The sequence below is a fragment of the Zingiber officinale genome, chromosome 2A (genome assembly GCF_018446385.1).
Source record: "Zingiber officinale cultivar Zhangliang chromosome 2A, Zo_v1.1, whole genome shotgun sequence".
In the NCBI taxonomy this organism is placed as follows: Eukaryota; Viridiplantae; Streptophyta; class Magnoliopsida; order Zingiberales; family Zingiberaceae; genus Zingiber; species Zingiber officinale.
This window is the reverse complement of record NC_055988.1, coordinates 87,127,017-87,199,105: the sequence shown is the minus strand read 5'-3', so window position 1 is coordinate 87,199,105 and position 72,089 is coordinate 87,127,017. Positions and strand designations below refer to the sequence as shown.

General features: G+C 39.4%; 3 protein-coding genes across 8 annotated transcripts in view; 2 read left to right on the top strand and 1 right to left on the bottom strand.

Moving 5' to 3' along the window:
- Positions 1-11,898: 11,898 nt before the first annotated feature.
- Positions 11,899-31,510, top strand: LOC122041440 (structural maintenance of chromosomes protein 6B-like). Of its 2 annotated transcripts, none has more exons than XM_042601120.1 (28): positions 11,899-12,181; positions 12,263-12,368; positions 13,749-13,882; positions 14,130-14,185; positions 15,000-15,086; positions 15,402-15,722; positions 16,903-17,022; positions 18,449-18,583; positions 20,325-20,401; positions 20,493-20,568; positions 22,959-23,033; positions 23,107-23,211; positions 23,342-23,511; positions 23,597-23,699; positions 24,821-24,933; positions 25,233-25,437; positions 25,504-25,635; positions 25,741-25,855; positions 26,112-26,197; positions 26,267-26,362; positions 28,522-28,658; positions 28,742-28,844; positions 29,619-29,698; positions 30,007-30,085; positions 30,188-30,245; positions 30,680-30,777; positions 30,856-30,950; positions 31,143-31,510. In XM_042601120.1, the coding sequence occupies exons 1-28, from the start codon at positions 12,025-12,027 to the stop codon at positions 31,198-31,200; spliced, it is 3,177 nt and encodes a 1,058-aa protein (XP_042457054.1). In that variant the 5' UTR covers positions 11,899-12,024; the 3' UTR covers positions 31,201-31,510. The 2 variants fall into 2 exon arrangements, with proteins under 2 accessions (XP_042457054.1, XP_042457053.1); XM_042601119.1 differs by having other exon boundaries at positions 14,112-14,185.
- A 2,708-nt stretch (positions 31,511-34,218) lies between these two features.
- On the top strand, positions 34,219-36,871 carry LOC122041439 (squamosa promoter-binding-like protein 7). Its single transcript, XM_042601118.1, has 3 exons — positions 34,219-34,741; positions 34,824-34,948; positions 36,259-36,871. Exons 1-3 carry the CDS (start codon positions 34,248-34,250, stop codon positions 36,696-36,698), a joined length of 1,059 nt encoding a protein of 352 aa, XP_042457052.1. The 5' UTR covers positions 34,219-34,247; the 3' UTR covers positions 36,699-36,871.
- Positions 36,872-70,703: 33,832 nt separating this feature from the next.
- LOC122041438 overlaps positions 70,704-72,089 on the bottom strand; it is a 15,492-nt gene continuing 14,106 nt past the window's right edge. For 4 of the 5 annotated variants that reach the window (XM_042601114.1, XM_042601113.1, XM_042601117.1 and 1 more), the window contains 2 exons: positions 71,049-71,151; positions 70,704-70,980 (listed from right to left, as the gene is read on the bottom strand). In XM_042601114.1, the coding sequence (XP_042457048.1) occupies positions 70,964-70,980; positions 71,049-71,151 (120 nt within the window). In that variant the 3' untranslated portion in view covers positions 70,704-70,963. The remainder of the gene's footprint in view (positions 70,981-71,048; positions 71,152-72,089) is intronic. The other variant, XM_042601112.1, reaches the window with a different exon arrangement.

Here is a 72,089-nt window from a genome sequence, read left to right as displayed (position 1 = left end):
GATGGGCCGAGCGGAAGTCTTGGCCGAAAACACAAGGTAACATACTGCTAGCAGTCCCTATATGACATCTTACCGAAAATCTCCCCAGCATACCGATGCAAACGGAAGGCCGGACGGGATGTGAGTGCCGTCCGGCCGGGAGTAAAATGAGGGCCGGCCGGACGAGACGCCCCGTCCAGCTGACCGGACGGACGCCCCGGCATGGGGTAGGGAGAGAAGGACAAGGAACATCTTATGACAGCCGTCTAGTCCTATGACTAGGCCATACTCTTAGTCTGGTGATGAGGTGTTCTGCTGTCCTATCGAAGACGTGCCGAGACTGTAGCAGTATGGTGTTAGGTAAGCTTTCTGACAAACACATACCGAGGTATGGGCTAAGGACACGTGTTTGCCTCGGTAGGTGTGCGTGAGCTCTTTCACCGCTCTATATAAGGAGCCTTATACTTCGCCGGAGGTACGCGTTCTACAATTCTTGGAGCCACTTTCTTGTTGTCGAGCTTTACCTGACTTGAGCGTCGGAGGGTCGCTGCCGGGAACCCCTTCCCGGCCCGACTTCCTTGCAGGTTCGCCGGAGGACCGTACGACCGGTCGGAGATCCACATCAGCGACTCGGAGAGCGCCACATGCCCAGCGTCCGTTGATTCAGCTTTCGAACAGGATCAATTTGGCGCCGTATGTGGGAACGCTCCTGCATCCGATCAGAAGCAATGGACGAGGCTGGACGACCGCACACGGTGATGCTCTCCACGAAGGAGCTCGACGCTCTAATCAAGGCAAGAGCAGCTAAGCTCGTGGAGCAACAGAGAGAGAATGCGCAAGCCGAGCGGCTGAAGCAACAAACAATGCCAGCATCAGGTGGCCGAGCGGAGGCAATGATCCCCGAGCGGAGGCAATGATCCTCGAGCGGACACCTCCCCCGAGACAATGATCCAACCGGCATTCAAGGGGGAGCACCGCCGAGCGGATGATGAGGGATTGGGACTTGGATCAACCATGAAGCGCAAATTATCTCCAGCCTTTCCGGGGCAGGGTGAAAGGTGCACCAATATAATGTATGCTGTATATTTTCCATTTGGCTGTATATTTGAAATGCATGAAGCAAAATGTTAAAACGCAATTGGCATTATCTGCCGAGCGGCCTATCTCCATGATGTATAAGATCCGAGGCATCGACTCAATGTCGAAGACCCCGGGCCGATCGGCCGGGCGTAAAAATTATCCGAGCCAAGTCATCGAAGACAAAGACCCCTCGCCGCTCGGTAGGGCGTATGTCGTCAGTGTTAAAATTAGCCTTAATATTTGGAGGATGAAGACGGTCGGCGGCTAGATCGACCATGGAGCGCGAATCATCTCCAGCCGTACCGAGCTGGGTGAGAGGTGCGCTGATGTAATTTTATATATGTTTTGGTCGCCTATGTCCTTGTAATGCAGGAAGCAGAAATAATTAAAGGATGGCAAATAGTTTCGCCGAACGGCAGTGTCAAAATTAGCCTTAATGGCCGTCGAGCTCCGACGTTAAAAATCGAGAGACGAACCGACGTCTATAAACCCTCCGGCCGGAAGACCGTTGAGCTCCGACGTTAAAAATCGAGAGACGAGCCGGCGTCTATAAACCCGCCGAGTGGAAGACCGTCGAGCCCCGACGTTAAAAATCGAGAGACGAGCCGGCGTCTATAAACCCGCCGAGCGGAAGACCGTCGAGCTCCGACGTTAAAAATCGAGAGACGAGCCAGCGTCTATAAACCCTCCGAGCGGAAGACCATCGAGTTCCGACGTTAAAAATCGAGAGACGAGCCGGCGTCTATAAACCCTCCGAGCGGAAGAAAGTCGAGCTCCGACGTTAAATATCGAGAGACGAGCCGACGTCTATAAACCCTCCGAGCGGAAGACCGTCGAGCTCCGACGTTAAAAATCTAGAGACGAGCCGACGTCTATAAACCCTCTGAGCGGAAGACCGTCGAGCTCCGACGTTAAAAATCGAGAGACGAGCCGGCGTCTATAAACCCTCCGAGCGGAAGACCGTCGAGCTCCGACGTTAAAAATCGAGAGACGAACCGGCGTCTATAAACCCTCCGGCCGGAAGACCGTCGAGCTCCGACGTTAAAAATCGAGAGACGAGCCGGCGTCTATAAACCCTCCGAGCGGAAGACCGTGGAGCTCCGACGTTAAATATCGAGAGACGAGCCGGCGTCTATAAACCCTCCGAGCGGAAACTGTCGAGCTCCGACGTTAAAAATCGAGAGACGAGCCGGCGTCTATAAACTCCCGAGCGGAAGACCGTCGAGCTCCGACGTTAAAAATCGAGAGACGAGCCGGCGTCTATAAACTCCCGAGCGGAAGACCGTCGAGCTCCGACGTTAAAAATCGAGACACGAGCCAGCGTCTATAAACCCTCCGAATGGAAGACCGTCGAGCTCCGACGTTAAACATCGAGAGACGAACCGGCGTCTATAAACCCTCCGGCCGGAAGACCGTCGAGCTCCGACGTTAAAAATCGAGAGACGAGCCGGCGTCTATAAACCCTCCGAGCGGAAGACCGTCGAGCTCCGACGTTAAACATCGAGAGATGAACCGGCATCTATAAACCCTCCGGCCGGACTAATGCAATAAAGAGGTTTCGCTGGTGAGTCGTTTATTCGATCGGCCAAGTACCCAAAAGTACTCCATCAACGTCCAGCGAACAACCTCTTTTGTCGAAACGAGATATATTCAGCCGAGCGGACTAGCTATACAAAATACTTCGTGAGAAATCCCTTGCAAAACGCAAGAGAGGTGGGATGAGAGGCGATTAACGAGGAGAAGCGGAGGATGGTTTCTTGGATGCGCCGCTCGGCACTACGGGCGTCCAGTCAGTCGGACTATGCGCCTCCTTCGACTAGACTTGAAGGGGAGGCATGTGATCCGGTGGTAAGGAAGGGGGACCCTCATGGGCGGAGGGTCAAAGACACGTGGAGGTCAACCCCAAGTTCGCGCCGAACGAAAGCATGCCGGGCCGAACGGAAGGATGCCGCGCCGAACGGAAGCATGTCATGCCGAACGGAAGCATGTCGCGCCGAACGGAAGCATGCCGCGCCGAACGGAAGCATGCCGGGCCGAACGGAAGGATGTCGAGCCGAACGGAAGCATGCCGGGCCGAACGGAAGCATGCCGCGCCGAACGGAAGCATGCCGGGCCGAACGGAAGCATGCCGGACCGAACGGAAGGATGCCGTGCCGAATGGAAGCATGCCGGGCCAAACAGAAGGCAACCCGACCATAGCCGGGGTTCCGACGCTCATGTTGAACAGAGTCGTATGGCGAGCCGGCGTCTATAAACCCTCTGAGCGGAAGACCGTCGAGCTTCGACGTTAAAAATCGAGAGACGAGCCGGCGTCTATAAACCCTCCGAGCGGAAGACCGTCGAGCTCCGACGTTAAAAATTGAGAGACGAGCCGGCGTCTATAAACTCCCGAGCGGAAGACCATCGAGCTCCGACGTTAAAAATCGAGAGACGAGCCGGCGTCTATAAACCCTCCGAGCGGAAGACCGTCGAGCTCCGACGTTAAAAATCGAGAGACGGATCGGCGTCTATAAACCTTCCGACCGGAAGGTAGTCAAGTTCCGATGATAAAATTCGATGTTAAAAGACGGGCAACCGGAGCCTGTAAGGCCGTCGGACGAATGGCTCTATGCGTGGTCCTTGGTTGAAAGGACCGAACGGTGATCGGGCCGACTGTAATAGCGAGAATGAAGCCATCGTATGGCCGGGCGGCTCCTTTACAAAATTTACTTTGACGCGGGGAAATTATGACCGAGACGAGAGTTAGAGATTAGACGCTGGTCAAGCAAACAAATAACCAAAGAAAAAATTCATTCACGCCAAAGCAGCGGACAGACAAAATTTATAACATTTGCCCCGAGCGGCAAGCATACAAAAGATCGTAGATACTTGAAAGAAACTTCACAGACCCTCATTCACAGTCATCAAAATTAAAAAGAGAGTCAGAGATGGAGCCCATCATGGTCGCTAGATCTTCGGGGGGGGGACGGACAGCTCGGCGGGTATGTGGCCCTTGGTCTTCATGTAGTCCACCGCCATCTTGATCGCCTCTTCAAAAGTTAAGGACAGCTTGTCGCTGAACTTTTCACCAAATTCATCTGAGCGGACGAATGCTTTGCGCGCTTCCGTCAACCGACCGGACTCCCCGTCCTGATATTATTTAAAAGTAGCTTTAGAAGCATCGAGGGCAGCTTGAAGATCTTTCAGAGCCCCTTCCGCTTTAGCCTGGTCGGCTGAGCGGCCCTCCCGTTCGGTCTTCAGCAGGGCGTCCAGGTCTTTCACGCGCTACTCTAACCCCCGGTTCTCTACCTTCATTATATCCATGTCCTCGATGGCTTTAAGCTTCCGGGTGGTCGCAGTCTTTATTTCCTTGTCCCGCTGCTTGACCAAGGCTTCGAGGCGGGCCACTTCGCTCGTCAAGCCAGAAGACTTACCCCGTTCGGCTTCCAGCAACCTTTTGGCCTTCTCTAGAGCGGTCGTCGATTGTCTGTTGTCCCCCGCAACTTTGAGCTTTTTCAGCTCATCCTCCAGCTCGGCCAGTCGATTGCTGATGGCAATCTGCTCCACCCAGTTCTGCGAACGGATATGAACAACTTAGAAATTCGATCCACAATAGCCAACAAAGCAAAAGAACATACCTCGGTCGCCTGTTGTAAATTGCTGTCGCCGAGCTGCCCAGGAGTCATCATGGTAATTCTGAGCCGAGCATCCTCCCAAGCCTTGGCGAGAGGACCCGTGAGTGTGATTTGCTGCTCGGGGACCACCGGCCGATCAGCGGCCGCCATGTATTCTTCTGACGGGAGGCGCAGGACGGTTTTTATCAACTTTGGGCCGCTCGGATCACCCTGAGAAGCAGCGGCCTTACCGGACGGCTCACCGGTGGAGGAAGAAGGACGGTCGCCCAACCGCCTAAGACGTCGTAGGGTGCGGGTAGGACTGGAAGGCGGCACCTCAGAGGTAGCCCTTGGAGAGTCGCGCGACGTCGGGGTACTTTCTATAGAAACTGTCCCGGATAACACTGGAGCTTCATCGCCCCACTCGGACTGTGGTTCATCAGATGGAGTCGGTTGAGATGCTGACTCTGGCCATCTGCGCTTCCGAGTTGCCAGGGGAATGTCGTCGGCCGAACGACCCTCTACCTCGACTTGAGTAGGGGGTTCTATGTCGCCCGCGACCTCGTCGTGAGAGGCAAGAGCGTCTAAGGCTTCGGGGACACCCTGAGTCCCCTCATCTTCTTCGCCGGCCAGATCAGCTGAAGCCAAGCCCCGCTCGGCGACCTCCTTATTCTTGGCCACCTCAATCTCAGCGGCTCTCAGTTTCAGCCGCTCGGTAGCCTTGGAGCACCACATGACTTCAGCTGCAGAAGCAAAGAATAAATCAGTTAGAACAAAAGAAACGAGAAGATAAGAGAACTTACTCATGCTGCAAGGCAGATCGGTTGGGATGGAAGACAAGCCGAATAGATACAATACTCCCGGAAGGAGCAGCTTGTCGATGTGATATCGCCGGCCGATCAGCCAGTCGGCAGCATGAAGGTAGGCCGGATCGCCCCTGAACTTGCTGAGCTCCGGTTGCGCCGGCATCGCCGTTTGCCACTTGATACAAAAGGCCGGTGGCTCGGGGAAACGCATGTAGAAAAAGTGCTCCTTCCAATGTTTGTTGGAGCTCGACATGTTATCAAAAAGGACGAAACCTATCCTAGATTGGAAAACAAAAGTTCCCCACTCGGCTTGCTTGGGGTAATAGAAGTAATGGAACACTTTGGGGTCTAATGGGATGTTGTTCAATTTAAAGAGAACTACCACCCCGCTCAGCAGCCGGATGGAGTTCGGAACCAGTTGGCCGAGCGGGATGCGAAAATAATTGCAAACTTGCAAGAAAAACTTATGGGGTGGAAAGCGTAGCCCGGCCAAAAATTAGTATCGGAAAAAAAGAACGGTACCGGGCGGCGGTTCATGTGGCCGGTCGGCGGGGGTGGATATTACTATATGGTGGTCGGAAGGGATGTCATAAGTCCGAGCGAGGCGCAGTGCGTCCTCCTCGTCAAACCAGCTCTCCATGGTCGTGTACCAGAGACCGGGAGCGCCGCCGGTCGACTGTGAGGTACTAGTCATGGTATAGGGCCGGGAATGAACGCGGAATGAAAGGAAAAAGAAATAAAGCCAGGAAAGAAGGGGGCAGAATGATAGAGGTGATTAACAGGAAGAAAAGGAGCGAGGAATCGAGGAAAAGAAAGGCTTACAAGCAAAAAGATGGTCGCAGGGGGCTTTGAGGTCGTCGGAGAAGCGAGGTCGCCGGAGAAGAAAGGAGCAGTGAGGCGTCTGGGATCGATGAAGCCAAAGTGTGGCGAAGAGGAGAAGTCGGGAGCTTTATAATGACGGCCGCAATCAACTTTCACCGTCCGATTCAGGTCGTGAAATACGAGGCCATCATTCGGCCGTTCATTTCAAACGACGGATGTCCCATCGGAGGTGACACTACCACCATACGCTGACAAGAGCAGGATCGCCACGTGTCAGCAGGATACGGGTCACATTTAATGAGTACCCCTTACCGTGCGCAGCGCACGTGACTGGCAGTAAAGGAAAGGATTTGGTAGGGATTTTAAGGGAATAAAAGGCATGAGCAAGACACCGCCGACCGGATGAGCATCTCTATGCCTGGCCGAGCGGACTAGTGTAGCGGCCGTTACTCAGTCAGATCGGCAGTCCAGTCAGTCGGACTTTGCCTCCTTCGACTAGACTTGAGGGGGAGGCAAGTGATCCGGCGGATAGAACAGGGGATCCCCATTTTGAGGGGTCAACGCCACGCGGAAGTCAAAAGGCCAGGTGGTCGACTGGAGAAGGACGGACCGAGCGGCCGACCGGAGAAGGATGGGCCGACCTCCCGGGCGGCCGACCGATGAATAACCGAGGGCAAAAGGCGCCCTGACAGGAGTCGGAGTTCCGACGCTCGACTGAACAGTAACGATGGGCCGAGCGGAAGTCTTGGCCGAAGACACAGGGTAACATACTGCTAGCAGTCCCTACATGACACCTTACTGAAGATCTCCCCAGCATACCGATGCAAACGGAAGGCCAGATGGGATGTGAGTGCCGTCCGGCCGGGAGTAAAATGAGGGCCGGCCGGACGAGATGCCCCGTCCAGCTGACCGGACGGACGCCCCGGCATGGGTTAGGGAGAGAAGGACAAGGAACATCTTATGACAGCCGTCTAGTCCTATGACTAGGCCATACTCTTAGTCTGGTGATGATGTGTTCTGCTGTCCCATCGAAGATGTGCCGAGACTGTAGCAGTATGGTGTCAGATAAGCTTTTTGACAAACACATACCGAGGTATGGGCTAAGGACACGTGTTTGCCTCGGTAGGTGTGCGTGAGCTCTTTCACCGCTCTATATAAGGAGCCTTATACTTCACCGGAGGTACGCGTTCTACAATTCTTGGAGCCACTTTCTTGTTGTCGAGCTTTGCCTGACTTGAGCGTCGGAGGGTTGCCGCCGGGAACCCCTTCCCGGCCCGACTTCCTTGCAGGTTCGCCGGAGGACCGTATGACCGGTCGGAGATGCACATCAGCGACTCGGAGAGCGTCACGTGCCCAGCGTCCGTTGATTCAGCTTTCGGACAGGATCAAAAACTATTTTAAAAATTCTTTAAAAATAATTTTGAAATTCTTTAAAAAACTGTTTTAAAAATTCTTTAAAAACTATTTTAAAAATTCTTTAAAAACTATTTTGAAAATTCTTTAAAAAACTATTTTAAAAATTCTTTTAAAACTATTTTAAAAATTCTTTTAAAACGATTTTAAAAATTCTTTAAAAATTTATTTTAAAAATTACATTAAAAATTATTTAATAAATTATTTTAAGAATTCTTAAAAAACTATTTTAAAAATTCTTTAAAAATTCTTTTAAAAATTCTATAAAAACTTTTAAAAATTCTTTTTAAAATTATTTTAAAAACTTTTTAAAAAAATCATTTTACATTTTAAAAATTCTTTTAAAATATTTTTAAAAAACTTTAAAAATCATTTTAAAAATTGATTTAAAAACTTTTAAAAAATCATTTTAAAAATTCTTTTAAAAACTTTTAAAAATCATTTTAAAAAATTCTTTTAAATATTATTTTTCACTTTAATAAAATTTTGTTAACTTTTAAAAAATAATAATAATAATAAATTTATTTTTATAGATTATTTTCACTTTAAAAATTATTATTTAGACTTTAAACTTATTTTTATTCTTAAACATTACTTTAATCTTAAAAATTATTTTCAAACTTAATTTAACTTAACTGAAAATTAAAACTTAATATTGAAATTACAATTAAAAATTTTAACTTAAACTTAAAATTAATCTTAAACTTAAATTAACCACTAATATTAATTTAAATCTAAAATCAAAACTGAATCAAACGTATGTTAATTATAATGAAACATATTATAAAAATTATTTTAAATCCCTTTTAAACACCGTTTTAGAAATTCCATTAGAAATCCCTTTAAAAAAAATTAATAATAATAATAATAAATAAATGAATAAATAATAACAATAATAATAATAAAAAAAATCTTCTAAATTCATTTAAAACTTATACACCTATCTTAAAAACTTAAATTCCATTAACTTAAACTTTAAACCTAATTATGTATAACTTAATTGTTTAAGTCTAACTTTAGTTGAAAACTAAAATTGACTTGAATTAAACCTTACTTAACTGTGTTTAATAACTTTAACTCCATGCTTACTTTTGATGAATGCAAAAGGGGGAGGGTTAGGTGGTTAAGTTAGCTAAACCAAACCGAAAATACAAACTAACTTAAAAACCACATAAATGCATGTTGTTACTTGTTTTTTCTTGCATATGTTTTCACTAACTTAACCAGGTTGTCATTCCATAAAAAGAGAGAGATTGTTGGTGCGGTTAGCACTAACGATTTAACCCAGGTTTTGATGAATGACAAATAGGTTAAGTTAGGTTTGTCGTTATCTAATGCTTTGATCGAGTATGCAGGCTAAGTCCAGACAGGTCGACGGGCTGATCGGATGTCTGGCACGAAGTCCAAGCGGGTTGACGGGCTGACCGAACGCTTGGCGAGAAGTCCAGCTAGGTCGACGGGCTGACTAGATAGCTGGCACGAAGTACAAGCGGGTCGACGGGCTGAACGGACGCTTGGCACGAAGTCCAACTAGGTCGACGGGTTGACCGGATAGCTAGCACAAAGTCCAGACAGGTCGAAGGGCTGACCGAACGTCTGACAGGTAAGTCACTGGAGGAGAGTGACTGTGAGGACGCATCCCAGTTAAGGGACAGTAGGCGTCAGTCCAGTTTAGGTCCATTTTGGATCCCTAAATTGAGACCCTGACTAGGTTCTGGTCTCGGGAAGACAGGACCTAACTCATAAATCTATATAAAATGTCTATACATATATTTTTCTAACTCTATTTTGTAGATACAAATGTAGAGCTTCAAATTTTACAATTAGTATCAGAGCCTAGACTGCCAGAAGGTTTAACCGCCGACTGTGCACAAGAGCTATGGTCTGATTGAGCCATGTGGGTACAATATTAACCTCGAACAAAGAAAGTGGGGGTTCTTATGTTCGGATCAAGAGGACCAGACACCAGGCAGGAAGTCCTAGTTGCGACTAGGCACAGAAGTCCTAGTAGGTCGGGTGGACTGAGGGACAGGAAGACCTGGTGGGTCGAGGATCGGACGTGTGAAGCCTATGGTCCTTTGTTTGAGGGGGGGGGGGGAGATTGTTGGGGTTGCAAGGTTACAAACATAGTCCCATATTGGAAACACATGAGAAAGATCATAGATTTATAAGAGAAAAGATATCTCAATTAGAATGAGGCCTTTTGGAGAGAGCCCAAGAGCAAAACCATGAGGGTTTAGGCCCAAAGTGGACAATATCATGTAATTGTGGAGATATCTAAATTATTTTCGATCCTACAAAACTTTCCCAAATGATCATCCGGATCGGTTGATCCGTTGTATTCTCCTATTGCCAAGGGAGTGTAGTGCCTCGGCAAAGGGTCTTGACGTATTGCTTCGGAGAACTGACGGTTGATCCGCTCGGGAGACGCGTCAGCTCGGGGCGCCTTGCCTTTCCTTGCGTCATGAACGGGCGCTTCGTCTGAAGAAGATCCCCTCTCCTGATTTACTTGCGCAACCTCTAAGGGCGTTTGGAACAGCCCAATTGAATGGAATAGGCACGGGTGGAGCTTCTCCATGCATGCCGATCGACAGTGTATTTTGTCCCCAAATAGAATACTACTCTGGTCGATCGTCGTGAGCTGCTCGGCCCCTAAAGGTCGACGTTGCTTGTTGCGCCAGTCGGTCGCCTAGTGCCTTTTGCTGTTGTTGCTCGACTATCTTTGCCGCTCGTGCTTATATTAGTGCATCAAGCTCCTCTTGAGTGAGCGTCACGGTGTGAAGTCGTCCAGCTTCTTCCATTTTCTTGGCTCGGATGCAGGTGTGTTCCCACAGACGACGCCAAATTTGATCCTGTCCGAGAGTCGAGGCGATGGATGCTGGGGACGTGGTGCTCATGTTGACCGCTAATGGACTCCTAGTCAGCAAGACCTGCAACCACAACGACATTAGTGCCGGGCCAGGGAGGGGTTCCCAGCAATGACCCTCCGGCGCTCAAGTTAGTCTCCGATGATGTATAAACGAGGAAGCAAAGAAACAAAGTAACGTAGCTACAGTAAAGATTATGCATACCTCTGTCGAAGTTTGGGGGTCCTTATATATGACTCCCGAGGAGCGCATGTACGCTTCTCGATGCACGCACGCTTCTCAAAGCATATCCTGAAAAGACGTGTCAGAAAAGTGTTTCTGACATCATATCTTAACGACCTAAGCATATCTCTGACAAGATAGCGGAAGCTTCCGTCGTACAATCTTCTGTCTGACCATGCCGCCAAGCATGTCGTCTGTCGGTGGCATAGGTTCCCAGAAAGATATCCTCTGATCTTCCTTTTGTCTGTTACAGGCCGAGCGGAAGAGTCGCTCGGCCAACACTCGACCGTCCGGGCAATCTTGCCCTCGGGCCGAGCGGAATGGCCGCTCGGCCAATATCCCACTGTCCGGACTCCATTGTTATGCAGAACGGAGAAGCTATGTCTGAATGTAATCTGCTCAGTCGTCACCGTTTTGCCGATGTGAGTCCGAGCGGACTAGTTTCTCGACACATAGCTTGTCTGTTTGAGCGTCGGAAGCTCGGTATGCGACCGGGCTGTGGTAATCATCGGGTTGATATCAACTCAACTGTCCTTCGAGTTGGTCGGGCGAGGGGGTCGTCCGATCGACCAGCGGTACAGAGCGTTGACCGTCTGGACTTTGACCTCCATTGTATCATTGACCTCTCTGCTGAGCGAGCCCCTCCTCATCATCGGATCATACACATATCATATTTTCATTATATTTCTCTGATAAAATTTTTATTCTACCATTTAAAATTTACTATTATTAATTTATATTGTCGAATGAATTTAGATCTAACAACATAAATATTTAAAAGATTTACAAAAGTATATTAATTTTTATTTAAAATGATTTGAAATTCTTTAAATCTATCCATCAATTTTTTTTAGTAAGTTGAAGAATATTTAAATACAGAAAGAAAAAATTTGAACCGGAAAAAAAAGAGATATAACAAGAATGTAATAAGTGTTTTTGAAATTATGAAGATTAATTAAAAATGAGTAATAAGTTTAGTAAAATATCGAAAAAAACATAGTTGGATCGGGTCTGCTCTGATCAGACCGGACACAAAAATCTACATACGATGGGCCGGACTCAGCCTCACGTGAAACCTTAATAAGCCGATCGGGCCAAGTCGACCGGTTTGGACCGCCTCTGCGTCGATCTGGATATTTTTCCACTAGGCTGTTCGCGCGCTGTCTCCGCCTCTCTCCCGCATTCCTCTCGCATATTCGTCCCTCTCCTCCCCTCTGGCAGGGTGAGTCAACTGAGGGAGGGATGTCAGATTCTAGGGTTTTCGCGGAGGCGCGAGGGAATCCCGCGAGATCCGGCGCCGGGATCATCTCAAGGATCCGCCTGGAGAACTTCATGTGCCACAGCAGCCTTGAGATCGAGTTCGGTGACTGGGTTAACTTCATCACCGGCCAAAATGGGAGTATGCGCGATTCCAGCTTGTTTTAATCTTTTTTTTTTTTTTTTTTGGATTCCTGCTTGCGATTTGAGATGTATTGTGCAGGCGGGAAAAGTGCGATACTTACGGCGCTTTGCGTCGCTTTTGGGTCTCGAGCGAGGGGTACTCAGAGGGCTTCCAGCCTGAAAGATTTCATAAAGACGGGATGCAGGTATCTCCCATTTTCCCTTCATTTTCAACTTTTCTTCCTTTTTTTTTTGTATTGTCGATTGCAGGTGTATGACTGGAATGCTTTTTCTCTCCTTTTAATTTTACTCATGCTTAGCTTGCTAAGTTGCTAGTCTCTTTGGATATTTTACCAGTATTGATACTCTTTATCGGTCAATAGTATGCATTATCTCCAAGACATTCGTGGAGGAGAATGCACTTTTTGGTCGTTTAGTGTGCTAAGGCATGGTTGGAATTGGTAACCGACATTTTCTTTCATGAAATTACAGTTCGTACATTTCTATGGAGATAGTCTTTCTACTCTCCAAACAATATCACTCTCAAATCGCTTAAACATTAGTTTTCTCTATAATTTCTCAGATAAATTATAAATTGCACATTCATGATTTTTTCATACTTTATCCAATTGCCACATATTTGGGGACTTGTGATATTTGCCTATTGGTTTTTCCATGAGAAAGTCTCGAATTCTAAACTACTATTGTTGAAACACCATGCAAATTACAAATGAAAGACAATGCTAGATCAATTTATTTTGTATTGTTTCCTGTAAACTTATATTTACCACCGTTTGATAATTTAATGATGTTGTCTGAATATTGGCGCTTATACATTTCAAGATGCTCTTGTTACATAGTTTTAACTTTGTAGGCATTAATGTTTTGACACTTGGAAATGTGAGAACATGTGGCATACTTACATTCATGTTCCTAATCATAACTTTATGATGATCATATTATTGATCTTATGAATTTAAGCTTTGTATTGCCTTCTCCCTTTTGTCTTTACATCTCAACTTTAATTTTTACTCCCTCCAATCCTAGGGTTCTCTCTTCCCATGCATGTTATCCACTTTAAAAATGCCATTCTGGTAAAATCCTCCACTCTCCTCCCCTCTACCCCACATCCGACTTTGTTGATGTGTTCATTGGAAATCTCAATTAGACAAGTGCATAGAATCTATTTTATCATTACATTTTCATGGTAGCTGTTAATTCTTTGGAGTGGAATTTTATATTTAACTGTGGCATGCTTGTAAAGTTAGTGTTTTCACTTCTATATTTAATTATTTATTATACTTTGGAGTGAAATGCTTGATGCTTATAAGTATTTTAGTTTGCACTTTATGGAATTGATGCATATTTTAATTGTGTTTTGCCTTGGATACTTGTTATTTAGCTTTAAATTTTGAGCAAACATTCATCTTTTTTTTTGTTAGACAGCTGAATATCATTTTTATTGATTTGGTGTTCACAATATTTATCCTTATGCCAAATTTTTTAGTTATATAAGATACTTCAAACACTGATAATAAACACTGTTTTATAGCAGAGTGTTGATTTACCTTTTTATATTTATGCAGTTATGCTTCTGTTCTTGTTGAAATCAAAAACCGCGGAGCAGAAGCTTTCAAGCCTGAAAGCTTTGGCAGCATCATTATGATAGAACGAAGGATAACTGAGTCTTCAAGTTCAATAGCCTTGAAGGATCAACATGGTAAATAATTTTTAGTCTTATGTTATCTTTGCTATAAAACACAATACAATCATCAAAGTTGGTAATTTTTGACTTCACCATTTATTTCTTTGTATATGTATAAAATCACTGAGAAATTAAACTGTAAAAAGCTATCAAATTATTGTTGTTTCCCCTAGTATTAGTAATGGTGTTAAAATTAAGGGATGATCACTTGCCGTCCATTTTGCTGGCTTTATTCATCTTTTAGTTTTCTGGTTTCATATAGGAAAGAGGGTTTCTAATCGGAAAGATGAGCTACGTGAGCTAGTGGAGCACTTCAATGTGAGCTCTAAATTCTCATTTGGTTCATTCTGTGTTATTGCAACTATTGCTGCTGGTTTTAGGCAGTTTAATTTTCCTGAATTGGCTCTCTATGTGGGATTATTTTGTATGTACTCATGGAGTGGTACATAGTTTGATGGGATGAGATAGGGTGCAGTCAAAATAATGAAAATGAAGAGATTATGCGCTCCTAATCCATCTGGCATCTCAAGTCTAAATTTTTTTAAGCAATGCGGAGGTTAAAATTTGGAGGACATTTTGGAGATTCTGTAATTAAGTGCATTCCAATATATACATATATATGTGTATTTTCTACTTGTCTTCATATTATTTGCAGTTGTCCACATATATAAACATTGATCCTGAATGACTGTACATCTCGGGTAATTGAACTTGTTTTAACTTGCTATCACTTCTCTATGGGCTATACCCTAAAAAATAATAAAGTATTACCTTGAATATCCATATTTCTTGCCCTTCTATGAATTTTTCATAGCCTTTATTTCTGGATATGTACAGTGAAATAGTGAATCATGCTACACCTAGCATAGTACAATATCTTAAGTGAACACAGTACAATATTTTAACTAATGTTGCGAAAGACTGTATATGGCCTTTGATTTTGCTACTCACTAACCAATGTTGAAACTTGTTTTTGTGTGAAGGGATTTTATATGCTGCATCTTGTAGTATTCATTCAAGACCTTTGATCATTGTCTACTTTATTGATATGTCCAAAATTTCATTTATTAAATTTCTTAATGAAGGTTATTGTATTATAGCTATTGATATGTTTTGCTTACAATTCTTGCAGATTGATGTTGAAAATCCATGTGTTATAATGAGTCAGGACAAAAGCAGAGAATTTTTGCATTCTGGGAATGATAAGGACAAGTTTAAGGTGGGCATTCTACTGAACGTTTGTTCCTGCTCTACATTAAGGGCCTACTTGGATGGAGGATATGAGGGAGAGGAGGAAAAGTGACAAAAAATTTACATAGATGAAGGAGGTTCATATGCAGTTTTTTTTTGTGCATTTCTCTCCCTCTTGACTTTCCATCCATGTAAATGGACCCTAAGAGCTGAGTTTAAAAGATGTTATATTGCTTCTCATGGGAAGAAGTTGAATTTTCTTTCAATATTTAGCATTATAGTGTTGTAGCACATAAACAATACTTTCTATGATCTCTTAACCTGAAACGTTATATGCTCGTAGTTCTTCTTTAAAGCTACACTTCTTCAGCAAGTTAGCGAGCTTCTACAAAATATCAGGACTGAGCTTACTGCTGCTAATGCAATTGTCGATGAACTTGAGTCATCAATAAGGCCCATAATTAAGGAACTTGATGAGCTGCGTAACAAGATTAAGAGCATGGAGCATGTGGAGGAAATTGCTCAAGAATTACAACTTTTGAAAAAGAAATTGGCATGGTCATGGGTGTATGATGTTGACAGAGAAATTCAGGAACAAAGTGAAAAAATTAAAATTCTCAAAGACAGAATCCCTACATGTCAAGCCAGAATTGACAAATATACAGTAAGATCACACACACTGGGGGTTAACCTTTACCTCATGCTTATACATTAGTTTGGTTTTCCTTAAATCATCTGGAACAAATATCGTATCTGATACTTTATTGAATAATAAGTTTATCTGATCCTCGCTATATTACTGGTTAAGATGAAAGGGTTGTTTTTTTACCTTAGCCTGTTGTAACTTAGTATATATGCACTATTGAAATAAAACCTTTGTCCTAAATATCTCTATATTCAGATAATTCTGTTAGTTTATAGCTTCTTTATGCCAGTATTTTATCCTTAAAGCACATTTCTATGCTGATAAAACGCTCTCATATGTTTTGGGTTGAAGTTCAATGAGTTGTTACTCAAATACAATACCTTATGGATGATTTGTAATGTTGCCTAAAGTTTCTTGCAGTCTCCTTTTAGTGTTATCTTTTCACATGTAAATCCCTGAAAAATTCTAATTGCCATAGGATTCTGATTTAAATACTAGGGTTGTGGTACAAATGCTGGTCAGTTTCTATCTGTTTCTGTACTGCTTCCATACTATATCCACATGTCGGGGTGATGTGCATGGAGGCCCAGCTGGTCCAGTGTCAGCAAACTTTAGTTACATTTGACTCTACAGACTGCATCGGCGAGCTCTAAGTTTAATAATTGTTCTATTTAATATTTTTTTCAGCATTTATGCAATACCAAGTTGGTTCATCCTATAATTGTATTAGTATTATGTAAGGACTTGACTTAATAGATATCAAAAACATGAGTTGGTTGTTTATCAAACTAAAAGGTGAATTTGATGAGAATCCAATAATTGTATGGAAAAGCTTGGAGAAGAACAAGGAAGAAGTAATTAGAAAACGAAAATTTTAACATAGGGAAAGGTAGGCTCATGCTGTAATCAATTAATACCTCTAATTTTCTCTCTGATTATCTGTTTATGATCACAATTATGAAAAACATGACTGTCTTAGATGATAATATTTGAAGTTGATGTTGCTAAATTCAGCTTGTTGAAATGAGACGATCAAGTTTTGGTTCTATTTATATCTTTCCATTTTAACTAGTCAGAATACATTGCTAACTTTTAGTGCATGGCATTAATTCTGATAAACTTTTATTTTGGTTATGATATTTTTTCTTTGAAGGATTATTTATTTTTTGTGATCTTATTGTTTGTCGCTTCTTGTTAGACTATTGTCGATGATATAAAGGAATTGCTTACAACTCAAAAAGCTAAAATTGCACACTTGATGGAAAAGACTTCTGAAGCAAGAAGAATGAAAGAAAATTTGCAGCAGAGTCTGTCAGAGGTAAGAGGCTATTTTCTACTGAGTTGTAGTATATTTTTTTCTTGGGGAGTTGTGAGCTGGGCCATGTATCTCTCGTTTTCTCTTTCTTGCTCTGGTGGCTGGCTGTGGGATTTATGCCCTATGGGTGGTTCTTGAACTTTCTGTGCAATTCTTCTTCTTATGCAAGAGTATCAAAGTTTTTATCTTAATTTTTGCATAGGAATTTTGTCGAAAGAGGGTCTATGGAGGGTTACTGTCAAAAGCTTACTGCAGCATACAGTTGCAGTAATCCCTTCCATTCCTCTATAAATCCAATGCACACATTTTTATTATCTTTTGAATTAGTTCGGTAGAATCCTTTTCACTCTTTTATATCTGGTCTCTTTATCTAGATTGTGGGCTTTGAAGTTTGCCTTTAGGATAATTATTCTCCTGTCTGTTTAAATTTTTATGTCCAGTTCTGAATTTCTGAAGTGGTCACAAGTTTTTGCCCAATACCATGTTTGCATATTCCTCTAATTATTCCACCTTATTAGAATGTCTTGAATTTAGAGTCTATGTTGTGTTTTAAATCTGTAAGTATGCCAAAAGCTTAGCTGAGGAAGATTAAAGTAGTTTTTGTAACTTCTACCACTGTTAACATGTAGTTTTGAGTAATTTAACTTGGATATGTCTTTGGTTATTTTCTGCTATCATATAATGTTGGCATTCTAAATTGCAATTGCCATTTCTATTGATAGAAAAAAAAATAAAAACCTATTTCCTAAATTCTTATGGTTTACTCATCTCATATATGCATTGCTGTCTGAGGCAACAATGGTTATATTCGTGAGTCTCTCTTGGGTTTTAGCTCTATAATATTGTGCACGTTTATGAGTGTGGTGAGCCATAAACAAGCAAGGAAACTTAGGGAGTGTTTGGTTTGTTTGCATTTTCATTTTCATTTTCATTTTTAGAAAACTGCATTTTCCAGTTTTTTTTGGAAAATGACTTTTCCGCATTTTCTAAGAAAATTTTCCGTTTTCTTAGAAAATGCTCTCTCGTTTTCTAGAAAACGAACTTGGAAAATGCAAACCAAACGCATTTTCCATTTTCTTGGAAAATGAAAATAGAAAACATGGAAAATACAAACCAAATGCTCCCTTAGTTTTGCAGAAATGGGCTTGTGGTAATTATGTTGCTAAGCATTCTTATTGGACTTGTTGTCTACATTTATGTTGTTAAGTAGAAACCTTCTCTAGTTGTTTATGGCTTATCCAGCTTACCTACTTTGCTTTATTGTTTGAGGTAACTATTCCATATTGATGGGTCCTTCATGGTTTCCTTTATCCTACTTTAATATATTGCTTGTTTATGAATTGGGTCTGTCGAAACAAGGAAATGTAGCTTTGTGCAAATTTTTTATTAGCTGACTGTAGTCTTTAACTATTTGGTTTTGCTATCTTAGGCTACAAAAGAGAGGCTTGAGCTTGAGGAGGAGCATTCTCGTGAAACAAACATAGCTAGGAAATTGACAGCTCGAAAGAAGTTGCTTGAGCAACAAATTCATGATATACAGGAGCAGTACTCTAGAAATTCACAGGTTTGCTTTCTAGGTTCTGTTGTACATATACATGTGTGCTTTTGCTAATTTTAGGATTGTATATTGTGTGAATATTGTGCTGCATTTTCTTTCATGGTATGATTCTGAAAGCTAGATTAAGTGTATTCTTCTTGCTCTTTTGGTTGCATAGTTGCATACAAGAATTTGTAGTGCACATGTATTGCCACACTATTCATACTTCTAGGAAATTAACTACTAATAGCACACAAATATGAAGATACACTGGTATGCTACATCATTTAGCACTTTTTCAGACATACATAGTGTTTTATTCTAGTGGAAAGTTACACTATGTCTAACAATGCTCTTAACCTATATTTGAATTGCAATCCCGCTCAATGTTTATTGCTCCTTCAAAAATATCTCCATCATTTATAGGACAGAGATTTTGTCGCTTTTCTGATCATGCCATCAGAAATTGATGGGTATATATACAATAAGATTAACTTTCCTATTTGTCCTTTGTTACTGAAATTCCTTTTCTTCCCTCCCTCTGTGAGTCTTTGTTTCATGTGGATCTATGCATTTGTGTCCTGTGTGTTTAGTATTGTTGCCATTCTTTCTCCTTCAGTTTTGGTCTTCATGATATGCGCTTCTTTGGATGCTTCTATCATACTCAAGGTGACACTCTCATGTTTTAATGATAAAATGGACTGAATGTATTCTTGAGTATGGGCCTTTTTGTTTGTATGAAATTTGTATGTCAATATATTGTAATGTGACTTGACTTGAATGGGCATTTCCAAGGCTTCCAAGTTTGAGTCCTTGACTGGAGAATACCTAAATGGCTCTTTTGCCTAGTTGATCAAGCAGTTGAAACTGCTATAATTGGTAAACTGAGTTACCTTTTGATAGATCACATATCCACTTTACCAAACACATCTATGTAATGAATCTGATCCATATTATCAATCACAACCAAGGATGAAAACTTAATCTGATGAAATGTCGGTTCAAGCAAGGCAATTAAAGATCTTCTTGATATGGAAGATTGATATAGTCCATTGTCAAAGACACAACAAATCCATCGAATTTCAATTTTGGATATGTCAAGCAAACAACATATTATGGCTCCTTTAGTTGTTGCAGCCCAATGTTGACAAGCTGTTTTACAGGATAACTACTGAAGGAATCATTCTCAAACTCATCCTGAGAAATCCGATCTTTGAGTATCTGCTGTTGACATCACTAATGATACCATTGCAACACATGCAAAGAGGAAGGTCTTGCACAAAGGGAGAATTGAAGATGAAGGATGTTAATGGAATGAGATCCATATCCCCAATTCCTTTGATATTGATAAAATTAAACTACTAAATGATCTTGATTAATTCATAATGAGCCAAATTCAATTGAAGCTAGCTTTGGTCCAACTATGATCTAGTTCTCCAATCTGAACCCACACCCAAACTCAACTTTCTATAGCTAATTAGACTCTAATAGAAGTAGATTGAATCCAATATAGCACTAATTTGAAATAATTAATGCCTCAATTGAATTTGATTGTGTCTATTAATCAAAATAATATTAACTTATTTAACTATTTATAATAATGCCAATATGAAAAAGGTTTCAGACAAAGATATGTTAAAGATAAAAGCATGATGTGCTTGTTTCTAGTTTAGGAGTCTTGGAGTTATTCATTAAAATGTCATTGCTCTTCCTAGCTTGGTAATTGCATGAATATAAAATGTGCACCTAATATGTTTTTCATTGCAAGGCCGAAGCATCCAAGATTGAGGAGCAAATTGAGAAACTGCAAAATGAAGTTAATATGGCTCATGACAATTTTACAAGGTTTAAACTTCTGATAAGTTTCTTCCTGACATTTGGACTAACAATTTCTATATATATATATTTGTTTTAATTTGTAAGTTGTCCATGTCAGGGTGCAGGAGGAAGAATCCGCTGCAGCAGAAAGGTTGTCAGTTGCTAGAAATGCTGTTACTGAGATCTCTAAAGAAGTATGCTTTTTCTGAAGATCCTCTATTTCTTTGCTTCATAGTTTCTAGCCCTTTTTTTTCCCCCTATTAGTCACTGGATTCATCAGGTTGGAGTTAAATGATTCAAGTTATATTCGTCTTCCTTGCTAAATATGCATTGTAATTCTAATCAAGCCTGTGCATTTTGCTTATGGTCGTGTCTTTTGATTGCTTATATAACAAATTATCAATCTTCAAGACAAATTTACTTTGCCTTTTATATGTTTGATTGTATGTTCAGTCCTCTATGAATTTTTATCATCTTTTTGTTCATTTGGTATATTGCTATAGATGCAACTTTTCTTGTGTGTATACTCTTGTATAGACAATCTAATATCACTACATTCATGTTTAAATGTGAAAGAAAACCTAAAAAGTTTACTATTGTACATGACTGTTGGAACTCTTCTTGCTTGAAACCATCTCTTGATCAATTTGGAAATGCACCAGCACTTCACCTAAGTCTCCAAGAACTTGCCATGTGTAGTTGAGAAACTGTGAGTGAGAGTTACTTCGAAAAAGTCCACGAAAATCCTATTCTAGGGTTCTTTGACGCCTCCCAATCGATTAGGCTTACTTCTAATCGATTGCCACATCATTTGACCGTCCAACACATGCAGAACGACTCTTTTTTTTAAACCTAATTGATTGGTGATTCATCTTAATCGATTCAGAGATTTTTAATCGATTACCCAATCGATTTCGCAACTCTCTGTTCATTTGCAAAAAGGCCTTAATCGATTGACCCAATCAATTAAGCCTTCTTAATTGATTTCCTCAATTGATTGCTTGTTCTTGCGATAAAGCACCCCAATCGATTAGGAGTGGCTAAATCAATTGGGCCAATCGATTCAATCCTGTTTTTTGCGAATTCCTCTTCGTGAATCTCCTAACGCTAATCGATTGGTCCAATCGATTAGGCTTAACCCAATCGATTCGGGCCCTTTTTATGTTCTCGCAAGAACCTCCTAATTGAATACTTAATCGATTAATGCCCCAATCGATTGCCCAACCTTAACTTGCTTAATCCAAGTCTAGTGTTTCCTTGCCCCAATCTCTGGTCAATCGTTACTTGCTGGGACTTCTCCACAAAGTGTTCGGTTAATCCTTTAACCCACTTGGACTTTTCTCCTCATGCTAAGTGTCTAGTGCTATATAACCCACTTGGACTTCTAAATATTAGGTGTCCAGTCAACCTTTGACCCACCTAGACTTTTCTTCTCGTGCCAAGTGTCCGGTCCTTCATGATCCACTTGGACTTCCAAACATTAGATGTCTGGTCAACCTTTGACCCATCTGAATTTCCTAATGCCTGGCTTCATTCATCAAGACTTTTTACTATCTAGCTTCACTCACCTGGCTTCACTCACCAGGGTTTTCCAATATCGGACTTCACTCACCGTGACTTTTCTCCACCTAGGTTCACTCACTAGGATTTTTCCACCTGACTTCACTCACCATGTTTTTCTCATTACCTAGCTTCACTCACTAGGACTTTTCAATTACTTGGCTTCACTCACTAAGATTTTTCGATTGCTTTGCTTCACTTACCAGGACTTTCCATCTACACTCGCCAGGACTTTCTTCACTGCCCGATTTCACTTACTAGGACTTCTCACACCAAGTGTCCGGTCCTTTATGACCCACTTAATTTTTCTTCTTCTGCCAACCATCCTGTTGGTCTTGCCCTTGCCTAACATCCCGTTAGGACTTTTCCAGTTAAATATCCAGTCAACCTTGACCTACTTGACTATTCTCTCATATCAAACTAGTTAACCTTTGACCAGTGGAGAATTACACCAACAATCTCCCAAATGAACAATTGCACCTGCAATCTCCATATATTATCAAACATCAAAACTCAAGCTTAAGTCAAACTGGTCAACAATTTTGATCCAGGGACAATTGCACCAACAATTACAATATCTTCTTTACTTATGAACTGGATTTTATGAATAGTAGGTATGTCTGGACCGTTTTTGAGGAAATAAAAGTCTATCAAAGATTATTGTAAAAACTACTAACTCTGTCAAGTTTTAAAATCCAAATAGCACAAAATCTTCCCTCACTGCTGTTATGTGAGTTCCAATGATGGTTCAACCATTCTACTTGACATTTTTATCAGAACACCTTATTACGCACAAGATTAGCCCCTGGTACCATGTGGTAGTAATTGCTTGTGTCTGGATGATATATATATATATACATACATACATTGTCACAATTAACCTCTATATAGTTGGTAGCACTTAAACTCAATTTTCTCATTCTTTCACTTTATCCAGACCAATCCAAGAGATTTCTTTCTTGTTTTACCTTCTTGCATTGAGCATTCATTTCTAGGTTTATCTTAATTCACTTGTTGTCTGCAGATTGAGGAAAATGAAAGACGATGTAGGGAGTTGTATTCACAAATACGTGAACTTCAACAACGGCAAAGAAACAAGGTATTACATATCTATCATTAACACTGATTGATTATTTGTCTTTGTTGGTTGATTAATCATTCCATGTTTTCAGGTAACGGCATTTGGTGGGGAAAGGGTTCTAAGCCTTTTACAATCTATTGAAAGGCATCATACAAAATTCAAAAGCTCTCCTATTGGTCCAATTGGAGCGCACGTTGTATGTGAAAGTCAATTGTTCTTGTGTTTTTAGTGCCTTATTTTAGTGAATGTATTTGTTCATATTTTCTTGATCCAATATGTAAATAACTTAAAATTAAAATTGAATCTTCATGGATTTTATACAACAGAAGTTGGAAAACAGTGATGTATGGGCCTTAGCAGTTGACTCTGCGATTGGGAAGTTGTTAGATGCTTTTATTGTCACCAATCATAAAGATTCACTTCTTTTACGAGATTGTTCTCGAGAAGCAAACTACAGGAATATACAGATTATCATTTATGATTTTTCAGTACCAAGGTATCTCTTTCTTCTTTTATGTATATTTCATTTACTGTCAGCTTCATTATGCTAGGAATTTTTCCCATTTGGTTATTATATGCAGGCTGCATATCCCAAAGGACAACCTTCCTCGAACACATCATCCTACTACTCTATCGCTTCTGCAAATTGAAAATCCTATTGTGTTCAATGTGCTGGTAGATATGGTTAGTAAAACATTAGGATTTTAGATATAGTGTTTTGATTATGTGCAATATTCTTTCTGGACTTTAGAGCCTTCACTATTGTCACATGAAGTTTGATTTAAATAAATTATTTTACTGCATTTGGCCATGTTTCACAGTTTATTTTCTGAATAGAATTCTCAAGTTATTTTAGAGAAGATTTCTTTTATTAAGACACACTGTGTTGGATGGTCAATATCAAACTGCTGAAAACTGCTGTAAATAAGTGAAATTGTTTATTGTGAAAAAACTTCTGTATCTGTTTGTAAACTACTTTATATGTTGAGGACAACCTCTGAATTACTATGCATGTATCTGGTGGGAGTATTGAATGATAATAGTTCAATGTCACTTTGATGCTTCAGGTATACTATGTGTGCTTAAGGTCTGACAATATTTATGAAATGAAACTGAATATTTTAAGTATGCATTTTTTCATACAAGTGTAAATGTTCTGGTCCAATTACGCTGGAAGGACCCTGTAGATACTAATGCGTTAAAACATTAATGTACCTCATCCTCTAATCTTATTTGAAACAAATTCCACAGGTACCGATAACAATCAGGAAGACAAACTGGCTTGAAAGAGTTCTTCTCGAGTTAGCTTAGACATCTTTGTTCTCCTGGTTTGGTTGTTTTATGGTTTTCTTATCTGATACCTTCAGGGAAACATTTTCTAGATTCACCTTAACTTATATTGTTTTGATTTGTGATGGTGGACACATTCAGAATGACACTGGTTGAATTGGATTTTGTGTTTACGATCTGTACATAGCTGGTTCATTCTCTTGTGTTTTCCTGTAGTCGATCAGTAATAGTAGAGACAAACATGGCTTGATGTGACATTGTTTTCCATTTGTTCAATATTCACAATATTTGAATGATAACTACAACTATCAAATTCCAATTAATTCACAACAATTCACCAATAAACACATCAACTTGTATTAATGTATCCGTATTTCTTTCCTTTGATTGCTTTGCAAGCAAATTGACCTTGGTAATTTCAAATATGTTTTGCAAAGGTCATTCACAGTTTTACTTTTGCATGTGCCTGAAAATTTATTCTGCTACCATCTGATCACTTTGTCTCCTGGATGCAGGGTGGTGCGGAGAGGCAAGTTCTTGTGCAAGATTATGAAGTTGGAAAATCTGTTGCGTTTGAACAGAGAATCCCAAATTTGAAGGAAGTATACACTTCAGATGGTTATAGGATGTAAGTTTATATTGATTGAGACATTTAAGTCTTAAATTGTTACTTTTATGTGCTTTAATGCTTTATGCTGTAAACAACTTCGGAAAATTACTATATATGGAGTTTCTTATTTCTCCTAGTTCTGGTGAAATTGTACATATAAATTTGTATAATACCAACTAAACATCTTGGAACTACTTGTTCTGCAAATATTGGCGATTATAATAGTCAAATTGTCATTAATATTTGCATTGTTAAGATGGTTTTTTCCTAATTATAGTGTAGAGTGTTATGGCACTTGTTTTTTCCTTGGTAAATAGGTTCTACAGAGGTTCTGTCCAGACTACACTTCCTCCATACAGAAGGGGTATGACTGGTCGCCTATGCAGCGGGGTCGATGATCAAATATATTCTTTTCAGAATGAAGTTTCTAAGATCAAAGAATATGTTGGAGAGTGCAAAGGCAAGAAAAGGCTTTCTGAGGAAGGACTCCGTGATCTTGAAAACAAATTGCATATTGCGAAGGTAAATATCTCTTTCTCAATTTCACAATGTTAAGCTTGCTCATACAGATTCAGTTTGTGTGCACAGAAATTACGGGTAAGTGAAGAAAGGAAATTGACTTCTAAGCAAATAGCATTGAGTGCAATGAAGGATGCTTATGCTGCTGAGCAGAATGCTTCATCCGAACCCAACGCCGAAGAGTTTACAAGTGAAATTTCAGTAAGTTTCAAGTTAGTATTTTACCAGTGGAGAAATAGTTCTCTGGTTATATTGCTGTTCCCACTTGACGAATCCTACTTTTATTTTATTTTTCTTTTCTCTTAGCAACTGGAAGACAGCACACAAAGGAAGGAAATGTTACTAGAGAAAATCCAAGTTAAGATAGCCACTTCAGATGAAAAAGTCAATAAACTCAAAATTTCCTTAAAGGAGTGGTGCGGTATGCAAAATAATACTCTTCAACTGCCAATCCCTTTGATCTCGTGTTCCTTGAATAGGAGGCACCGACATGCATTGCAAAGTGATCTAAATAAGATGCATAATATTAATATATATGGTTTCTATTTTTACAGTGAAATATGTAACATATTTGATTGATTTTTTCTACCACTGTTGACTTTTTTTAATAAAGGAAATCAATATTCTTCATGCTTTGTTTTTGTTTGTTGAATGCATTTTCCCAATGTATTTTTCAGATTCAACGAAAGAAGATATTGATGCCATTGAAAAAGCAGAGCATGAACTGTTGCTCAGAGAAGAACAGCTTCAGTCTGCGGAAACTGTATGCTCTCTTTATCTCGAGTTGCTTAACAAAAAAAATACTAAGCATTAACTGATATTCTTACCTCAGGAGAAAGTTCATTATGAAGGGGTCATGCATAAGAAAGTGCTACCTGATATTAAAGAAGCAGAGGCAGAACATGAACATCTTCAACACAAGCGGCAGGTTATTTTCTTCATCATAATTGTGGTGTTTAAATTGCTCTTCACTAAATTGCCCATGATGCTGTTTACAATATATGAGTGAACTGATTAGCATTTAAGTATATTGGTATTTAATCCGCTTTTATGAGTCTATTATTTTTAACAGCTTAAAGATAAAGATCCATTCCGCATCTCACCATGCTCAAGCTTGAATCTCAAAAATCTTCTATTGTTCTTTTTTACTTGATCATCAAGTTTAGTTTTATGGTTTAGTTTTGTAAAATGGCAACCTATCAGTTAGTATTAATTTTGTAGTTCTGTTAAGGGGAAAATTGATTGTGAGAATTTATCAAGAAATATATCACATGCTGAGTTGATTAAACGGTTATGTATAGGGGTTAAAGAATCATAACGTTACAATGAATTGGAAATCAAATTGGAAAAGCGCCAAGTTATTGGTTCACTGTTTGAAGTAGTGGGTCAATTGGTAGAATTGTATATTGAGCCAAGAAGAAGGGGAGCCTTGGCGCAACAGTAAAATTGTTGCCATGTGACCAAAAGGTCACGGGTTTAAATCCTGAAAATAGCCTCTTGCAAAAAGTAGGATAAGGCTGCGTACAATGGATCCTTCCTCGGGACCCCTCATGGCGGGAGCTTCGTGCACTGGGCTGCCCTTTTTTTGTTTTTGTATGTTGAGCTAAGAACTGACCTTGACAAACTAACTAAGAAATGGAAATCTGGTATAGAATATAAATATAAATCTAATTTTTTGAACATGAAATATTAATAAAAATTAAGGATGTGTAATTTTGCTTCTAATGCCCTCTTGCAATGTCAAATTTTCCTCTAGTTGCACTTTTCTCTAGTTCAGAAGGGGATGATGATGTTGTCGATGATGTCAATGTGGTTGCCATGACTAATAATTATATTGGAAAAAAACTTAACAATTACATAGATGTTAATTTTTATAATATCAAATGAATATATGAATGAGAGAAAAATTAAAGGATGAAAATTGGGAAAACCTTAATTTTGTTGAATGAACAGCTAAATATTACGGTCCAGTGGCTTACAATTATGACTTTTGATTTCCTAGTGAATTAATTCCTCCAACTTTGCCTCTTGCCAAATGTGAAATAAAACATAAGTTATGCTCCGGATTTACTCGGTAGGCAAACTGGAGGAAGACTGTCTATCTAATATTAAAAAACAATAAAATAAAAATATTAAAATTAATTTATATAAATGAAAAATACTCATCTGGTAGAATTCTTGACCATGACATGCAGAACAAAGAGATGTTATCGAATCTACATCTTCCCGTGGAATTATTAATTCTTTTCAAGAACATCTAAAACCTTAATATTAATTAATTAATCAAATTTATGTAAAACAAAAGGCTAAAATTTCTTAGGGCGAAACACCGCAGCAGATGGCTGGATGAACAACCGGAATGGATCCATTGATGGTGTAGGATGAATGGATTAAGAAGTATGCAGTTGATGGTGTCCTCGTCAGCGCAACATTGTGAGTGAGAACAAGAGATGAAGAGAATGAGATGCGGAGGAAAATGAGGGCTGGCACTAGTGTGCAGCAAGAGATCAAAAGACGAAGGGTGGGTTTAGGGCAAGGGCATTGCTTCAACTTCCATCATGATTTTAGTTAGCAAAAGATTACTCCTCTAATATCAGAAGGCATATAGCCTAGACAAAACCAGGCTGGTTTGTCACACCAGTTGGTTGAATCTGATTTTTTATGGTTCGACTGCACTTTCTATCCAATCATAGAACCGGACCAGGTCTTAGATTCCTTTTCCTCCAGTGGGACTGGCTGGTTTAGTAGTCTGGATTTAATAACAATGAATTAATCCATTCACCTGTTCGTTCTATCCTCAGGTCAAAGTGTCACTTAGTATTTTAAACGCTGTCTTTTTTTTCAATTGTGGAATGGGCTTATTGTGCCTGCTATAAGCAATTACTAAAGCTGAAGCTAAGGTGGCTCATGAAGATATGCTCATGTAATTATTTTTTCTTTCTAATTTAAGATACAAGACTGGAAGATAGGAATGAATCGCTAGAACTGTTGATGACTTGATATTTTCTTGTTTATTATTTCTACTGCAGAGTTATCCTAGGTGTTAATACTATTGTTGTTGAACTAATTTTATTTGTGAATCACCAGGAGAATTTTAAGAAGGCTTCCATTATTTGTCAGGAGTGTGAAATTGAAGCTTTAGGGGGCTTAAGTGGATCTAATCCTGAACAACTAAGTGCTCAGTTAAGCAGATTGAAACAAAGGCTTCAGCATGAGAGCCAAAGGTTTCATATGATGCACCATTTCTATTAAAAAAAAATTCTCATATCTTAGAGTAGTACTAATGGGTTAATTGGTTGGTCTGCAGGCATAGTGAATCTATTGATGATCTGAGAACAATATATCACAAAAAAGAGCGAAAAATTGCAAAGAAGCGCCAAACTTACTCAGTGATCCGTGAGAAGTTAAATGTATGTTCAAGTCTGGTATACTGTATACATACTACAAATATTCTCTTTTTTTTCTGTTATACTAAAAAATATAAATATCAAATGAGTTTAATCTCACATGAGTATACATATAGTTATACTGGACAATGCCACACAATTTTTTGTTTTTCCTTACTCTACTTGGTATCAAAGCTCCGATGTAGGATTAGGATTTTCTAAAAAAGTGTTAATCTTAGGCCTCCTGTAAACTCTTAACGTAGCCTCCCAGTAACTTCAGCAGAAGTGTCTGTGTATAGCGTACACAACTTCCTGGTGGCTCAATGTCAACTGCGAATCTCAAGATGATTTCACTAAGTCACCTTAATATGACTTTAGGGGATTTGTGGACTAATGGGTATGAGAGAAGGTGTGCTCGTGCCTTTGTTAGTTTCTGAAACCAGGTTCACCTTTCAGAGATTCTCAACTTTTGGTGCACCCTTCTGATTTATTTAATTCCTGATCCCCAGTGTAATAATTTGGATTGTTTTGATGCTAGTAATTTTATATTATATTCCTTTTTGTAATAGGATAATTTTATTCTTTGTGCTATTTGAATTCATGATAACTGCTATTTCTAAGAATCTTTCTTTTCTTGATCTTGAGAGGATTACGCATCTGTTTAATAAATTGAAATTACTCGTCTCAAATTTAATTTCTTTTGATGCCAAATGCTCTTTTTATCTTATTGCTAATGCACTTTGACACCTTTAATAAGGCAGTCTTTTGCTCTATTTTCTTTGCCTTTTTGTTTACTAGGCATGCCAGAAGGCACATGATCTGCGCTGGGGCAAATTTCAAAGAAATGCAACTCTTCTTAAACGGCAACTAACTTGGCAGTATGTGCATTATATTTTTGTTTCCATTGCCATGTTTACATTCAGTTGATTTAATCACCAGCAAAATGAACATTTTTTGATATTTTTTTGCAATATATTTTCCCATTTAGATTTAAGTTCTATACTTTTAAGGTGCAAAAGCAAAAATGAACAACTGCACTGAGTTCTTGGGGTACTTCATCATTAATAGCACATCCTTGATTATGCATAGATAACATGCAATTTTGCAAGGATTGAATTCAACCGTTTATGATGAAATGCTCTGGTCCTTTAATAGTATCTATCACACAAGTTGATTTTTTGTTCAGGTTTAATGGACACTTGAGGAAGAAAGGCATTAGTGGGCATGTCAAGGTAGATTATGAAAAGAAGGTCTTGTCTATCGAGGTACTTGCTTGTTACATTTTTGTTCATGTATAAAGAGTATATTCCCTTTAAATTGATCCCTTAGTTTCTGAAATGCATTTGGCTTTTTTGTTTTATTTGTAGGTGAAAATGCCTCAAGATGCATCTGGGAATGCAATTCGTGATACTAGAGGACTCTCAGGTCTTGTTCACCTCTTCCCATTTCTTATGAACTATTATGAAGACTGTCTTGATCACTTAGTCAAATTAAATTTATGGCAAGCCTTAGGACCTAACAAATTGCTGACTAGGTTAAATTATGCAAAGCTTCAGCAAGTCATCTGTGCCCCATAGAGTTCTTGTCAAATAAATTAGACAAGCAATCGATATGTGAGTTTATGTGATATTGTGACCTAATAATATTTCTTGTACCTTTTGAACTTTAGAGTAACTCACATATAGTTCTCCAATTCATCCTCTCCCTCTGCCATTCAATTAATCTCTACCTATAAAAATCTGTATTAATGATGTTGCTGACTTACTAATTTGTTCGGCATTTTAAGTGTAGATTTACTCTAACATCTACTTCTCTTAAGAAAACAAGATGGTTCAACTGATACACATTATATTTTGTAGGCGGTGAGCGTTCCTTTTCAACGCTTTGTTTTGCATTAGCTCTTCACGAAATGACAGAATCTCCTTTTCGTGCCATGGATGAGTTTGATGTGTTCATGGTGGGTTGTCGACCAGCACATTCCATTCTTGCTCGGGCATCAGTTATTGGCATTCACTGATAACTGTTGTATTTCTAGGATGCGGTGAGCCGTAAGATCAGCTTAGAAACTCTAGTAGATTTTGCTGCGAGTCAAGGTTCCCAGTGGATATTCATCACTCCACATGACATCAGGTAACAACTTTGTTTCAGGATGCATCTTTACAATAAAAGCTATTTAGGCAGACTGAATCGTTCCTTCAGATGCATTATCTCACTTAGATGAGTAGCATAAGTAATCTGGTCTGAAATTAGCCACCCGAGTTGAGTTTGCAAAAATTGCTATTTTTTGTTTACTGCTCGGACTAATACAAATTTGTGGTTCAGCATGGTGCAGGCTGGAGAAAGGATCAGGAAACAGCAGATGCCAGCACCTCGTGGTTAATTATCAGCATTGCGAAATTTCTATTTTTTGCCTTGAAAACAAGGTTTTTCTAGTTTATTTTTGTGCAATGCTATCGAGTGTGTTGACTGTCGTATCGTAGACATTGCAGCAGTTTGCCTGGAGAGCAAACGATTAGATCCAGCATCATCTTGCTGACCAGGGAATTCTTCTAAATTAACCAAATCAGACATTTGATGTATAGGGAGATTTCCAATTGGCCCACTGATGTAGCAGGCAGTGTATATTATTTCTCACTTATATTACCTATTCTAGTAAAATCACCCATCAGAGCCACTCTGTTAACCATTAATTGTTGTATTATCAAAAGACATATATAGGGGCGTGGTTTGATAATATTACAATTTGATCACTATTAGCATATAAAATTATTACTACTTTTAATCCTAAATAGTTTGATTAGGAGTCAGTGTATCATTTTTTAAAATTTGTATTCTAAGTTTATAGCTTTGTGGTATTTAGAGTGTGAGGAGAGGCTGTTAAGGCGAAGGTGATGATTTTACTGTTTTTGCTTTAATAGCTTTGTGATAGTTGCTCTCAAGAATTGACGCAGTTGATATATGTATAGATCTGTATAGATGATTATTTTAATAGGTTTTGAAATTAATTTTCAATGATACAAAATGTTTTATTGGATGTCTAATCTTGTCTTGTAGGGTCACTATGGTGAGAACTTCAGCTTTTGCTCTATAGTTAGTAGTTTCTTTTATTTTTTCCAACAAATAAAACTTGGTCGGCAAGTATGTCTAATTATTCCGAAAGGATCAATTGAAATTCCCACGTTGTTTTTGCAAGACTAACATATTATGTCTTTTTGGAGAACTAATAAATAGTTAAAATTCATCCATTTATATGTTTTATTTGAAAGGAAATTTTGGTACAATGATAAAATTATTGTCAAGGGATTTAATTGTCATGGATTCAATTATATATAAGACAATTAATATAATTCTATCCTTCCTGAGATTCTGCATGATAGAAATTTTATGATTTTATCCACTGGACTGCTTTTCAAACCTAATTCAATTGAACTTTACATGCATAGCAGATTCTAAACTCATTTCAAATAGTAGCCGCCGCCAAAAATTCTAGCTAAACTTGCACCCAAGAATCTTCAGCAGTAACTTATTTTTCTACCCACTAACAAAAATATCCAACAATCATAATTGAGATTAAATTCATAAATATTTAAAAAAATTACTTGAGCATTAACGGTTAGCGTAAAAACAAGATGAAGTTATTATCTTATAAGGAGATAAATTATAAGAGAATGATCCTTTGCATCGAAAAGATTAGACATCTAATAAGATATTTTATACCTGTTGATAATTGATTTCAGAATCTATAGGAACAATCACTCATGTAGATATTAACTGTGTTAATCCATGGAGATATTATTATATTAACATCCAACAAGATATTTTGTACCCATTGATAATTGATTTCAGAATCTATAGGAGCAACCATTCATGTAGATAACTATCTGTGTTAATCCATGGAGATACTGTTGTACCATGACTTGGTGCATCTTTTGAAACAAAGATGAAGCCGTCACCTTAATTATCTTTTTAAGATGATCTTACACTATTTGGAAGGGATAAATCATGATGAAAATTTTCTCTAGCGAAATGACTCTTGTAGGAAGAAGATTTAATAAAATATTTTATATCCATTAAAACTTAAACTCAAACTCGTGTAATCACTTATGTGTCAATTGGTGGGATAATAATTCATTATAAAATGAATATTGCAAATCGGGAGCATCTTTATTCTATTAAAAAAGATTAATTAGATTAGATAATATCGAACATAAAATCTAGTCTTACGAAAATTTTTCGTCGGCCATTAGGATAAATAAAAAAAATACACATCGAGACCAATTTTAACAGCCAGCATTTTCATATCCACTACCCATTAAGAAAAAAATTTATCAATAATACGTCATAGTTAAATCTTGAACCCTAGATCCCTAATCTATCATTGGAGGATCTAATCATGACACCCTATCCCAAGGCATCTTTACTCTGTCTAGCGTGGCAAAAGGCAATTCGCTCACCTTAGCACTCCTGCTAACCCATCTCTTGGCCAACACAGAAAAAATAAATTACGGATGACTATTAGTCATTAATACAGCGACTAAAGTATGAAAGAAGACATATTCAAACACGTCGAATTTTAATCTTATGACCCAATATAATAACACCCCATATCTTATTCTATCCAGAGTTATACATAGGGGGTGTAATCGAGTTGAGCTGAATTCTTAAATGTTTGAGTTTGACTCTTTATAATCAAGCCGAGCTCGAACTTTATTTAACAAATATATTCATGGCATACGACCTTATTCGAATTTTATCGAACCAAAATGAGTTTAATAAATATAAATTATAAATTCAAATATTCATTAAAAATTAAATTATATATTTAAAAAAATTATAATATTTTTATTAAAATTTAAAATTTTATTCTAATAAATAAATTTAATATATTTATCTATATTTTTTATAAGTCAAGTATAAAATCTATAAATTCAATATCATAATTATTATTTTTTTATTTAAAAATTGATTCATGAATTTACTAACTAACAATATTCATGAGCAAGTTGAGTATTGTAAAACTTAAGTTTAATTTATTATCTTAATCAGACTCATTAAATAAATTTAAATAAATTTTTATCAAATCAGAGTTTCGAATATGTTATAAGAATATGTTATAAAGAGCCGGTTAATTTACACCTCTCTAGTTATACGGAATCTAGTATTTACCTTAATTTCTGCCGTTATGAGATCGATATCTACCGATGCGGACGAGGCAGCGAATATAGAAATTAAGAGGTGGTGGCCCATCTCTACTTTTCTTAGGGGCCACCAACTGACTCCTTGCCAGGCCCCGCTTGACCCCTTTTTCCCGATTCGTCAATCACCTTTCTCCGCGTGTCTGGGCCCCCCGAACTCTCCCGGCCATGCATATAGATACATACCGAGCGAGCAGCAATCGCGGCGGTCCCCCAATATCAATCATCGGCGATGGACGCCCACGGCGGCGACTCAGCGGCGGGCATCCGGGTCGGCGGAGGGTCGGCGTGGGATGTTTGGGAGCTCGGTAACTGGCCGTCTTCGTCTCACGTCATCTCTTCCACTTCCTACGCTCCCCCTCCTCCCTCTTCCTTCAATCACCACCATCGCGGCCACCACCACCACCACCACCACCACCATCTCCCGCCGACGATCGCCGGGAGCAGCAGCAGCAGCTGGGTCCCGAATTTCGACTACCAGCACCGCCACCACCTCACTTGCCTCAAGCTCGGCAAGCGGCACCTCCACGGCAGCGAGGAGACCGGCTCCGCCGCCGCAAAGCGGTCGGCGTCGGCGGCGCCGAGGTGTCAGGTGGACGGGTGCGGCAAGGCGCTAGTGGAGGAGAAGGAGTACCACAAGCGGCACAAGGTGTGCGAGCCGCACTCCAAGGCGGTCAAGGTCGTCGTCCTCGGCCTCGACCAGCGCTTCTGCCAGCAATGTAGCAGGTGCCCATTTCCCCCACCGCCGTTAAAACTCTCTCCATCGCCATCGTCGGAAACTCAAAAAGCTTACAAATGAAAATCGCAGGTTTCACGCGATAGCAGAGTTCGACGAAGCCAAGAGGAGCTGCCGCCGCCGGCTGGCGGGGCACAACGAGAGGCGGAGAAAGGGCAACAACGCGGCGGAGTCCGTCGCCAGAGCCCCTGCTTTAGGTACCACTCTTTTCCTCTGTGTCCGTTCCTTTTCGCTGCATGTTCTAGAAAATCCACAATTTTGCCATTACTAGATAGCATGCCAGACCAGTACAACTGTACAAGCCATAAGAGTTTTAGATGGTTTAATTTTTCAATTTTTTTTTTTTTGAGAAAATTGATAAACTATTCTATCCGTGCCTTCAACTGCACGATGCTTCAATGTAATTTCCTAAACTGTGTGTGTGAAATGATAAAGCTGAAAATCAAACACGAGAGAGAGAGAGAGAGAGAGAGAGGATGGAACATAAAGTGTGCAGGAATTTTGAAAGTGAAGTGATTTTGAGTGGACAAGCTGTGTGTTGTGCGGTAGAGTGCACCCTTCAGAGTAGGGAACAGATCTAGAGGTAGGTTTTAGGGTTTGGAATGCAAGTTGAGAGAGAAAGGCAGTGAGTGAGGTGAGTGGTTTTTGTCAACACTGTCAAATCTGTAGCAGTGTTAAAGTATCAGCATGGGGTGGCTTGCTGCCTCTTTTCGTGGATTGGACTTTTGAATTGGCCTGTTGGTTGGTGAATCATCATCACAAGCTCTTGTTAGCTTTGATGGTGTGGTTGGTTCATTGATTGTTCAGCAAAGTTTGATGGAGTAGTTTCCTGGTTTTTGTCGACAGTAACTAAACTAGTTTGAATTTGAGTTGATCACTGGATGGGCTATTCTCCGAGTACATAGTGGTATTGCCAGAACATGATGAAACAATGGTGAAAAGCTGGGCTTCTCGAGAGCTTGCAGGTCTTTATCAATTCTGAAGAAAAAAAAAACACTGCACAATGAAGATGAAATTAGGCTGATTGCCTAATTTCAGTTTAGATTTAACTTAACTCATGAGTTCAGACATCTATATGAAATCAATAGTAAACCAAAATGATGTAAATCTAAAATTTCAGAAATAATGACTAAAGGATTGCAAGAAAAGATAGTGACTAAAAGATTGCACTTCGAATTAATGATAGTAGAAATCATCTTTTATTGTAGTGGAAACTAAGTTAAGAGCATATCATAAAGCAGAATTCACAACTAAGTAAATTATTATTGACAATAAGGAACTTGCACATATAGCAAGCGAAGGTTTCCATTTGAAATATTCATGCCAGAAATAATCTTTTATGATAGTTGGAACAAAGTTCACAGAGTTAAATTACTAATCATCTACAAACTACTGCAAAGCACTGGACTAATAATTGTTAGAAAACATCAAAGAAGTGAACTCACAAGTCTGGGAAACGGTTGGGCATTTGTATTGTCTCATGATCATTCTCTCATTGTATTTGCAGAAAGAGCAATGACCAGAGGCATGATCCCCTACTTATCAGCTTCACCGGGTTGTGCTCTCTCTCTTCTGTCATCCAAGGCTTCTCCTTGGATTTGCTCTTCCTCAGAGTTCTCCTCCAGATCGAGTGCCGCCCTCAATGAGCTCATTGCTGAGAACCGGGCAGCCGTTCTTGCTCGGCAACTATTCTTGGATCACAAGGAATGCCACCACTCTAGCTCTTCCCTGTGGCTTCACCAACAGCAGCAAGTAATACAAGAAGCAGCACTACCATGTTTTCCAGGTGGCTGCAGTCGCTTGCCAGAGATCGCCAGGAGTCACTTGACACTCGACCTGATGCAGATGCCTAGCTCTTTTGAGGTTTCTGAGAGGAGCAAGTCTAAGGGTGAGGAAGAAGAGTGCTCGGAGATTTGGAAGTCTTTAGCAGGAAGCAATGTGGTATGATCATGTCCGGAATCCTTTTGAACCAATGCACTATTGGTCTTAGATTCGATTCACTTTTAGGCTATACTTTTCTGATTGCCCGACTGGTGAGACATAATTGGTGGATGATCATTTTTGCAAAAGTTGTCAAAGTCTTCTTAACTAGACTATTCGTTGATCAGTAACCTCTCAAATTAGTCCACTGCCTGATGAGTTATGCCGTCTAAAACGGTTAAATGAAGCTACAGTCAAATACTTCTTTAAGGTCCTAGGAAATTATCATATTTGAAGCGCAGTCTTTTTCATCAATGTGGATTTTTAAAAAATATTTATTATATACAATCTTATACCGCTTACTGAGAGATTATTTTTGAAATTCGAACTCATGCTAATACGAGAACAATTTAACCGTTGCGCACAACGCTCTCTTTTGAATAGTCATATTTGAAAAAGGAAAAACCTCTTATACTAGTTTCATCTTTTCTTTTTTCATTTAAGTTGATATTAAATATTTAATTTACGTTGATTAATTTTAGACGATCGATCAAGAAAATTTTTTATTGACCATTGGAATAAATTGAAAAATACTTATGATAAATTTGTTTAAAGAAAATTTTCTATTGACCATTGGAATAAATTGAAAAGTACTCATGATAAATTTACTTATAAGCCCAATGTTTTTAGATCAATCCCTCATTAAAAAAAAATTATTCATTAATTCATCTCAATTCTTATCTGCCTGAGAAACTGACTGAGAAGGTGCTCTGCCTTCTACGATGATCCATTCATTTATCAATTTGGGCAAGGTTATAGAGATCACGATCCTATCCATCTAACAAAGAGATGACATCAACAGATTTTTAATTTGTAGGATCAAACATAGGATCTTAATCTTCTACGATTTCATCTTGATGGAAAAAGATAATTCGCTCGTCCCCAACGTCACTATCTACTTGTCTCAGGTCGATACGGAAATGGTCAATCACAAATATCATCTTGAAACAACTATGGGATGATCCATTCATTTAACAATTTGAACAAGGTTATGGAGATCAAGATCCTATCAATCTAACAAAGTGATGATGATACATCTCAACAGGTTGGATTGTACGATCAAACATAGGATCTTAAATCTTCTAATCTAACTAACAATGGGCATGATGATCCATTCATTTATCAATTTGCCCCGGGACACAATGGCGGGACATCTTCTCACTTTTTCAAATATTCAAGGATCAAGTCTCTGTTTAAGTAAATTAACGAATGAATTTTAGTTAATGAGCGATTGATCTAAAAACGATAGATTGATAGACTATCTGCTGTGAACATTTTCCGATTTATCCTGATAGTTAATGAGAAACTTCTGTAAAGTCGTTCGATCATCTCAAATTAATCGAAATAAGATGGATAGTTAGTATCAATTAAAAAAATAAAATAAAAATGAGATCAATCCTATAATGTAACTTAAATAAATTTATTTTTATAATTTAATATATGTACTCACTTTTAATATATAAAATCAATCAATTTAAACTTTATCATGTAATATGAACATAACTAAAACTATTCATTTAATAATGCATGAATAATTAATAAAATCATTAAAAATTGTTAATCACTTTAAGCCAGTGACAATTTTTGTCAGATGCATGAAAAAGGAATTCATCGAATTGAAAATTCTCAAATGACATACATAAAATGAATATTTGCTTTGAATAAACTACCAGCTTTAAATTATCTAACTGAATATAATTATATTTTATCTAATCAAATTGTTGGGCCCCAGACACTAAGTAGATATTATCAAAAGATGAAGTCAGGGCGGCCCCACAGAAAGGGATAAATGATGAGGGAGTATTTGTCCTAACATAATAACCTTTTGCATGGGGAGATTAGACATCCAGTGAAATATTTTTACACTTATAAAAAATTGACGTCAAGACCTATTACACCAAACACTGATTCGGGTACCAACTCTATCAACTTGTGGATCATTAAAAATTAAAAGATAGCATGAACATGGGTGCTATCTTTAAAACTTCCTTTTCTTGAAGGTGTGGTTGTTCTGCAATTGTTGTAACAAGCTCTCTGACCTCAATAAAAAGCTAGAACGAGTGGAAAAACTTCTCCATAAACTAGAAAGGTGGACAATCTCATGAGTGAAAGCTACTCTATAACTAAGGGCACACTCTCATACAAGGAAGATATTCAAGCCACAGAACAAATAGAATCTCCTTCTATAAGATACGCTAGGCCAAGCGAATTCCAAGAACCCACTTCAGGAAATTCTGCTATTATTAAGCAAAATAATACTCAACTTCAATTACTTGTGCAGATTGTTGAAAGTTTGAAGGATATTCAAGCAGATCTAAAAACTATCCTTGAACAAACTAGAAAAGGAGTAACAACTTCAACTTCAATCATCCCTGCAGAACTTATTGATAAGCTGAAAGGCTTGTCCTTAGGTGAAAAACCTAGGGAAAAGAAAGGGCGACTACGAGGATTCCGTGACCCTTACAAAATCCTTGAAGAAGAACAAACTAAACTCAAGAAGTAAATGACAAGGGTAGTCACTGAACAACAACATACAATAGTTACAACACCTTTTTATGATGATCAAATCAGGGAATACCGAAGAAATCAGAGAAGAATTTATAATACTCAACAGGCGGCAAGAAGAATCGGAAGACGACTAACTGGGAGAGCCACACATGCACATACCCTAGAGCAGCAAATAGACCCTCAAGTTCAATTAGAAAGAGTTGCAATAGTACCAGCAGAAGTACTATATCATTCACGGAGGAATGATGCCCACCATAGGGTATACGTCCACAGATTAGAAGAGCCACTCCTAGTTATAGATGGAAATCAACAAGATAGGATATTCATCCAAGAAGAAAGTTTCAACCAACTACAATGAAGTAGAATGCAATATATCCACCTGGGTGTTCTTCAAGTGCGTATACAAATACTACACAGGCAAGAAGAAGGAACCATGACTCTTACTATTTTTAGAGACAATCGCTGGATAGGAGATCAAACAATCCTTGCTACGATGGAAATAGATCTTACCCAAGGAAGCCAGTTAGTTTATGTAATTCCTAATATTATGCATACAATTGGAGATTTTTATAGAAATATTCAAGTATCTATCTTAACCCGGGGGTATGATCAATGGCAAGGAGGTGAAGCAAATCTCCTCATAACTCGAGGTATGATAGGAAGGTTACCCAATACTTCTAATGTGGGTTTTGCTTATGAGGTACAGGGAGAAGTAGAGTACCTAACAAGCCATGGAGTAAGGGCCCTTCCGAGAAGACGATATTCCACTACCCATTTGCAAGGGCTTAATTGGACCCTACGACCAACGCAGATAACCATACCAATGCAACCATCAGAATTAAATACCAGGAATCTTTTAGATGGGAGGATATCTTTAAGTTTCAATAATTATCAAACTGCAACAGTCTCTCAGGCAATACACTATAATGAAAAGGATGAAGAAATCCAAAGTGATGAAGAATCTTTCCAAACCCTTGCGGTATTAATAGAAAAGGCACCAGGAATTTTTATCAACAAAGACTACCCCGAAGATGAAGATTATTTACCTTGGCCATCGAAGACAGAAGGAACAAATACATATGAGGAATATACTTCTTGGCTCATGTCTACAAAATGGATTAATGAATCCACTTCATCAAGCCAGACTTCCCATGACTTGCAGCAAAAGTTTCTAAAGACTATTGAAGAAAGGCAGGAAACATGGAAGAAAATTAAAGATAAAGTATTAGCTGATAAGGCATCACTCTTAGGAACATTAAAAGCCTCACCCACAATTCTGGTAACACGGCTTTCCACTAATGCTATTTTACCAACTCAAAAATCAACAGGTGTAGCGGGATTTGATTTAGCCGCCAGTGAAAATATGATTGTTCCATCCTGAGGAAGAAAATTAATTCCAACAGACCTTTGCTTTGAAATTCCTTCCCACACCTATGGGTGATTAGCAACACGATCTGGTGTTGCCTGGAAACATGGTTTATACGTTGGAGCAGAAGTTATTGATTCCGATTACAAAGGTGAAGTGCTTATTCTAATCTTCAATCATGATTATTATATAACACATGGTGAATGCATTGCTCAAATTATATTCGAAAAGATTATAACTCCTGAAATTCTTGAAGTAGCAACATTATCAGCAACAACTAGAGGCAACAGGAGTTTTGGGTCAACTTCAGCAGCACAGACTCCGTGAATATTCAAACATCTACTACTTGACGAAAAGCATGCAATTTCTGTTTTCACCTTAGATGACCTTCCACAACATTTGCATGAAGAACATGCAGGGACTACAAGCCCATGTCTCTTTATACAAAAGAGGAAGAAGATTTCTTGGGATATATTGAATATCTGGCAAATAATACACATTCAGTTGCACCTAAATGGGATATTTATGATGATGAATGACTTAATCCATTCGCCGCGAAAAATGGTGGGGATGAACTACAAGCTACAGAAATTGCTGAAGACCCTGCAGAATCCAATATGGACTATCCAAGTCTGTAACGACTAATGCAACAATAAGGCAGCCAACAAATCTATTCTACAACTAGTGCTGCAGTAACCTCACCATATAATCCCCCACAAGAAGCAATGATGGGACCACCAGGATACCCACCAACAACTCGAGCAGAGCCTGACCCATCCAGGCCTATTACCGAACAGAGACTAGTTACTGGTGTAAGGTTCAAGCGAGAACCAAATGATGAAATGTGGACCCTCCCTTCAGCACAACAACAAGAGGGAGCTATTTTTGTCATCCCAGAAAACTTGGGACTATTCCATGACGTATTCTCTAGATGAGAATCAATCACCAAAAATCATGTTGCCAGCCAGGGTTTCACTGACTCCAAGGATAAGGCTGAATACATGGAAAATCTATTAGGTGAAGTAGAAAAGTTGGCATGGATACAGTGGAGAATGACATATCCAAACGAATATGATGCCCTAATCAGTATTGCAGAAGGACGAGAAAGTACGCAAAATATTCTTTCTCAAATGAGGCGTGTGTTTTCTTCAGAGGATCCTACTCAAGGATCTACTACTATTCAAAAGGCAACATATCGAGACTTAGAAAAACTCTCTTGTGATGATGTTAAAAACATTGTTAAATATATGAATGACTATATGAGGCTAGCATAAAAAATCGGAAGACTTTATACTAGAATAGAGCTCTCGGAGAAGTTCTGGTTTAAGATGCCTAGTGATCTAGGTAGCAGAATAAAAGCTGCTTTTGATGAAAAATACTCAGGTTTAACTGTTGGAGTATTTCCAAGAATATTATTTGCTTACAAATTTTTGAACAGGAATGCAAGGAAGCAGCTTTCAAAAGATCTTTAAAGAACTTATCTTTCTGCAGCCAGATACCTATCCCTGGATACTACAGGGGGCAAGAGCAACGTAAGTACGGAATAACGAGAAGTCAAACATACAAAGGCAAGCCTCATGACTCACATGTAAGAATAGAAAAGCGGAAGCATTTGCTTAAGGATAAGAAGTGCAAGTGTTATCTCTGTGGACAAGAAGGTCATTTCGTCAGGGAATGCCCTGTTGGGTTTTTCGGGCCGCGAAAACCGCATTTTCGCGTCGCGGAAACCCCGAATCACCCATGCCACTGGATCTCGTGCGAAGAAAACTTTCGAAAATACGAGTACGAGTTTAAAGCTTCAATCTACAGTAGATCTACAAAGGAAGAAAACATTTTTATACCTTTGAAGCGTGCCTTTCGTGTATCCCGCTCGTCCAAAATGCCGGATCTCTAGACCGTCAAGCGTACGGTCCTCTAGAAGTATCCACACGGACAACTTAGGTGGAGAAGACCTAAACAAAGGTGTGCTAGCACCTTGATAGGTCACGGCAAGAAGAGGAGAGGGAGAGAGCAAGAAGAACTCAAGGAAGAAGAAGGAATGAATACACACTTGAATGAAAAATGAATTCCATTCAAAACCATAAGTGGTCGGCCATCTCTCCAAGGTGTAACCCCCATTCTCATTAAATGTAGCCATTAAAGAGAATGGAGTTGTAACTCCCATGAGGTGGCACACTTTGATGATGTGGCACATCATCATTGGTCCACATCTTGCCATCTCACTAATGATGTGGCGATTAGTCAAGTCAAACTTGACTCTTCCTCTCAAGTCAAGTCAAACTTGACTAAATCTCTCCCATGGTTGATCTAATCTAACCATTTGATTCAAGTCAACTTAATATAATGAATCTAATTCATTAAATTAAGTTGATTTAATGAGTTATAATCTAAATTAGACTCATTGAATACTTGAATCAACTTGAGTCCAACTCAATTATCCCAATTTGGATTACTCTTAATCCAATTTAATTCATCAAATGAATCTAATCCTCTTGGTTCATCATATGAACCAAATCTCCATCTAATTGTCCTTAGTGTGTGACCATATAGGTTCTTGTAACGTTGGCAATGCCCTAAACTCATTTAGGAGCATAAGTAATGAGCGGTATCTAGCAACACATCTTTACTACCCAAGTTACAAGAATGTTGAGATCCAACATCACCTTGTGACTACTAATTGTGACTCATCACAATATATGACAAGTGTCCTTCTATCCTAGACATCTAAATTGGTCAATGTGAGGCATAGACCGTGTCATCCTCTGACCAATCTAAATTTTGAACTCCAAGTAGACTCACTAAATCAAATGAGCTCAATATCCTATATTGACTCATTTGGGCATGGTCATGCACTTCGTGGTCTCACTCTATCAAGAATACTGATGTCACTCCCGTCATATAGGAGGGATAGATCCCATCTACATCACTCACATCCCTTCGCATAATTTGTTACATACCCAGTAATCGCCTTTATAGTCCACCCAGTTATGGGTGACGTTTGACGAAACTAAAGTACATAACTCCTTATGTAGGGAACCATGGTGACTTCAGGTCTAAGGACTAGTAGTCATACTAATAGCCACATGAGAAAGTTGTTGGTGCAACCTTAGGTCAAGGTTGACCTGGTTGACCCGACTCGAGTTGACCTGACTCAAGTTGTATTTTGATGTTTGACGAAAACAGAAGAGTTGTATTTTGATGGGAGATTGTTGGTGCAACCTTAGGTCAAGGTTGACCTGACTCAAGTTGTATCTTGATGTTTGACAAGAACAGAAACTTGGGAGGTTGTGGGTGCAACCCTTGGTCAAGGTTGACCTGGTTGACCCGAGGTGAGTTGACCTGACTCGGAAAAGTCCAAGCAGGGAGCTTGGCGCGGGAAAAGTCTAAGCAGGGAGCTTGGCATGGGAAAAGTCCAAGCAGGGAGCTTGGCACGGGAAAAGTCCAAAGTATGGAGACTTGGCACGGAGAAGTCCAAGTATGGAAGCTTGGCACATGGGAAGTCGGAGAGGGCTCGGTAGCTCGTTCTCCGGACTGTGGTCAGAGAGGGCTCAGGAGCTCGTTCTCTGGATCGGATGGAAATCGGAGAGGGCTCGGTAGCTCATTCTCCGAACTATGGTCAGAGAGGGCTCGGTAGCTCGTTCTCTGGACCGGATGGGGAAAGTCCTGGTGAGTGAAGCCAGGCAGTTGTGAAAACCCTATTGAGTGAAGCTAGGTGAAAGTCCTGGTGAGTGAAGCCAGGCAGTGGGAAAGTCCTGGTGAGTGAAGCCAGGCAGTGGGAAAGTCCTGGTGAGTGAAGTCAGGATTTGGAAAGTCCTGGTGAGTGAAGTCAGGATTTGGAAAGTCCTGGTGAGTGAAGCCGGACAGATTGGAAATCCTGGTGAGTGAAGCCAGGTGAAAACCCTAGTGAGTGAAGCTAGGTGAAAGTCCTGGTGAGTGAAGCCGGGCAAGGGAAAATCCAGATGGATCAAGGGTGATCGGACATCTGGTGTTGAGAAGGTCAAGTAGGTCAAGGGAGTAACCGGATACTTGACACGAAGAGAAAAGTCCAAGTGGGTCAAAGGGATTGACCGGACACTTGGTAGGGAGTTTTAGCAGGTCAAGGGAGTGACCAGATGCTAAGCATGAGATACCAATAGGTCAAGGTTGACCAGATATTGGTTTGGAAGGCGTGGGACTTGGTTTGGGCAAAAACCAAGAGCTGGATCGATCAGTGGATCGATCGGATTTACTGGGTTATCTGATCGGTTTGGTGACCGATCGGTAACAAACAAGATGCTATCAGATGTTATCGATCGGTCTGCGGATCGATCGTAAAGCAACGAAGGCAAAGAGAAAGGAGGTGATCGGCGTGGACCGATCCATACTCGATCGGTCCACAGACCGATCAGGAGACGATCAGAGAGTTGGGCGAGGAGTGCTGATCGGTCTGGGGACCGATCAGCATAGGTCCTGATCGGTCCCCAAGACCGATCAGAGAAGGTCTGGACCGATCAGGGTGGAGCTTGATCGGTCCAGCATTAGCCGTTGTGACACAACGGCTAGATTCCTCTCTGTGTCTTCTTTGTCTTCTTCACAGGTGCAGGTGCAGATATATACCGAGGTCGAGGGCCTCTATAGGAACTTCTTCTTCTTTCTCACTACTGCGATTTGAGCTTTGCTGAGCCTCCTCTACGCTGAAGCTTCGCGTGAGCTTCGTGCTGGTTTTCTAGCTGCAGGAGCCGTGAAGCTGCTGCTTCATCAACGGACTCCGACGAGAAGGCAAGCAAGTGTGTTTACAATTTCTATTGTTCTTGTTTGTTTCCTCTATTCTTGTACTCCTATTCTTGCTGGTGCAAGAAAGATTGTGGCGAGGTTTCTCCACCCAGAAGGAGTATATATATTAGCCAGTTCTCCGGGGACTCATCCACCGACGGATTGATAGGCTTCGTCCACCTTACGGACATGCCGAGGAGTAGGAGTTTATCTCCGAACCTCGTTACATCGCTGCGTGTTGAGGTTTGATCTTCTTGTCTTTGTTTCTTTGTTTTATTTTTCGCTGCGCTAACGTCAACTTGTAGAAAGAAACGAAGATTTGGGGTCGGCTATTCACACCCCCCCTCTCTAGCCGCGGTCATCAATCCTAACAAGTGGTATCAGAGCGAGATCGCTCTTCGTTGGATCAACACCCGTGGGAACACGAGCTAGAGAATGGATCTAGTTGGAGAAGATGTCACGATTCCACCTTTCTACGATCGCGACGACTTCGCGTTTTGGAAGGTAAGAATGAAGTACTTTCTTATGACTAACCTAGTTCATTGGAGTTGTGTGCAGGTAGGGTTTACTCATCCGGTGGATAAAGACGGAGAAACCCTAGAGAAGAAAAAGTGGACGAAGGAGCAAATCCACCAATCCACAATCAACGATGAGGTAACGAAAATTCTTGAATTTTCATTACCTAATGACATTTTGTGTAAGGTAGGTGGATATAACAATGCCAAGGAGTTGTGGAACAACTTGGCCAAGTTCAATGAGGGAAGCTCCACTTCAAGTCATGAAGAGGAGTCAAGTGAGCCAAGTAGCTCACATCATGGAGAAGAGGAATTAGAAGTTGAGGGCTACTCAACATCTAAGGAAGAAGAGGAGGAGAGTTCTTCTTCAAGAATGGAGCAAGAGGAAGAAGCTTCTACCTCCGGAAGGGATGAAGAAGAAAGTCTTCATCCATCCTCAACCCTAGGTAACTCAAGCATTTCAATTTCAAATAAATTACACATAATATGCTTTGAGTGTAGGGAGTATGGACATTACAAGAGTAAGTGTCCAAAGAGGGTTAGGAAGACTCCACCGACGCCAAAGATCAAGGAAGCTGGAGTCCCGATACGCAAGAGCAAGGAGCACGTGGTGTGCTTCCAATGTAAGCGAAGGGGACATTATCGGAGCCAATGTCCGAGGGGGAGGCAATCTCACAAGGATAAGAGATCGAGCACATGTATAGGGGGAGCTAGGGCAAACCCTAAGATAATCTCTAAGGCACATTCTTGCAATTCTAGTAGGATGCATGCTAGTAGCCTTATTGCTATTGTCAAGAATGATAAGCATGTTAATTATAGAAATTGATACACATGCTTAGGTGCCAAACATGTGAGCCTAGATAAGGATAACACTAGGAAAGCCAATCCTAGAATTAACCCATCTAAGGCTAAGGAAAATCTAGGTAGAAATCCCAAATCAACTAGACATATGCCTAGGAGTACCTCAAAGAACAATGACAAATTAAAAATTGAGGTATTAGAGAAAGAAAATCAAGTCTTGAGGTCAAGACTTGACTCTCTAGAAAAGGCTCTTGAGGATTTGACTCTAGGGTCTAGGGGTCAAAAACCAATGTCCAAGGACAAGAAAGGTTTGGGTCACAAACCTAAGTCCCAAGTGGTCAAGCCCACTTATCATAATCTTCCATTCGATTATGGATCAAAATCTAGGGCAAGGAAGACCATCACCAAGGTCACAAGGGGAGTCACCCCTAGAGTGGATCTTGATGAGTCCCAAATGACCAAGGCTTTAAAGCCTAGGAGGGTCATTAGAAGGGTTGCTAGGGAAGTCATCCCTAGTGAATACTGTTGGTGCGGGTAGCACTAACGGTCTAACCCAGGTTTTGATGAATGACAAATAGGTTAAGTTAGTTTTGTTGTTGTCTGACACTTTGATCAAGTGTGCAGGAAAAGTCCAGACAGGTCGACGGGCTGACCGGATGTCTGGCACGAAGTCCAGCTAGGTCAACGGGCTGACCGGATAGCTGGCGAGAAGTCCAAGCGGGTCGACGGGCTGACCGGACGCTTGGCGAGAAGTCCAGCTAGGTCGACGGGCTGACCGGATAGCTGGCAAGAAGTCTAAGCGGGTCGACGGGCTGACCGGACGCTTGGCGAGAAGTCCAGACGGGTCGACGGGCTGACCGGACGTCTGGCAGGTAAGTGAGGTAAGTCACTGGAGGGGAGTGACTGTGAGGACGCGTTCCCGGGAAGGGGACATTAGGCGTCGATCCGGCTTAGATCCATTTCGGATGTCTAAGTCGAGATCGTGACTAGATTCCGGTCTCGGAAAGACGGAATCTAAGTCATACTCTTTTTATTTATTTGTTGAACTTTAACTGTGCTGACAATCTGTGTTGCAGGATATACATTTGCCTCGGACTAACTTTGTTTTGCAGGAAAAAGGAGTTTTCTGGAACAAGGTGGTCCGGGCGCCCGGAAGGGATCCGGGCGCCCGGAAGGCGAATTCTATCCAGCCGAGTCGTCGCCACGTGGAGCATCATGGTTTGTGCAGCTGCGTCACATTCCAGGCGCCCGGAAGGGATCCAGGCGCCTGGAACAGCATATAAAAGAAGCCCCAGACAGGAGCTTCAGAATCAATCAATTAAGCTGAGAACTCTTCTACTGCTGGTCTTGCTGCTCGACGTTCAGTGCGACGCCAACAAAGCTCCGACACTACGCTCCGTTCTTTTCCCTTTTGTCGGTATTTGTTTTTAGTTTTCATTAGCATTCACTGTACGATTCTTTTGTAATCATTATTTCGAATTGCTAGTGATTGCCCAACGAAAGTGGTCAAGGACCACGGGCCTTCGAGTAGGAGTCGTCACAGGCTCCGAACGAAGTAAAACAACTGTGTCTATTTTACTTTTCCGCTGCGCTTATACTCTTGTTTTGCGAATCGATATTCACCCCCCTCTATCGAATCTAACGGTCCTACAAGTGGTATCAGAGCCCGGACTGCCAGAAGGTTTAACCGCCGACTGTGCATAAGAGCTATGGTCTGATTGAGCCATGTGGGTACAATATTGACCTCGAACAAAGAAAGTGGGGGCTCCTATGTTCGGATCAAGAGGACCAGACACCAGGCAGGAAGTCCTAGTTACGACTAGGCAAGGAAGTCCTAGTAGGTCGGGTGGACCGAGGGGCAGGAAGACCTGGTGGGTCGAGGATCGGACGTGGGTGGTCCTTTGTTTGAGGGAGGGATTGTTGGGGTTGCAAGGTTGCAAACATAGTCCCATATTGGAAACACATGGGAAAGATCATGGGTTTATAAGAGAAAAGATATCTTCATTGACTTGAGGCCTTTTGGGGAGAGCCCAAGAGCAAAACCATGAGGGCTTAGGCCCAAAGTGGACAATATCATGTCATTGTGGAGATATCTAAATTCTTTTCGATCCTACAAGTGGTATCAGAGCAGGTACCGCTCTGATTTGGTGTAACCACCAATCAGACTGGGGGTGATTTTTTTTTGGTTTTCAGTTTTACACTCAAAACTTGTTTATCATTTTTTTTAATATCAATCTAGATATTTTTTACTATTTTTCTCTTCCCGCACTACTAATCCAAGACCAAGTCTTGGGATATTTTTTTTCGGTTATTTACCTGTGCACAGAATGTCCCAACAAGAAGGATTTAGCACGGTGCGACCTCCACTCTTCAACGGGGACGACTTCCCGTACTGGAAGAAGCGCATGGAGGTCTACCTCAAAACAGACTTCGACCAGTGGATGAGCATCACGAGACCCTACAAAATTCCAGTGGACAACGCCGGCAATCTAGTAGACTGGACAGCAGATCTGAAGAAAAAAGCATCAACAGAAAATAAGGCGATCAACACTCTACAATGCGGATTGACAAGAGAAGAACTGAACAGAGTCGGTCCACACAAAAACGCTAAAGAGCTATGGGACAAGTTGATCGAGCTGCACGAGGGAACGAGCGACGCCAAGGTAACAAAACGAGACCTTCTCTTAAATAAAATTTTTAATATAAAAATGCAGGAAGGTGAAACGGCGAATCAACTACACGCGAGGATCAAGGACATCCTCAACGGGCTTCATGCAATAGGCCACCAGATGGAGAACATAGACTTAATAAGGTACGCATTAAACGCCTTTCCACGTAATAGTTTGTGGGCATCAATAGTGGATGCCTACAAAATCTCTAAGAATCTTTCTAACTTAAAATTAGATGAGCTTTTCTGTGAATTAGAATTACACGAACAAACTAATGCTGGAGCCGAGAAAGGTATAGCTCTATTTGCAGGGTCCTCCAAAGAAAAGAAAAGCAAGCCTGAATTTGAAGAAGAATCTGACCAAGACTCCGAAAATGAAGAACACCTGGTGAACTTGGTAAGAAAAATGTTCACCAGGAGAAAGAGGAGCTTCAGCAAAAATGATCTTCAAAAGATCAGCTCTCCCTCAGAACAAAAGAACGTGACTTGCTACGGCTGTAACAAAAAGGGACATTACAAGAACGAATGCCCAAAACTAAAGTTCGACAAACCAAAGCCAACAAAAAGGAAAGCACTCAAAGCAACATGGGACGACTCCTCGGACGAATCAGAAGAAGAAGAACAGAAACATCAGAGCCACCTCGCACTGATGGCCCGCGAAGTCGAAACAGAAGACGAGTCGGAAGATGAAGACGGGTCTGAACCCGAAACAAGCCACGAGTCCGTACTCGTTTCCGAAGGCTCGAATGAGGTATATTTTAATTTAAAAATTTTTTTTTTAAAAATCATTTCTTGTTTAAATAGTAAATTAACCAAAGTAGAAAATGAAAACAAATTACTTCTTGAGGAAAATCAAAACCTCAAGGTACAACAAAAAAATTCAAATCCAACTCAAGATCTAACACTTGAGGAGGAGAATTTATCATTAAAAAATGAAATAAACAATTTAAAGGAGATGTTAGAAAAATTCACAACAAGATCAAAAAATTTAGACTTAATCCTAAATAATCAAAAAGCATGTTATAATAAAACCGGACTAGGATATAAGTCGAATTCAAATAAAACCTTCAAATCATTAATAACCCAATACAAGTCAACCAATCTAGCTTGGGTTCCGAAAGCGTGTCTGACCACGCAAGTAGGACTTAATCAATATTATATACCTAAAGAAAAAATACATTATATAAAATCGAATAAACCAAACCAAAATCCAAAATACAAACCTAAATCAAATTCAAAATCTAAACAGTTTGAAAATCAACAAAATTATCACCAAGTTAATCATAACTATAAAAAGAATCGACACAAGCCTAAAATCAAAATTTATTAAAAATCAATAATTCAGGGGGAGGCTCCAGAATAGCTGGCACCTCCAAAACTAACTTACAGGGTAACCCAAAATTTACCAACCCGGCAGGGTAATTCTGACTAGTTAAAAAGAGACCAAGTTTAACTTGAATCATGGTACTGGTGAAATTTTTGGATGATAGTACGTTAGGAAAACTTGGGCATCGCATGTCTAGAAAGATATGGTTTCGATCTGGTGCATTTGGCCAAGTGGAACTGACCGAAGCTACCCTTAAACGAATCCTAACCAGTTAGACCAAGATTTAGTACTAAGTTCCGTGGATAGGACTATTCGGAAAACCTCGAAAGGTTGGTTACTTCTAATGATGTCCTTGTGACTCACCAAGCTTAGAAGTTTATCCGAAGAATGCCTATTTGTGGAAACCAAAGCTAAGTCTGAATCTAACACAAGTTAAACCAAAACTCTGTAATCAAACCAATTTCATCTCACAAAATCATAGGATTCCCTGATTGATAATATAGATCGGGTGAGATGAATAAGGCTTAAAAATTAATTTTAAAATTTTAAACTTAAATTAATTTTAAACTTAAAAATTATTTTCAAAATTTAAATTTTAAACTTAAAAATTAATTTCAAAATTTTAATTTTAAACTTAAAAATTAAAAATTTTAATTTTAAACTTAAAAATTAATTTCAAAATTTTAAACTTAAATTAATTCTACACTTAAATAATGCATGCTCAAAAGACTAACTTTAAATCCTACTTACTGTAGGAAACCAAGTGGATTTTGGACAGTGGTTGCTCCAAACATATGACTGGAGATCACACCAAGTTCACTCAACTCACTTACAAAAGCCTAGGAACAGTTGCCTTCGGAAACAACGGCAAACTCAAGGTAATTGGTATAGGTAATATTGAATTAAAATTAGACTTTATAATTACAAATGTTTTACTTGTTGAAAATTTTAAATATAATCTTCTAAGTATAAGTCAATTGTGTGATACTAGGTATAAAGTCAAATTTCTATCTACAGAATGTTTAATTAAACATCTAGATAATCCTACCATAAGCTTAAAAGGTTTTAGAAAAGACAACATCTATGCCATCAACCTAACCATTTCTCCCATTAAGTGTTATTTAACACAAAAAGAAGAAACTTGGTTATAGCATAGGAGGATGTCTCACACCAACTTTAGAAATATAAGTAAACTAAATGGACTTGTAAAAGGCTTACCAAAGCTACCTAACTTAGATTCAACCATATGTAATGCTTGTCAACAAGGCAAACAAACTAAATCAGCCCACAAACAAACAAATCAACCACAAACTAACTCAATCTTAGAACTTCTATATTTAGATCTTTTTGACTCCCATGGAGTCAAATCTATAAATGGAAACTTATATTGTTTAGTAATTATAGACGACTATTCTAGGTTTACTTGGGTAAAATTCTTAAAACATAAAGATGAAACTTTTGAAATTTTTACAAATTTTTGCAAACAGATTGAGAACGAAAAAGATATTAAAATTAAAAGAATTAGGAGGGACAACGGAGGAGAATTTAAAAATCACCACTTTAACAGTTTTTGTCTAGAAAACGGTTATCATCATGAGTTCTCATGCCCTAAAACCCCCCAACAAAATGGAATTGTAGAAAGAAAAAATAGAACCTTACTTGAAGCTTCTAGAACAATGTTAAATGAGTATAACCTACCTAAATACTTTTGGGCAGAAGCCGTTAGTATAGCCTGCTACGTACAGAATAGAACAATAATAAATAAAACTCATAACAAAACGTTCTTCGAATTGTTTTATAATAAACAACCAAATATAAAATATTTTAAGGTATTTGGATGCCCAGTTTTCATCTTAAATACAAGAGAACACTTAGGAAAATTCACCTCTAAAATTGAAAATGGAATTTTTGTAGGGTATTCCCTAAATAGTAGAGGCTACAGAATTTACAATAAGGTTACCTTAAAAATTGAAGAAACTACTAATGTAAAATTTGAAGAAACTAAACAAGACATAGGATCTACACAAACACCTGAGTTTGTTCCAGAAACCAACCAAACTCTAAGTCATGAAGAAGAGGAACAACATCAGGAGGATCAACCTCCTAGAACAATAAGGGTTAACCCAAATCATCCAACGGATCAAATAATTGGTGACCCAGAATTAAGAGTTCAAACCAGATCATCTTTTAGAAACCTAAGTCAAATTTCATTAATTTCAAAAATTGAACCCAAAACTGTGGATGAATCCCTACTAGACCCAGATTGGATCATAGCTATGCAAGAAGAACTAGCCCAATTTGAGCATAATGAGGTCTGGGACCTAGTTCCACCACCTAAGAACAAGAAAATAATAGAAACAAAATGGGTATTCAGAAACAAACTAAGTGAAACTGGGAAAATTACTAGAAATAAGGCTAGGCTGGTTGCCAAAGGATTTAGTCAAGTTGAAGGACTTGACTATGATGAAACATATCCCCCAGTAGCCAGATTAGAATCCATTAGAATGTTACTAGGTTATGCAGCCCATAAGGGACTCAAACTATACCAAATGGACGTTAAGTCTGCCTTTCTCAATGGACTAATTAAAGAAGAAGTTTATGTAGGTTAGCCTCCTGGGTTTGAAAGTCTAGAACACCCTGATTATGTTTTTAAATTAAAGAAAGCACTATATGGACTTAAACAAGCTCCCAGGGCATGGAATGAGAGGCTAACATCTTACTTAGCATCTAAAGGATTCAAACAAGGTCAAATTGACCCAACCCTGTTTGTTAAATCATTAAATACAGAAATATTTATTGCACAAATATACGTAGATGATATAATATTTGGCTCAACAAATTCAGAATTTTTAGAAGAATTTATTAATCTAATGGAAAAAGAATTTGAAATGAGCTTAGTGGGAAAATTAACCTATTTCTTAGGATTACAAATCAAACAAACAAATGAAGGAAATTATATTTATCAACATAAATACACCAAAGAATTACTTAAAAAATTCGGAATGGAAAATACAAAAGAAATAAAAACACCTATGGCAGTAAACACAATCTTAGACAGTGACCCAAATGGAAAACCAATTGATTTAAAATACTATAGAAGTGCAATAGGTAGCCTACTGTACTTAACTACAAGCCGACCTGATATCTTATTTGCAGTTAGTATGTGTGCTAGATACCAAACTTGTGCTAAGGAATCCCATTTGACACAAGTTAAAAGAATTTTTAGATATCTTAAAGGAACAACAAATGTAGGAATCTGGTATCCTAGGACAAATAATTTTGAACTAATAGGGTATTCTGACTCAGATTATGCTGGATGCAAATTAGACCGCAAAAGCACAAGTGGTGGATGCCAATTATTAGGTTCATCACTTGTTAGCTGGTTTAGTAGAAAGCAACATTGTGTTGCTCTATCTACAACTGAGTCAGAATACATAGCTATAGGCGAATGTGTTGCACAATTATTATGGATGATGCATACTCTAAAAGATTTCAACTTAAATATCACGAATGTAAAAGTATTAATTGACAATATAAGTTCAATTAACTTAACCAAGAATCCTGTGCATCATTCAAGAACCAAACATATTGAAATTAAGCACCACTTCATCAGGGATCATGTTACTAAAGGTGATATTGAACTCAAATACATTGAGTCCAAATCAAATTTAGCTGACATTTTTACAAAACCACTCCCTGAAAGTGAATTTAGCAACCTACGACGAAAATTAGGGATGTGCCTAATAGACTAGGATTGTCTTAAAACTATTTTTAAAAATAATGTTTTTTAACTTATAAGTTAAAACTGTATGTTTTCAAAAACTTTCCATTTTTAGATTTTCAAAAACAGTTTTGGCCTTAGACTAGTTTTGAATCCTTAGAAAGCATGTACCCATAGGACTAGTTTTTGAGCATCTCACCAACACCCTAGGTTTACCTTGCTTGTGTTTGACAAACATAGAAAGGGGTGAGATGCATAGGCCAACTGTCTGGACTTAAGATGCTTATTTCAGTGCATCAACATAAGTCTGGACGTTAAATACAACTCAGATATTAATCAGATTAAAGTTAATCAGTCAAATCAAAAAAACTGACTGCTTGTAATCAACTTAATCTGACTAACCATGTGAAAGCTACTATCTTCTGATAGCTAGTTAGTACCTAATTGGTTAGACAGCTGGTTAAAGTTAAATATCAAGTTCAGGGGGAGAATTAAATCAAATTTTGTGTGTTTGAAAAATGCTTTTTAAAACCTAACCTATGTTTGAACATTGATTTACAAAATTTAAATTTAACTAAGTATTTGAAAAATGTGAAAGTTTAATCCCACCCAATTTTCAAATTTAGCCTCTATCAAATTAGCCTTAAAAATTAATATTGGCAAAAATTTTATTTCTTGAAAAATTATTTAATTTTTGCTTTGTTTTGAAAAATCGAAGTTGAAAAATTTCCTTTTTTGAAAAGTAGATGTTACTTAAACATAAAAAGTAAATTTGAAAAACCTATTTTTGAAAATTTCCACAAGCTTAAGAGTTAAACTTGATCAACGTTTCAAAACTCAACTTGTCTCCCCCCAGTCAACTTGACTATTTTTTACTTGGTGTTAAAAATTACACTTTTATCTTTCAAATTTTGACCAAACTTAGATATTTTTTTTTTACCTGTTACAGTAACTCTTCACTATGATTATTTACCTCTGTTCATTTTTTTTTATGAATGCCAAAGGGGGAGAAGGGTTAGGTGGTTAAGTTAGCTAAACCAATTTGAAAACACAAACTAACTTTAAAACCACACAAATGCATGTTGCTTCTTGCATATGTTTTCACTAACTTAAACCAAGTTGTCATTCCATCAAAAAGGGGGAGATTGTTGGTGCGGGTAGCACTAACGGTCTAACCCAGGTTTTGATGAATGACAAATAGGTTAAGTTAGTTTTGTTGTTGTCTGACACTTTGATCAAGTGTGCAGGAAAAGTCCAGACAGGTCGACGGGCTGACCGGATGTCTGGCACGAAGTCCAGCTAGGTCGACGGGCTGACCGGATAGCTGGCGAGAAGTCCAAGCGGGTCGACGGGCTGACCGGACGCTTGGCGAGAAGTCCAGCTAGGTCGACGGGCTGACCGGATAGCTGGCGAGAAGTCTAAGCGGGTCGACGGGCTGACCGGACGCTTGGCGAGAAGTCCAGACGGGTCGACGGGCTGACCGGACGTCTGGCAGGTAAGTGAGGTAAGTCACTGGAGGGGAGTGACTGTGAGGACGCATTCCCGGGAAGGGGACATTAGGCGTCGATCCGGCTTAGATCCATTTCGGATGTCTAAGTCGAGATCGTGACTAGATTCCGATCTCGGAAAGACGGAATCTAAGTCATACTCTTTTTATTTATTTGTTGAACTTTAACTGTGCTGACAATCTGTTTTGCAGGATATACATTTGCCTAAGACTAACTTTGTTTTGCAGGAAAAAGGAGTTTTCTAGAACAAGGTGGTCCGGGCGCTCGGAGGTCCGGGCGCCCGGAAGGTGAATTCTATCCAACCGAGTCGTCGCCACGTGGAGCATCATGGTTTGTGCAGCTGCGTCACATTCCAGGCGCCCGGAAGGGATCCAGGCGCCTGGAACAGCATATAAAAGAAGCCCCAGACAGGAGCTTTAGAATCAATCAATTAAGCTGAGAACTCTTCTACTGCTGGTCTTGCTGCTCGACGTTCAGTGCGACGCCAACAAAGCTCCGACACTACGCTCCGTTCTTTTCCCTTTTGTCGGTATTTGTTTTTAGTTTTCATTAGTATTCACTGTACGATTCTTTTGTAATCATTATTTCGAATTGCTAGTGATTGCCCAACGAAAGTGGTCAAGGACCACGGGCCTTCGAGTAGGAGTCGTCACAGGCTCCGAACGAAGTAAAACAACTGTGTCTATTTTACTTTTCCGCTGCGCTCATACTCTTGTTTTGCGAATCGATATTCACCCCCCCTCTATCGAATCTAACGGTCCTACAAATACTTAGTGAACCCAATGAGCTCCAATAGGTATTGGGTTCCTAGGAGCGTGATTTCATCACTCTAGATGAGTTAGGGTGTGCCAACCTTGCTTAAATTGGTAGTTAACCTAATCATGGCAAAAGGTGGCACTTTAGGATTTTTCAAGGTATAATCAAGCCTTGAAAATGAAATTAAGAATTATTCCTAAGGTGATTAGAATGCGCCAATCAAATTTGAGGAGTTTTTCAGAGTCATTCTAGTTGGCACATAGTGATCTAGAAGATCCTTGGTATATGATTTTAGGTCTATTACACTTAGGAATATAGAACCTATGGCAAAATGATCAAAATCATCAAAAATGGCAACTAAGGCTAGAGTTAGGTATTTTCTATACCTTTACATGTTATTTGCCATATATTGCTTGCCATATGCCATGTCATGACATCATATTTATTTTATGATCATTTAAAATGTCATGATAATGCTTAGGTTAGTTTAAATGTCATGCTTTATTTAAGTTTCACACTTTGTGCCATGACATCATGACATGGGCACATGTTTCATTCATGATATCATTATATGTCATGTCATCATCTCTTCTCTTGCATTTAAAATCAATTAAATTGATTTAAGGACAAAAACATAATTTGATATGGAGATCAAATTGTTGTTTAGAAAATGCATGAGAACTTAGCCTAAGATGATCTAAACTCATATCTCACATCAAAATTGACTTGAATGTGTTTGATACACCTTAGATGTGTGTGAGATATTAGGATGATGAGTTAGGATCAAGGTGCATAGTTCTTGTACCTAGATGAGCCTAATTCTAATTTGGGGGATCATAGGGAAAGCTTGTGTACAAGTCATGTACATTTAGCCCTAAGATTATGGTCCTAAATTGAAGGGTTTAAAATCATTTCAAAATTGATTTGAAAAACCTTGATGAAGCTTTTCTTGTGATAGCATTCATCATTGAGTAAGTTGATACAAAGTTGGTTTAACTTTGATCTATTTCAAAGACTTTTGAACTTTATATCAAAATTTGAAAATGGAATTTATTTTCATAGAAAACTATTTTTCCATGATAGTATATGTTATGAGGAGTGTATTCTCAAAATTTTACAATTTTTAGAATTTTCTGTGATTTTCTAGAGGTTTCTGAATTTCGGGAGAAGAAATTAGAAATCAGAAATCAGAGTTGTGGACCGATCAGAGGGGATTCTGATCGGTCCAAGGGTGACTGGATCGGTCACTGTGACCGATCCAGGGAAGACCTGATCGGTCTGGTGACCGATCAGGGCGTGCCAGTTTCGACTGTGCTGTCTGAAATTTCTGAAATTTCAGCAATGAAGTTGGTGTTTTAGGTTTTTGAAGGTTTGAAACTCTCCAAGACATTGTTGGTGCAATGGTCAAGGGGGAGTTGACCTTTAGGGGAAATTTTACCTATTAGTCAAGGGGGAGTTGACTTTTAGGGGGAGTTTTTACTCCTAAAGACTTGAGTGATATGGGATTATCACTAAGTTAATTGTTGACCTTAGTATCAAGGGGGAAATTAAGGGTTTCAATGAAAGGTATGGGACCTTCATTAGGAAGAAACTCTTGACCTTGATTCACTCTTTTTGATGTGTGTCAAAAAGGGGGAGAGTGTAGGTTTGGGAAGAATGTTCAAGGAAGAACATTAGAAAACCTAAGTTAGGTTATGGTTTTGTCAAACATCAAAAAGGGGGAGATTGTTGGTGCAACCTTAGGTCAAGGTTGACCTGGTTGACCCGACTCGAGTTGACCTGACTCAAGTTGTATTTTGATGTTTGACGAAAACAGAAGAGTTGTATTTTGATGGGAGATTGTTGGTGCAACCTTAGGTCAAGGTTGACCTGACTCAAGTTGTATCTTGATGTTTGACAAGAACAGAAACTTGGGAGGTTGTGGGTGCAACCCTTGGTCAAGGTTGACCTGGCTGACCCGAGGTGAGTTGACCTGACTCGGAAAAGTCCAAGCAGGGAGCTTGGCGCGGGAAAAGTCTAAGCAGGGAGCTTGGCATGGGAAAAGTCCAAGCAGGGAGCTTGGCACGGGAAAAGTCCAAAGTATGGAGACTTGGCACGGAGAAGTCCAAGTATGGAAGCTTGGCACATGGGAAGTCGGAGAGGGCTCAGTAGCTCTTTCTCCGGACTGTGGTCAGAGAGGGCTCAGGAGCTCGTTCTCTGGACCGGATGGAAGTCGGAGAGGGCTCGATAGCTCATTCTCCGAACTGTGGTCAGAGAGGGCTCGGTAGCTCGTTCTCTGGACCGGATGGGGAAAGTCCTGGTGAGTGAAGCCAGGCAGTTGTGAAAACCCTAGTGAGTGAAGCTAGGTGAAAGTCCTGGTGAGTGAAGCCAGGCAGTGGGAAAGTCCTGGTGAGTGAAGTCAGGCAGTTGGAAAGTCCTGGTGAGTGAAGTCAGGCAGTTGGAAAGTCCTGGTGAGTGAAGCCGGGCAGATTGGAAATCCTGGTGAGTGAAGCCAGGTGAAAACCCTAGTGAGTGAAGCTAGGTGAAAGTCCTGGTGAGTGAAGCCGGGCAAGGGAAAATCCAGATGGATCAAGGGTGATCGGACATCTGGTGTTGAGAAGGTCAAGTAGGTCAAGGGAGTGACCGGATACTTGACACGAAGAGAAAAGTCCAAGTGGGTCAAAGGGATTGACCGGACACTTGGTAGGGAGTCTTAGCAGGTCAAGGGAGTGACCAGATGCTAAGCATGAGATACCAATAGGTCAAGGTTGATCGGATATTGGTTTGGAAGGCGTGGGACTTGGTTTGGGCAAAAACCAAGAGCTGGATCGATCAGTGGATCGATCCAGTGATACACTGGGTTATCTGATCGGTCTGGTGACCGATCAAGGTCAAACGAGCTCATATTTTCCTCGACTCTGTTCTAGGAATGTGTCGAGCGAGCAAAGAAGGAGGTGATGATGGACCAACATGCATCCTCCGATCGGTCCACGACCGATCGAACTATCAGCGAGAGCGATCTGTCGGTGGACTCAGCATAGGTCCTGATCGGTCCCCAAGACCGATCAGAGAAGGTCTGGACCGATCAGGGTGGAGCCTGATCGGTCCAGCATTAGCCGTTGTGACACAACGGCTAGATTCCTCTCTGTGTCTTCTTTGTCTTCTTCACAGGTGCAGGTGCAGATATATACCGAGGTCGAGGGCCTCTATAGGAACTTCTTCTTCTTCCTCACTACTGTGATTTGAGCTTTGCTGAGCTCCTCTACGCTGAAGCTTTGCGTGAGCTTCGTGTTGGTTTTCTAGCTGCAGGAGCCGTGAAGCTGCTGCTTCATCAACGGACTCCGACGAGAAGGCAAGCAAGTGTGTTTACAATTTCTATTGTTCTTGTTTGTTTCCTCTATTCTTGTACTCCTATTCTTGCTGGTGCAAGAAAGATTGTGGCAAGGTTTCTCCACCCAGAAGGAGTATATATATTAGCCGGTTCTCCGGGGACTCATCCACCGACGGATTGATAGGCTTCGTCCACCTTACGGACACGCCGAGGAGTAGGAGTTTATCTCCGAACCTCGTTACATCGCTGCATGTTGAGGTTTGATCTTCTTGTCTTTGTTTCTTTGTTTTATTTTCCGCTGCGCTAACGTCAACTTGTAGAAAGAAACGAAGATTTGTGGTCGGCTATTCACACCCTCCCTCTCTAGCCGCGGTCATCGATCCTAACAAAAGTATATAACACTCATATAATGATCCATGATACTTTCTCATGGCGGGTCATTCAGTATACATTCTCTAATATATACCCATGTGTCAACTTGATATCTCTATATCCATGACTTGTGAGATCAAGTCATCGAGTTGACCTACATACTAGTTTTATTGCATTAACATTGTCCCTGAATGTTAATACTCGACTAGGAATGATTTAGAGTAGTGTTCCCTATATCATCTCACTATCGGTTCAACTAACCGATTGATATAGGTGAGAACCGTCTACTCAAGGACGTTATTATACTTAGTTTATTGGCACCAATACAAGTAAGTATAATAACCAAAAACCAAATGCCTTTATTTATATAGAATATGATACAACAAGTCCAAAATACAATCATCAAATGATTGACTCTAGGGCTCTAGCTAACATGCCCAAATGATAAAATAAATATAAAGCGAGTGACGGTATTTGAACAATTGACACTCCCAGATGACTGTGACATCATGTTAGTCCAAGAAGGCGAAGCACAAAGTGATGCAATCTTTAACATCTCAGAAGGAGAAGATGACCTTGAAGATTTATACAGGTCAATTCAAACCCTAAGCTTAATTGAGTCTATATTTATGCTGGGACAGGAAGGTGGATGATATAGACCACAAATAAAGATTACTGAAAAACAACTGAATTGTTTGCATAATTAGAGGTCAAATGAATCAGTCTATCCCCCGCAACCAGCCAATTGTACCTGCTGCAAAAGGGCTACTATAAAAAGTGCAAGGATCCATTGTCTGGAATGTTTTACAACGGTATGTAATTTATGTGGATCTTATTATTTTAACAAAGAAGTCCCTGTGACACCAGCAACACCAGCGCCATTTTCCCCTCAAAACCTCATACAAGAGCAACAGTACTACATTATATGGTGCCAAGGAGAGATGGAGCGACTACAAAAGGAAGTAAGCTATTACAAACTTTTATATGAAGAAATTCTGATGGAAAAGCAACTCCACTGGAGTATGGAATCAATGAATAGATGAAAAACTCCTTTAGAAATCAAAGATGAAGAGGAGGAAAATGAAAAAGAAGCTATAAATATGCTCTATGAAGAAACCACTAGTAGGATCTTGGCTACACAAGAAGTTAAAGGACCAAGGTTAGTAAAGAACATGCTTTATAACCTAGCCATAGGAATAGAAATTTCTAGTATTTCCAGGTTTAAACTTAGGGCTATTCTCGATAGTGGAGCTACAACATGTTATATAGACCAAAACTCCGTTCCAAAAGAAGCCCTGGAAGAAAATACATTCCTTGTTCAATTCAATGTTATTAACTCTCAGCAAACTGCTCGATTAAAGCTTAAACAAGGAAGGATGTATATTGGGGAAAATATATTCAGGATTTCTTACACCTACAGTTTTCCTATGACTTTAGAAGATAACATCCAAATGATTACTGGCTACAACTTCATAAGGGCAATGCATGAAAGAGTATGCATTGAAAATAATATCATTACCTTTTATAAAAATCTCACGACAATTAATACCTTACCCTCTGTAACAACTGCAACAGCAATTGAAGAACTTGATCTAGAAGAAGAAGAATATATTCAAATATGGGAGATGGTTTATTATTTTGAGATATCTTCGCAAGTATTAAAGAAGGAATTTTATCCTATTCTTGAAGAACTAAAACAACAGGGCTTTATTGGAGAAAATCTCCTCCTCCACTGGGCAAAAAACCAGGTACTATGCTATCTGGACATAAAAAATCCAGATTTTATTATTGAAGATCAACCAATTAAGCATTTAACCCCACAACAAAAGGAGTCTTTTTCAAATAATATCAAAGCTTTGCTAGATATTGGAGTAATTCGCCCAAGCAAAAGTCGCCATCGAACTACTGCAATCATAGTCAAATCTGGCACAACTATTGATCCAAAAATTGGAAAGGAAGGTAAAGGAAAGGAGTGTATGATTTTCAATTATAAGTGCCTCAACGACCTCACCCATAAGGATCAATATAGTTTGTCTAGGATTAATACAATCCTAAGAAAGGTCAGTCATAGTAAAGTTTACTCTAAATTTGATCTCAAGAGTGGTTTCCACCAGGTAGCAATGCATCCAGAGTCAATTGAATCGATGGCCTTTTGGGTTCCGGAAGGACTATACGAATGGCTCGTAATGCCATTCGGACTGAAGAACGCCCCAACTATTTTTCAACGAAAAATGGACAATTGTTTTCAAGGAACGAAAAATTTTATTGCGGTATATATTGATGATATCCTGATATTTTCTCAAAGCTATCAAGAACATACGGAGCACCTAAAAATAGTGCTTGATATATTCCAGAAAAATGGATTTATCTTAAGCCCCACTAAAATGAAGATAGCGGTTACGAAAATTAAATTTCTTGGTGAAATTCTAGGAGAAGGAAAAATCAAGTTTCAACTCCATATTATTTCAAAAATTGCAGATTTCCAAGAAAAAGAATTATGCTCTATAAAAGGAATGAGAACTTGGTTGGGACTTTTAAACTATGCAAGGAATTATATCCCAGACCTAGGGCGACTACTTAGCCTGTTATAAGCTAAAACAAGCCCAACAAGTGACAAGAGCATAAACAAACAGGATTGGGCTCTAGTTAAAAAAATTAAGAAAATTGTTCTCCATCTACCAGATTTGGAGGTACCACCAGAAGAATGTTTTATGATACTTGAAGTGGATGGCTGCATGGACGGATGGAGAGGAATTTGTAAGTGGAAACCACGAAAATATGACCCTAGAAGTATGGAAAAAATATGTGCATACGCCAGCGGCAAATATAATCCACCAAAATCCACTATTGATGTAGAATTACATGCAGTAATGAACTCCCTAAAAGCCTTAAAAATTTACTTCTTAGACAAAAGAGATAATCATCCAGACTGATTGCCAAACAATCATCAATTTCTTTGGAAAAACTTCTACAAATAAACCTTCAAGAGTTAGATGACTGACGTTCATAGATTATATTACAGGAACGGGCAAAGATATTGGCTTTGAATACATTGATGGAAAGGATAAACTTGCTGATACCCTTTGACGATTAATAAGTTCCCTCATTTTTGTAGATGATCGGAGCCAGAGATGCTAGTCAAACTGGACCTGACAGTCATAACTATATAGGAAGTAAAGGAAAGACCCAACAAGGAAGCTCAACAGCAAATAATCAATATACTTTCGACATGGATAGACTTGATGAGAGGTACCAAAGCCTCCTACTCTACCTACACCAGCGAATGCGACATGGGATCTCACTTGACGAATATGATGATATCAAAGAATAACTCATGCAACTCCAGAAGCAGGCCTCAAAGCAAGCTGTTTTCGTAGTACAAGAACTACGATACATTCATGCATACAAATTACAAGAATGCAAGAAAAGAAGCACAAAAGACAGCTATTGGCAAGACTGGTATCCTGCAACAAAGCAAATAGATGAACAGTTAGAAGCAGCAGAAGACCTGATCAAAAATTCAACCCACAGGATGGCGCACTTCATACTGTAGAAAAACATGGTGGACCCAATGTAAATTAACCTTAGTGGATCATAGACCCAATGTGGATACTCCGCAACTGTACTACATGATAAAAAGCAATCCTCGTGACTCAACCTTAATAATTGAGCACGATAAGATTCGCTAGCTGTAAAAGCAATCCTCGTGACTCAACCTCAATAATCGAGCACGATAAGATTCACTAGCTGTAAAGGCAATCTGCTAAGGAGATTTGCTCTTATCTTAGAAGACATAAGCATGTGACGATGGGGCTCTCATGTGCACCCGACATTGCTTTTTCCTCTATAAGAGAGCAATCTCACACCCTTGCAGAGTAAGAAGTCAGGAATAACCTGAGCTCTACTTGGCTTTGTAAGGAAGTTTGGATTTGGGTTTGCAAGTTAATAGAATCCGTGAGTTCATCTCTCTCCTTATTTCTATTAATTTGTTAAGTTTCTCACACCCTTTTGCTACTTTGCTTTTGAACTCTATTAATTTGTTAAGTTTCTCACACCCTTTCGTTACTCTGTTTTTGAACTGAAGTTCATTCATTTTCAAATAACGTTCCCATTTTGCCATTTTACCAAATAGCAAAATGGGAACGCTATTTGAAAATGAATGAACTTCAGTTCAAAAACAGAGTAGAGAAAGGGTGTGAGAAACTTAACAAATTAATAGAAATAAGGAGAGAGATGAACTCATGGATTCTATTAACTTGCAAACCCAAATCCAAACTTGCTTACAAACTTTCTTACAAATCCAAGTAGAGCTCAAGTTATTCCTGACTTCTTGTTTCGTTAAAGGGCGATTTTCGGTGTATATAATGGTTAAATTTTGTAAGGCTAGGTTTAATTTAGAGACTTTATTTTCAAGGTCCTGACACTTCTCTTGGATTTGCTTAAGATGTCTTAAATGGACTCGAGATGATAGGCATATTCTATCATAGACTACAGCAAGGTTGTTTGCTAATTGATCAGAGGTAACCTTTGGGACTAAAATAAGGTCAAAGTATTCAAGGTTAGATGTCCGTGAATTTGCATACCAATCTTGTATAGTTCTTTTCCATATTTCAGACATTAAGTACATAATATAATAGACATTAAATCGTACTAACACAGATGTGCCCTTTGTTAAGAAGAAGGCTCCCAACCTTACCAAGTTAGGACCTGTTCTTTTGTACTTTCTAAAATCTAAATATATTAATTTGCAAATTTTATTAAGAACACTTCCTTAATTACCTTAACTTCTCGGTTTTAGTTTTCCATCTCTTAACCCTCGCTCTGATACCAAATAGCAAAATGGAAACGTTATTTGAAAATGAATGAACTTCAGATCAAAAACAGAGTAGCGAAAGGGTGTGATAAACTTAACAAATTAATAGAAATAAGGAGAGAGATGAACTCACGGATTCTATTAACTTGCAAACCCAAATCCAAACTTGCTTATAAACTTGCTTACAAACTTTCTTACAAACCCAAGTAGAGCTCAGGTTATTCTTGACTTCTTACTCTGCAAGGATGTGATATTGCTCTCTTATAAAGGAAAAAACAATACTGGGTGCACATGAGTGCTCCATCGTCGCATGCTTATGTCCTCTAAGATAAGAGCAAATCTCCTTGGCAGATTGCCTTTACAGCTAGTGAATCTTATTGTGCTCAATTATTGAGGTTGAGTCACGAGGATTGCTTTTACAGCTAGCGAATCTTATCGTGCTCAATTATTGAGTTTGAGTCACGAGGATTGCTTTTACAGCTAGCGAATCTTATCATGCTCAATTATTGAGGTTGAGTCACGAGGATTGCTTTTACAGCTAGCAAATCTTATCGTGCTCAATTATTGAGGTTGAGTCATAAGGATTGCTTTTTATCATGTAATACAGTTGCGGAGTATCCACATTGGATCTATGATTCACTAAGGTTAATTTACATTGGGCCCACCATGCTTTTTCTACAGTATGAAGTGCGCCATCGGCTGTTCATCTATTTGCTTTGTTGCAGAATACCAATTTTGCAAATAGCTGTCTTTTGTGCTTCTTTTCTCACATTCTTGTAATTTGTATGCATGAAGGTATCGTAGTTGTTGTACTACGAAAACAACTTGCTTTGAGGCCTGCTTCTGGAGTTGCATGAGTTGTTCTTTGATATCATCATATTCGTCAAGTGGGATCCCATGTCACATTCGCTGGTGTAGGTAGAGTAGGAGGCTTTGGTACCTCTCATAGAGTCTATCCATGTCGAAAGTATATTGATTATCTGCTGTTGAGCTTCCCTGCTGGGCCTTTCCTTTACTTCCTGTATAGCCATGACTGCCAGGTCATGTTTGACTAGCATCTCCGGCTTTGTCCATTCTGCAAAAATGAGGGAACTTATTAATCGTGAAAGGGTATCAGCAAGTTGATTATCCTTTCCATCAATGTGCTCAAAGGCAATATCTATGCCCGTTCCTGTAATATAATCTGTGAACGCCAACCATTTAACTCTTGAAGGTTTATTTGTGGAAGTTTTTCCAAAGAAATTGATGATTGCTTGGCAATCAGTCCGGATGATTATCTCTCTTTTGTCTAATAAGTAAATTTTAAGGCTTCTAGGGAGTTCATTACTGCATGTAATTCTGCATCAATAGTGGATTATATTTGCTGCTGGCGTATGCACATATTTTTTTCCCATACTTCTAGGGTAATATTTTCACGGTTTTCACTTACAAATTCCTCCCCATCCGTCCATGCAACCATTCGCTTCAAGTATCATAAAACATTCTTCTGGTGGTACCTCCAAATATGGTAGATGGAAAACAATTTTCTTAATTTTTTTAACTAGAGTCCAATCATGTTTGTTCATGCGCTTGTCACCTGTTGGGCTTGTTTTAGCATATAACGGGTTAAGCAGTCACCCCAGGTTTGAGATATAATTCCTTGCATAGTTTAAAAGTCCCAACCAAGATCTCATTCCTTTTATAGAGCATAATTCTTTTTCTTGAAAATCTGCAATTTTTAAAATAATATGGGGTTGAAGCTTGATTTTTCCTTCTCCTAGAATTGCACCAAGAAATTCAATTTTCGTAACCGTTATCTTCATTTTAGTGGGGCTTAAGATAAGCCCATTTTTCTGGCATATACCAAGCATTATATTTAGATGCTCCGTATGTTCTTGATAGCTTTGAGAAAAGACCAAGATATCATCAATATATACCGCAATAAAATTTTTCGTTCCTTGAAAACAATTGTCCATTTTTCGTTGAAAAATAGTTGGGGCGTTCTTCAGTCCGAATGGCATTACGAGCCATTCATATAGTCCTTACGGAACCCAAAAGGCCATCGATTCAATTGACTCTGGATGCATTGCTACCTGGTGGAAACCACTCTTGAGATCAAATTTGGAGTAAACTTTACTATGACTGACTTTTCTTAGGATTGTATTAATCCCAGACAAACTATATTGATCCTTATGGGTGAGGTCGTTGAGGCGCTTATAATTGAAAACCATACGCTCCTTTCCTTTAACTTCCTTTTCAGTTTTTGGATCAATAGTTGTGCCAGATTTGAGTATGATTGCAGTAGTTCGATGGCGACTTTTGCTTGGGCGAATTACTCCAATATCTAGTAGAGCTTTGATATGCTTTGAAAAAGACATATTTTGTTGTGGGGTTAAATGCTTAATTGGTTGATCTTCAATAATAAAATCTCGATTTTTTATGTCCAGATAACATAGTATCTGGTTTTTTGCCCAATGGAGGAGGGGATTTTCTCCAATAAAGCCCTGTCATTTTAGTTCTTCAAGAATAGGATAAAATTCCTTCTTTAATACTTACGAAGATGTCTCAGAATAATAAACCATCTCCCCCGTATTTGAATATATTCTTCTTCTTCTATATCAAGTTCCTCAATTGCTGATGCAGTTGTTACTGAGGACAAGGTATTAATTGTCGTGAGATTTTTATAAAAGGTAACAATATTACCTTCAATGCGTACTCCTCCATGCATTGCCCTTATGAAATTGCAGCCAATAATCATTTGGATGTTATCTCCTAAAGTCATAGGAAAACTATACATGTAAGGAATCCTGAATATATTTTCCCAAATATACATCCTTCCTTGTTTAAGCTTTAATCGAGCAGTTTGCTGAGAGTTACACCACTGAATTGAACAAGGAATGTATTTTCTTCCAGGGCTTCTTTCGGAACGGAGTTTTGGTCTACACAACATGTTGTAGCTCCAGTATTGAGAATAACCCTAAGTTTAAACCTGGAAATACCAGAAATTTCTATTTCTATGGCTAGGTTATAAAGCATGTTCTTTACTAACCTTGGTCCTTTAACTTTTTGCGTAACCAAGATCCTACTGGTGGTTTCTTCATAGAGCATATTTACAGCTTCTTCTTCATTTTCCTCCTCTTCATCTTCAATTTCTAAAGGAGCTTTTCCTCTGTTCATTGATTCCATACACCAGTGGAGTTGCTTTTCCATCAGAATTTCTTCATATAAAAGTTTGTAATAGCTTGCTTCCTTTTGTAGTCGCTCCATCTCTCCTTGGCACCATGTAATGTAGTACTGTTGCTCTTGTATGAGGTTTTGAGAGAAAAATGGCGTTGGTGCTGCTAGTGCCACAGGGACTTCTTTGTTAAAATAATAAGGTCCATATAAATTACATACTGTTGTAAGACATTCCAGACAATGGATCCTTGCTCTTTTTATGGTAGCCCTTTTGCAGCAAGTACAATTGGTTGGTTGCGGGGTATAGACTGATTCATTTGACCTCCAATTATGCAAACAATTTAGTTGTTTTTCAGTAATCTTTATTTGTGGTCTATATCCTCCATCTTCCTGTCCCAGCATAAATATAGACACAGTTAAGTTTAGGATTTGAATTGACTTGTATAAATCTTCAAGGTCATTTTCTCCTTCTGAGATGCTAAAGATTGCATCACTTTGGGTTTCACCTTCTTAGAGTGACATCATGTCACAGTCGTCTGGGAGTGCCAATTGTTCAAATACCGCCACTCGCTTTATGGTTCTTTTATCATTTGGGCATTCCCTGACGAAATGACCTTCTTGTCCACAGAGATAACACTTGCACTTCTTATCCCTAAACAAATGCTTCCGCTTTTCTATTCTTGCATGTGAGTCATGAGACTTGCCTTTGTATGTTCGACTTCTTCTTTTTCCGTACTTACGTTGCTCTTGCCCCCTGTAGTATCTAGGGATAGGTATCTGGCTGCAAAAAGATAAGTTCTTTAAAGATCTTTTGAAAGCTGCTTCCTTGCTTTCCTGTTCCAAAAATTTGTAAGCAAATAATATTCTTGGAAATACTCCAACAGTTAAACCTGGGTATTTTTCATTAAAAGCAACTTTTATTCTGCTACCTAGATCACTGGGCATCTTAAACCAGAACTTCTCCGAGAGCTCTATTCCAGTATAAAGCCTTTCGATTTTTGATGCTAGTCACATATAGTCATTCATATATTTAACAATGTTTTTAACATTATCACAAAAGAGTTAAGTCTCGATATGCTGTCTCTTGAATAGCAGTAGATCCTAGAGTAGGATCCTCTGAAGAAAACACACGCCTCATTTGAGAAAGAATATTTTGCGTACCTTCTCGTCCTTCTGCAATACTGATTGGCATCATATTCATTTGGATGTGTCATTCTCTACTGTATCCATGCTAGCTTTTCTACTTCACCTAATAGATTTTCCATGTATTCAGCCTTATCCTTGGAGTCAGTGAAACCCTGGCTGACAACATGATTTTTGGTGATTGATTCCCATCTAGAGATCCCAAGTTTTCTGGGATGACAAAAATAGCTCCCCCTTTGTTGTGCTAAAGAGAGGGTCCACATTTGGTTCTCGCTTGAACCTTACACCAGTAACTGGTCTCTGTTCAGTAATAAGCCTGAAGGCTGGATGGGTCAGTCTCTGCTCGAGTTGTTGGTGGGTATCCTGGTGGTCCCATCATTGCTTCTTGTAGGGGATTATATGATGAGGTTATTGCAGCGGCAGCACTAGTTGTAGTATAGATTTGCTGGCTGCCTTATTGTTGCATTAGTCATTGCAGACTTGGATAGTCCATATTGGATTCTGCAGGGTCTTCAGCAATTCCTGCAGCTGCAGCTAGTAGTTCGTTCATTTTTGGATCATACAATTGAAAGATTGGTTTGAATGGAAAACTGAATTATAATGCATTTGAAGATATTTGGGAGGAACGAGCGTCACTTCAACAAGAACCAAAAAGAAAAAGCCCTAAATTAAAAACCTCCTCTTCACATCTTAACAAGTCAATTGATGCCTCAGACAGTCTCCAAGACACATTAAGATGGTTTGCTTTTAACTGTTTCTATTGTGATGTTAGTAGCTTCTCAAGGAAACCAGTTGTGGCGTTGCCGTGAGACTCAAATGATACGGTCTTCTCACACAGAAGATCTCACTAAAAATTTCAAATGAAAGAAGTCATGAACACTAGTTCCAAAAATCTTGTTCGTGATTCTCCATTCCGATAAGACTACAATGGCAACTAAAATCAACCAATGGGCAATCGAAATGAGGAAGTTATAACTCAATAAAAACCCTAGCCTGCTGGCGAGCTACGAATTGCAAACCACCAAAATCACCGGAACCAATCAAACATAAAAGGGGATATTTAAGAAGCAGGCACAAAGAGGAGACCTAGAATCCGAAGCTCCGGTAGGCCATCGCCGGTAATGGAAGCCCTAGTGATCGAAGAAGAACTGTGCTTGTAACCTTGCTAAACAAGCAAACACTTTCGACAAGAACTGTGCTTGTAAAAACAAAAGTTTCTGCACAAATCTACCATAAGCAGCAAGGAACTCAATAGCTTGACAAGTACAATCAGAATTTGAGAATAAATCCGTTTAGGCTCATGATAAAGAGCAGTTAACTTTGAACCTATGGCATTATACACCTAGTCATCTGATCACAAAGGTTTCACTTACACCATCTATCATCTGAGAAAGAAGTCTTTCGTATCGCAAACCTGGGATAGCATTTATGTACATGAACCCTAACTTTAATCCTGTCATAGTTGCGCTGGAAATCTATGCGATCTGAAATACATCAGTAACGAAGCTATCTGCGATCATCTGTGACTCTGACCTGAAACAAAAGTGGGGAATGTAAAATGCCTGCAATCCAATGCATCTATTCTCTGAAAGAAAAACTACCTCTAGAAGATGGTCCACCTTTAGGCAAGGTCTTGGTACTTTTATCGTGTGAAAAACTGGGAATCTTTGATATCAGCAGAGAGCTTTGCAGTCCCTCCAGTAACTGTGTATGGTAATAATATCAACTTAACAGAAAACCTATGAATTTGAAAACAATGGCCAAAAAAGTGGGCTCCTGAAATATTTCATATTAATTGATACACAAGCTTTGGTGTTTCTTATTTGCAATCTCACTAACACAGCTTTTTTTTTCAAGAAAAAGCAATAGGTTCAGATAAAGAATATTAAATTGTCGATTGTGATATATCAGAAGAAAACCCTCACACAGTGAATATTGACCTTCTATAATAGGAACAAAATGCATGTTGGTACATACAAGCAGAGTTTAACCTAATGATGAAGGAACATTGAATAAAACATGATATGAAATACGGTAATTTTGTCACTCGAGAATGTGAATTTAGAATCTACTATTCCATATATAAAAACAATGCTTGGAGGTGGATTGCAATCTATTCCTAGACAAGGCCCTATAAAGCAAAAGGTTCTTCAATCAGCCAGTGAGAAAGTTGGTGCACTATGTGAAACATGAGACATGATGCACTAACAAACTTTTTATTTTGTATATCAAACTAAAAAGACAATTTTCATGAATAGCTTTTAACTAATACGGTGGTCTATGCATTTACTTTTTTCTATTTAAGATATGATTAGTAATCGTAAGATAACAAGGAATGATTACAATGTACTAACTCGTGAGTTGTATGACAAATGGTCATCAAGTCATTGCCAACATGAGTCAACTATAATACAACTAGCAACATATTAACAGGATGACTTGACACGCCATGCATAATACTATGATGTGTTTGACTGTGCAATAGATAAGATGGGATCGGACATGGACAGTAGGCAGCCACCAATTTGAAAAAACGAAGCTAAAATTTCAGAGAAGTTGACCAGTTAGAGCTTGTCACTCTAACATGATGTGTTAAGATCAATGTCCAATTTTAAGACGCCATCAAATTGTCATCAAGTCAA

Excerpts from the sequence above, each read along its gene's own strand:
- LOC122041440 (XM_042601119.1), top strand. The coding sequence starts at position 12,025 with ATGTCAGATTCTAGGGTTTTCGCGGAGGCGCGAGGGAATCCCGCGAGA. Across the intron at positions 12,369-13,748 it reads TTCATAAAGACGGGATGCAG|TTATGCTTCTGTTCTTGTTG; the intron begins GTATCTCCCATT and ends ATATTTATGCAG. Across the intron at positions 26,363-28,521 it reads ATCTTCAACACAAGCGGCAG|GAGAATTTTAAGAAGGCTTC; the intron begins GTTATTTTCTTC and ends GTGAATCACCAG.
- LOC122041439 (XM_042601118.1), top strand. The coding sequence starts at position 34,248 with ATGGACGCCCACGGCGGCGACTCAGCGGCGGGCATCCGGGTCGGCGGA. Across the intron at positions 34,742-34,823 it reads TTCTGCCAGCAATGTAGCAG|GTTTCACGCGATAGCAGAGT; the intron begins GTGCCCATTTCC and ends TGAAAATCGCAG. Across the intron at positions 34,949-36,258 it reads CGCCAGAGCCCCTGCTTTAG|AAAGAGCAATGACCAGAGGC; the intron begins GTACCACTCTTT and ends TTGTATTTGCAG.